The 72089-nt window shown below is 37.4% G+C and overlaps 1 protein-coding gene and 1 pseudogene across 1 annotated transcript; one reads left to right on the forward strand and one right to left on the reverse strand.

The window, feature by feature from the left end:
* Nucleotides 1–5451: 5451 nt before the first annotated feature.
* On the reverse strand, nucleotides 5452–45168 carry FSCB (fibrous sheath CABYR binding protein). Its single transcript, XM_078078765.1, has 5 exons — nucleotides 43090–45168; nucleotides 42739–42999; nucleotides 41688–41789; nucleotides 6719–6782; nucleotides 5452–5579 (listed from the first exon to the last, which is right to left on the reverse strand). The coding sequence occupies exons 1-5, from the start codon at nucleotides 45166–45168 to the stop codon at nucleotides 5452–5454; spliced, it is 2634 nt and encodes an 877-aa protein (XP_077934891.1).
* A 9320-nt stretch (nucleotides 45169–54488) lies between these two features.
* On the forward strand, nucleotides 54489–55097 carry LOC118547814 (ran-specific GTPase-activating protein pseudogene; annotated as a pseudogene).
* Nucleotides 55098–72089: the final 16992 nt, after the last annotated feature.

The following is a 72089-nucleotide window of genomic DNA, read 5'->3' on the forward strand; positions in this document are numbered from 1 at the left end:
AGTTTGTGAAGTATAAAACTAACTGTGCAGACTTATTTTTTAACAGTATATATACACAAACATTTTTCATCCTTACATTTTGTGTGTGTGAATAGTATTTTTTGAAGTACAGATTTTTGCACTATGCCAAGGTTTACAATATGAAAACAAAATGTGCAAGCAATTCCTGGTTATTTATCATAATGTCTTTCTGGAAATCATTTTGTAAATTAGATTGCCATAATGTGAATCAAAATTGCTCTTTGAAAGACTACTGCACCAGTAATGAACTCTGACAAAGAACCCAGAATCAAATTACTCATAGATATGACTAATAGTATTTTAAGACATATTAAAAAGTACAGGTTATTTAATAATTCAAAAAAAGTTTTAATTTTAACAATAAAGTATAACTCATTTTCTATAAAATTTTTTAAAAGACTTAGATCATACACTAATTTTCAAGGGTTCTGAGAGGACATGGAAATATTTTTTAATCAAATCTACCAAGCTGGCTATCATGAACAGTTAAACAGTTATTTTCCTAAAAATTTGTAGGGTACACCCCTCCATCCTGGGATGATGACTAAATCTTGGGTTTGGCAACACACTTCCCTTATACTGAGCGGCCAAAGGCCCTTGATTTGGGCTCTGATCTATGACCTACAATCTATCGATGATAAAACTGAAAAGCAAATATACAAAGCCCAATATTGCAGGTAAATAGGAAAGAGCACAGGCTTTGGAATAAGTCCACTTGGTTACACATTCCACCTTGTAGTTGTGCAAATAGGTTAGCTATTTAAACTCTAAACTTCAATTTCCATAGCTGTAAATTAAGGGCAATTATACTTAATAACAACTAAGTGGTTGCTCAAAATCAAGTGAAATAAAGTACATGATGTGCTCAGTACGTACCAAGTATATAGTAAATACCAATAAACATTTACCATCATTATATCATTATCATCATTATTGTACAGAGCACATTCACCCACTTACATGTGGTAAATAACCTAACACATGCTGTCCATCCCTACCTCACACCAAGGAACACAATTAAGTCCTCTCCTCAATGCTGGGGACATAATATAAAAAACCTAGACTGACCTCAACAAAGGCCCTTGTAAGCTAGCCAATAGCAGAAAGAATGCTGGCTCTCATAAATTCTTTTTTTTTTTTTTTTTTAAAGATTTTTATTTATTTATTTGAGAGAGAGAGAATGAGAGAGAGCAAGTACATGAGAGGGGGGAGGGTCAGAGGGAGAAGCAGACTCCCTGCTGAGCAGGGAGCCCGATGCGGGACTCGATCCAGGGACTCCAGGATCATGACCTGAGCCGAAGGCAGTCGCCTAACCAACTGAGCCACCCAGGCGCCCAGGAATGCTGGCTCTCATAAATTCTGACAGACACATGTCATATGAATAGATATATGGCCTAATGAGCAGTTAATTATTTCTGCATGGGAAAATTTCCAAACTACAATAGTCTCACAGATGCTCTAAGATTTGGAACTTGGAGCACTTGATCTTTCATATTTGTTGAAGTGCTGGAGCCAAGGCAAAACTGAGTCCAGTTTTAGACATTTTTGACTTTGCCTATGGCCGACCCTATAGAATAGCTAGCTCTTCAATACAGAGTCTTAAATTCCTTAATTTCAATAAAAGTATGAGAACTCTATACTCCACTAAGTAGATACTAAGACACAGGAATCTTTCCTTCATTACTAACATAGAATAACCCCACCTAAGGATTTTTTGCCAGAAGTTACCTGTACTACCTCTTTGCTTTTTTTTCTAGAAAACATATTTTTATTAATAATATCTGAAGGTACAAATGGGCAAAGAATAAATACTCCATCATTTCCTCCCCGTACAGCTGTGAGTGACACCACAGGACCTAGTGCGCATTCGGAGTGGGTTTTCAAAGCTTGGGAAGAAGAGAAGCAGCCAGCCTCTGGGCTTTGGGCCGCCTCAGCGGGTCACCTGGGGTGTCTGTGGGAAGTTTGGGCTCCCGGTCAGAGGGGATGGGTGATGGCCACACTGGAGGTCCAGAAGGGGTTTCTGGGCAGCTGCACAAGGAGCCCCAAGCTTAGCAGTGCACCCCAAGCCCTGCTAAGGCTGGAGTGACTGTGCTCCTCGCCCCCTGGGCCCACCACGCCCACCGTGTTGCAGGGCCCGGGGGCATCCACCTGCCCACGCTGCCACAGTGCTCACCAGCGGCCAGCCCGCAGCTCCTCAGCCAGCCATGGGGGTTCCTCTGCGCGCGAACCCGACAAACCCCTGAAGACCTGCCGAGGAACGTTCCAGCACTCTGAGCCGGGGAGAAGAGAGAGCACTTCACCGGCCCCCACAGGCCTCAGCCCCAGTTCTGCAAGGTGGCGGTTCACCTTCCCCCCAACTTGCCGGGGGCCTCACGCGGGTCAAAGGGCAGAAGGAATGCGACCAGCAGGCTGAAACCGCAGCAGATCCGCAGGCACGGCCAGCGCCGCACCACCCTCTGGGCCGGAGTGCCGGCCACTCGCTGCTGGATGCCCTCCAGATCCAGGCCAGCGAACAGAGCCCCCGCATCTCCTCACATCACGATGGCCTTGCCGGCGGCAGAGACCGGTCTCAGACCCCAGGTAACATGTAACCAGAGTCCCGGGCAGGCGACGGTGGGGGAAACACCGGGAACAGACACGCACCATGGCTCACGTGGCTGGGGGCTGTGACCGTGGCCCTGAGAGCGATGGTGGAGCGGCCCAGTCCCCCGGTTGGGGGCAGGAGCGACCCCGAGGCCACACGTGTGGTCAGAGACTAAGAGTCCGCACATGTAGGAGTCCAGGTCGCCTCAGTAGGCGACCCTCCGGTGGGTGTGCTGCTCACACGCTTCCTCCCTGTCCCCACAGAAGCAGTTGCAAGTCGTCTGGGCGCCGAGCCCGAGGAGCTCTCTCTCTCCTCGAGGATCCGGAAAGAAAACGTGGAGACCGAAGTACTAATGAAACACCTGGCGTGCGAGCAGATCCACTGGTCGATGATGGCCACGCCGCCATCCCTGTAGAGCTCCAGCTCCTCCCACGTGGGCTCCAACCTCACCATCTCCAGCAACAGCTTCTTCAGCTCCTCGTGTTCCGTCCTGATGCGTCCGTGGCCACCAATACCTTGTCCAGCTGGTGGGTCTTCCTGAGGCTGCAGATCTTCTTCACAGTCCCATCCAGACTGGGCACGTCCTCTCTGTGGCCCCAGATGAAATCTTTTCTCATTTCACGTTGATTTCAGGTGAACTGCGAGGAGCAAAAAGGCTTCTGAAGGAGCAGCCAATTGATTTCCTCAGCACCCACCTGGTTCCTGATCTCTCCTTCCATACTAGAATGAAACCTCTAAATGCTGGGCACCTAACCACCACTGCTACCACTGAAATTCAAAAATATGATATTGACCACCAAGAGCTCTATTTAGAAATGGTAATTAATTTTAAGAAATAGCCTGTAGTTCTCCTAAAGGTTATTTCAACACTAGAGATTGGATTCCTGAACTTGATAAAAAGATACAACTTTATTAGAAAACTGAAAATGAAAGGTGAAAAGTGATGAAGTAGAAAAAGGTTACTTCTACGTATATATACCTACAAAAATATATACCTAACAGCATAGATACATAGTTATAATTTTAAAAAGCACAATGGAGGAAAGAATAGTAAATTCATGATATCTCTCATAATGTGTTTCCCAAGGTAACTTTTGAGTAAGCTTTAATGTCATGATTTTGGCCAAGACTATAATATGTAAAAACTTTTAAGATTTCACAACAAAGAGTCAGGTTTAGTGAGGATATTTGTGAAATAAAAATGTCTAGTAAAAATAAAAGCTTCTCAAAGATATTATAAATCTAACTATAAAAATTACCTAACATTTTATTTTCAGTCATAAAACTCACTTACACATACTTACACAATGTTAACCATGGAATATAATCCATTAGAATCCAGTTATTTATAGCAGAACACACCAGAAAGGACTAGAAACTAAAACTGGTTCCATTCCCTGAGATAGTTCTTAAAGTGTGTTCTGTAGACCACCTGCTTTAGAATTACCTGGGAAGTCAGTTCAGAATGCAAATTCAAGGGACCCACTCAGACTTCTAGAATTAGAATTTCTGGAATTAGAGCCCTGGAATCTGATTTTGTTTTTTTCTAAGATGCCTTGATTCTAAGTGCACTTAAGTTTGAGAATCACAGCAACAGAAGAAGGCAAGTGAAAAATAGTTTGAGCTACAAGTAGGGAAGTTCACTGTAACAGGCAATAAAGAGTATCCAAAGAATGTGGCAACAAGTTACTCAGTCCAAGCAGGCAGCTGGCAAGATGAGGTAGGTATCCTCCACAAGTCCATCAATGCAATTGGGTTTAAAGCATCACTAAATGTTAACTATGTCAATTACCAAATTTTTTAACTCTATGGCTCATTTTTTGCATTTATAAAATAAGAATAATAATAATACTTTAAATCATAGAATGGTTATGAGGATGAAACAATTTAACACACAAAGCACTCAGAGCAACATTCAACACACAATAAGCTTTCAATATATATTAGGTCTTATTGGTCACAAAGCAGTTCTCTTGAGAGATAAAAATCATTGCATCAACTTTGAAAATGATTATTACCCAGTTCTGTGAAACTATTCAAGTCATGAAAATAGAGTATTTTTTACACATGAAGTGACATGTGGGTATTATATATCCTATTCTTAATAATTTGTTAAATAAAAACAATTCATATCTTTTTCTCCTGAAAAGTCAACTCTGAAATTACTATTTTACCAAGTTTGGCTCAGTTGCTAAACAAAATTTCTCATAAGACATCTCCATGAGATAGAATTTTCCCATGAAAATGTGATCACCAGTTGAATTAACCAAGCGCTGTTTCCATTGGATAGAACTTTCTGAAGTCAAGTCATTTTCCCAATTCTTCATCACAGTCACAGCTTAGAATTTTTTTTTAATATTCATTTCACAATCAGAGGCTTCTGAAAAAGTCGTTTCCACAGGAATTCCGGTACTTTGTATTACTTACTTCTTCTGTGGAAAACACTGAACTGACTTGAGATAACATCACATAGAAATGAGTCAATCTAAAATTATTGAGTCCTTATCTATGAATACTGCACTGCTAGGAGTAAATAACATATCATTAGGCATATCCCTGGGCTGTTTCTAGGTAAAACTGTGAGATGAAGTTTAACCTTTACATCATCCCTTCCCTTTTGATATATTTCACTTCTAATGCCTTCTCCATCTGCCCTTCCTAACCTAGATACTATTTTTTGTTCTCACCTACCCACAAAGCTTACTGTTACAGTTTTGCCCCACTGGAAATTATCTGTTCTATATCATATCATCTCATGACCCAGTGTTCCCAATAATGGATATAAATTGATGGGCACAGTTTTAGAGGAACTGTTGCAGTTACCCATATCTGAGATTTGGGGGGGACTAGTCCTTGTCCCCATAGTTTTCTAATACACTATGAAGAGTAATGGTAAAAAGTATAAGAGGGTGAAAAAGATATTTAAGAGTAGGCAAATCTCTTAGCAACCATTCATGGCGTAATTGTTTCACACCTGCAAAACAAACCAGTAGAAAGAGCAATACACCAAGACCAAAGCCACCTTTAATAGACTAATTTTACCATGTAGACTTTATCTTTCATTGGCTCCCACTCCCACTCAACTCAAGGGTTAGTAATAATTTTACCTTTCCTCTTGAATTTCACTCCTTCACTCTGAGTACATGAAAATGAAAGTCATCAAATAAAATTTCTCTCACCTTCCTGCTTTCTAACCTGAAAAGCTACCTGTGCTTCTCCTAGCTATTCCTCCTTTCCTGAGTATCAAGGTAAAACAGTGTCTTCCTCTTTTTGAAGGTTGATGCCTATACTTGGATTCTGAGTCCTATATATGTCCATCTGACTTGAAGCTTACTTTTTATCAATTACTCCCTCTCTTTCATTGTCTTCAAATGGCTTTCCCCTTATGCTATGTTCAATCTTAAAAATTTCTCCCTTAATTCTTCATTCTTCTCTACCTCCCTTCCCACAGCTTCCTTTGTTTTCTATCCAATTTTCTAATTCCCAACAGTGTCATACAATTTGCTTCTATCCTCCCTTCTGGATGTTTAAACTTTATTGGTGATGGCCACCACTGACTTCCACGTTGCTAAATCCCATGGACAAATTTGTAGCAGCTGACACTATTGATTAGCTTTTCCTTCTTAAAACATTGTCCTTTCTTGGCTTCTATAACACTATCCTAAATAAAAGAGTTTTATTTTTAATCTATTTTACTGGATCTTTTCACTCTGCTCATCCCTAAAGTGCTCTATATTGGACCCACATGTATTTTCACCTTACATTTCCTTTTTGTGTTCCAATCTATTTCCATTAATTTATTGTTTACTCTTTTTTTTATTCTCATAAATTTAAATGTATAAAATTGAGTCCCAAATCAGAACCTCTAGTCTCAGATACTTCTGAACTCCACCACCAAACATCTAATAACTCACTGCAATGTCCACCTTGATGTCTTTTTTCCCTGTGGGACATATAGTGATTTAAAAAAAAAAATGCTATCTATGTAATCAAACATGCCAGAAATCTGGGAATCATTTTTGAACCCCCATACTTCCTCACTTCCCATATCCCATCAGAGCACTAGGTCCTGTCAGTCTACATCCCAAAGCCATCTATAACCTATCAACTTACTTTCATCCCCATATGCTATCACTGCCTTAGTACAGATTATATCATCTCTTCCCGTAGGACAAACCTGTTAAAGAAGAAACATTTTAAACATAAAATGATTAATTTTATGCAAATATAAAATGAACATTTATCAATGATTTTATTTAACTAATTCATTAATGAGGGAACCAATAAGATGTTGTAATGTGGTCAAAGGACAATTCAAAATACCACACTTTTATAGGCTAATCAGGAATGCTGAACTGAATTTATAAATAGTTGCAAAACTGACTTTTTCCACAGCAGGGAGGGAAATTGATTTTCCTTCCACCAGACAGAATTCATTTGCACATCTATGGACAAGAGTCATTTGCATTGCCATGATCCGCAATTTACAGTTTTAAATAGCTCAGACAATGAAAGATGCAAACTCCACTGAAACAAATAACCCATAAGGGTGTGCTCTAGACACCACATATATTTTGACTGAAGACACCTTCTAATGTTTTTGGTCTATTTCAGTCTTCCACAAATTTTTCTGACAGACTATAGCATCTTTACTAAAACTAAAGTCTAATAATTTCTCTCCCCTTTTCAAAATTCCTCATTGGCTCCCCCGCCAACCACAAAATAAAATACAGTCCAACCCTAACTAAGTGGGATGGCCGTCATCATCTCCTGATCTCCAGCTCATTCCACCCTCACTTCCACAGGGACGTTATACCACTGGAAGCTACACCAAAATGCTTATTCTCTCTCAACACCTAGCTCTTTTATACTCATTACCTTTCACATGCTATAACATTTTCCTATAATGTGCTTTTGTCCAACTCATAAAGCCTTATTAATTTCAAAGCCAAGTTCAGGGTCCTATTTTCCAGGAAGATTCTGGACTTTCGAAACAGAGTTAATCATTTCCTCTCTATCAATGCAAATTATTTGTTTTCATATATGACTTCCCTAATAGACTAAGAGCTACCTAGGCACAGAGATTGAAATGTTTATCCTATGGTTATTAACAGTAGAGATGTTAAAATCAGACCTGGGTTCAAATTCTGAATCTATCATCTACTAGCTGAGTGGCATAGGCCACAGTACCCATTTGATCAAACTACAGTCTAGATATCACTGTGGAGGTTATTTTTTAGATGATGTTAATATTAAAATCTGACTTTGAGTAAAACAGATTATAACGTGGGTGAGCCTCTTCCAATCTGTCAAAAGCCTTAGGAGAAAAAGATTGATGTCCCCCCAAAAAGAGGGAACCTGCTACCAGACTGCCTTCAGACTTGTGCTGCAGCATCAGCTCTTCCCTGCGTCTCGAGCCTATTGTCCTGTCCTCCGGTTTTTGGACTTGCCAGCCTCCACAGTCAGATGGGCCAATTTCTTAATGTAATTTTTTTATTACTAGAGCTTTGGGAAATAAATGAGTTAATGTATGTAAAATGCTTAGTACAACATCTGGGACATAACAAATGTCACTAGATTTTATATATTATTATTAATCATTTCTATATTTCCAAGACTTAACATAGTACCTGGCACAGTAAGTGTTTGTTAGTTATCTGGATGGATGAATGGTTGGATGAATGGATGGATGGGTGAAAAAATACATACAGTATCAGGTAAGATATAGCAATCACTTTAAACTCATACATTACATACTTTCATGTTAATTACATGGTATTTAATGTTAAATGTTAAAGGTATTATTCTGAATACTTTACCTATAGAATATAAGAAACTCAGAGAAAGAGGAAGTGTTTGAGGGGAAACTAACAAGTCTAGAGTGTTTGAGAAAAAAAGGACTGGTCTGAGGTTAAAAACAAGAACTACAAGTATATTTTAAAAGGATAGTCAACTCAGGGGTAGGAGAAAGGGGTGATACAAACACTGTCAATGAACTTCCACCTATTAGCCAGTAGATGGAATCCAGATATCCAGTCACAGTAAAGGTCAAAAGCTCCAAGACATTAAGTCAAGCATGAAGATCCAAGATGGGAATTAGAAGGTATAGTTTTAGAGTCATTGTGCTATCATCTGGACATATAAACATGTCCATGTCTTTCCTGTCTTTGTAAACAATAAATGTTTGACACGAAGTCCTTCTTAAACTCTACCATCTTTCTTCCCTTCACTGCCATGCTTCTTGAAAGAAAAATCTACCTTATCTGTCATTCCAATCAAAGAAAAGTTGTACCAGGAAGTTAAACAGTCAAGGAAGACTTTTTTCAAGACTATTACCATTGGGATTAAGGCTATTTGCAATAGGGCAAAGAAAATGAACTCTAGTGAAATAAAAGGCAGAGGATATTTTAGCATTGGAGGAGGCTAGTGGAATAGTACTGGAAGATATTGGGGAGAGGGGAGGTTGGTCAATCTGATTAAGCCAGCTGTGTTTACTAATTGGCACTAATGAAAGTTAGGCTCCTATCCTTCCATAAAGACCAGGAGATAGAGAACTATCTTCCCTGATTATATGCCAAAGGAATGATTTTCAAGTCTTTGAGAAAGACATTCCTGAGAGTTTATAAAACTCTTAAGAGGCTGGGAGACTTACCTCTAGAAGAAGCAGAGAAAGGATTCACAAATACAAACACTTTTGTAAATGTTGTAAGAAAATAATGGCCAGGGGAAGAAACCTGTCCAAAATTTAGTTAAGCTGAAGAGAACATTAAGGACATCTTGGTCACTTCTTCATAAACCACCTCTTCTTTATCCAAGCAATTTGATCTCTTTCCCCATATACTAAATGAACTTACTTTTACTAAAATCTCCTCACATGCTGACTCTAATCTCAATATAACCTAATATTTATTTTCCTTGGTTTGTCTGTTGCTACAGACTAATATTGCTTTGATCCGTTCTCCTCCTCTTAAATTTCTTTGATTTCTTTACAATATGCTTTCCCGGTTCTTCCATCCCTTCAGATATTGCTTGGAGTGATATCTGTTTTGTTTTTGTTCTTGTTTTAACTTGTTCCAAGTCTTCTACTCTTACCTCTTTTATTTTTTTTAACTGTACATACTGTTGCACTCAGTTATAAAAAAACCTCTTTCACCATCCCAAGGCAAACACTATAACTTTTCAAAGAAGAAAAGATTTTATGTTTGCCAGACACAGAAAGAACATAGCGGTGCATTAAGTGAGCTACAAACTTGTGAAGCAAAGCAATCGTTCTGTGCATTCTGTGGCACTGTAACTTGCAATTCTTCATCAAAATCAAAAGTAATGCAACAGGGGCACCTGGGTGGCTCAGTCAGTTAGGTGTTGGACTCTTGATTTCAGCTCAGGTCATGATCTCAGGGTCATGAGATTGAGCCCCACATTGGGTTCCATGATCAATAGGGAGTCTCCTTGAGATTCTCTCCCTCTCCCTCTGCCCCTTCCCCCACTCACTTGTGTACACACTCTCTCTCTCTCTAAAAATAAATAAATCTTTAAAAAGAAAAAATCAAAAATAACACAAAAGAAAAACTGCCCTTTTGACAAAATCTACCACTACCATAGCAGTGTAGTTCTCTGTTAACATGACCACTGTCACCATTTCACAGTGACACTGTGCCTCCACTCCCTGGATGATCTCACCTAGTTCTCATCTCCATTTGAGTGTCATTTAAGTATTTACAACTCAACACACCCCAAACTCAGTTTATAATTTTAGCCCAAACCTGCTAATTCCACTATGATTTGCCATCTTATAAATGATACCTCTATCCACACAGTATTCATAGACCCTTCCCTTTTCTGTCACCCCTACCCAACCTATCACCAAGACCCATCATGTTTTCTCTCCCTAATAGTTAATCTTTCACATCACTTAACTCCCGTCAATGCTTTCCTTCCATCCTCATTTCTCATCTGGATTGTTTTAGTAGCCATCCAACAAGTATCTCTGCAACCCAAATCCTCTGACTGAAGTACATCCTTCACAGTGCTATCAGAGAAATTCTTTCTAAGCTGCACATTGAATCATTGTTTAGCTTCCTGTTTCCAAGCCTTCGACATCTATCCACTACCTTCATGATAAATCCAAATTCCTTATGATGGCAAATAGGGAAACATAACCTATTAGACCTAGCATTTGTAACATTCAAACATAAAATCTGATGCTATTAATTTAAATTAAACGAAAGAGGGAATCATAGAAAATCATGTGATCTGCAATAGGCACATCATGTTACTCAAATTTTCTACACCATTTTCTACAATGGTTTACAGTCCCTGGAAGCTCAGTGATGTCCCACAGTTTCTCAGTATCTCACAGGAATATTTTCTCAAGATCTCCAGTCAGTCATGAGCCCTAAAAGACTGAAGCTCTTCCCCTGTGCTCCATACCCAGATAAGCAATAAACATCTGATTATATCATGTGGATCTGCCCATTTCTTCTTCTAGCCAATGCCTCTCTGTTGTGTAGGAACTATATAGCTCTTTTTGGATACCTATAATCTCAACAGAGGTGATCTCCGTTGTCTACACCTCCTAACCTTAACACCAGTTATTCCTATCCTATACTGGATACCTCATCACTTAAGCTCTGCACTATTCGTGGATACTTATTCCCAAAAATGAATTCTCAGGTTATTTGATTCATTAAGGTAGTGGTTCTGAAATCTGCATAGACATGAGAATCACCTGGAGCCACTTGTAAAAATAAAAAGTTTGCTGAGTCCCATCCCTGGTGATTCTGTATTTTCAATAAATGTTCAGTATAATTCAAATGGATCTGATCATTGAGCTAGTTTTCAAAAACCTCTGCTAAGGGAAGGATTCTATTCTGACTACCTCTCTACTTTAACACTGATATTGTTAGTTATATATATTTTTTTTTCTGCATTTCTTCCTTACTGGTGAGAGGCAAATAAACTTCAGGGAAATTTTGTGATTTGGGGTCCAAAGCACAAGCTTTCTGGTAGGGAAACTACAAAAACTACCTACCTCTTCAGGTGGCCAAACACATTTTCCTCTGAAATGTCCCTCCATCATAACAACTGCAGGACACTGAGCAAGGCATCAAAGACAGCCAACTAAAAAGTTTAAGTGACAGTTCTTTACTGTTCTTTCTTGTTGATTATATATACTGGAAAACATTCTGAAAAATGCAAAGAATTATGCAACATAAAGCATTATTATTATTATTATCTTAATTTTGATGCCTAATGCATTCCTTTTGCCTGTGGCAGTGTTCAATTAGCCCTGCTATTTCTTAAAGAGGCTACAAGAAATGATGCTTGCAGAATTAGACACTTCAAAGAGGCCCAGTTCACATGTCACCAGTAAGGTTTTCAACAATATTCCTTATGCTCTTTGATACTTGTGGACTACTGTGATATGCTTTATTTCTTTTCAACTTAATCTAGAGGGGTTATCTGCCCATTAATAAACCTTTTTTGTGAATGTCTTAAATTTAACAGCTACTAGGACTGATAGGCCAGAATAATTTTAACTACAAAACTGCACAAAGAGATAATAATCATAGTTTATGTGGGAGATAGAAGAAGAGGAAAATGTTCTTGAAAAATGGAATCGATTTTGGTCTGACAAGTAATAGGCAAATTTTATCATTATTTAAATATTAGAACCAAGTTTTTTTTTTTTTTTAAAAGAGTCACAAATAATTCTCTAAGTTCTAGTAGCATTTTAGATTTAGAAGGGATACTGTATAACACGTATGTAAACTAGGATAATCCTCCTAATGTGATCGTGCCCAATAGTCAATGGCAATACAAAAATATATTCCTGTCAGTTAAGAAGTAAGATTATGCTCTTTTGTAAAAGGAACCATCATGACCCAAATTGGATTCCGTCTCTGAAATGGCAAAACAGTCTATCCAATGAACAAAAAAAAATCATGAACCAAAATTATGTAGTCCTGGGCATTAACTAAAACAAATTTTCTGGTTTGCCATGGACCTTCATTTTAGTCACAAAAACAACATGTTTCTCAATTTCCTTTATCATATCAGGCTACCAGAAGCCTCTCTAAGCATCTGTTGAGTCCCCACAGATCATTGGATATATTTTCGAAAGGCTCTTCATGTGTTCTAAGCCAATCTTAGAGTCCTATGAATACTACTACTTCCATTATATCATACAACATTGGAATAACAGGAAACCATGGGACCTAAAGAGCAAGCTTCAAATTCTGGCTTATTAAGTACTATCTGTATGATTAGGATTAGGTTATTTATAGTAATTTAAAATTTTAAGTTATATTTGTTTTTTTAAAGATTTATTTCTTTATCTTAGAGAAAAGGAGAGAGAGAGAGAACATTCAGGGGGGATGGGCAGAGAGAGAAGGAGAGGAAGAGAGAGTCTTAAGGAGACTATGCACTGAGCGCAGAACCTGACGCAGGGCTCAATCTCATGACCCTGAGATCACAACCTGAGCCAAAACCAAGAGTCGGTCACTTAACCAACTGCACCACTCATGCACCCCTAAGTTATGTTTAAACACATTTTTTAAAAACCATAACTACAGTTCAAGGGAGGAATGGGATAGGATAAACACTGGTCTTAGGAAAAGGAAGACTGGTCTGACAGATCATACGTTGCATAATAATAGGCAAATTCCACCACTATTTAAACAGGAGGACTTTAAATTTTAATTTTAATTTTAAAAAATTCAAAAATAATAATGCAACATATGAGGTCAAATCATTGTGCTTGTGGATTTATGATACTATTGCTTATATTATAAACTGATGTGAAGATTTAAGGAAAAAATTTATGTGAAAATATCTAAGTATAGTGGATCCTCAACAATTTACACATATATATGTGAAACGGGCTCTATAAGTTTCTATTGCTTAAATATGTATTGTAAAGAACTCGGCTTTGCCCAAAGAGAAGTCTGGCTTTGCCCTCAACTTTTGAGATGCAATCTATGTCATATCTGATAGGAGTGTCTTTGTTTAAGGTAGGGGTTAGCCATCCCAGATGGGTGAAATTTGTCACACCCACCAGTCTTGGGGTGGAGACTGGCTATGCCAAAAAGACCAACAGGCAATTTATGCTTTGGGTTGCCCATGCCAGAAAGACCAATAAATCATGTTTTAGTGTGTGATATGTGGGTCTCGTGGCATCTGCAACCTAGCATTTTGTTTCAAACACAAGGGCAATCAATCAATCTGTCATGACTATGTAATGGAGACCTCTAAAAATTCTGAACATTAAGGCTAGGGTGAGCTTCCCTGGTTGGCAATACTCTGTGCATATGGTCACACATCGATTCTGCAAGGGTATATCCTGAGGACAAAGGAGGATTCTCATTTGGAACCCACTCAGACTCTGTCCTATGAGTCTCTTCCTTTGGCTGTATCCTTTCCAAGTAATAAGCCATAACAGAGAGTATAATAGTGGTCAGTGAGTTCTGTGACTCCTTCTAGTGAATTATCAAAATTGGGTGAATTTAACCCCCCAGAGAAGTGGGTATGTTTTCCTCCCTTGTGTTTGAGGACCCAGCTTGGGGTCCAGCACACCCACAGTATCATATGATGGTCCCCTCTGCATCTGTCCTCCCAACCTTTCTCAGATGAACAAAGACTAACCAATTTTCAGGGGAATGATCTTGTTCTTCCCTGTGTTGGCCAGAGGTATTGGGACAGTGTGATTTCTGAGTGATTTCCTACAGTGTTTGTTCCTCCCTCCAGGTTGGGAGGTGATAACCACCATTCCAGGAATTGTCAATAAATTTTTATTACTTAAGCTGAAAATAAAAAACTGGTGGCTTTGAGAGTTCTCCCAAATTTGGAATTAGTGTCAAAAGTCAGAGCAGTCTTAGGGACACTGTCCTTAAACCCTATAGTGTGCTAATTCTTGAGTAAAATGATTTTTTATCATTTAAGTTCATATAAATGACAATTCTTGACTTTGGATTTTCCATCTGTGGTAAAGTGTTCAAAAAAAAAAGATTAAATAGCAAATCACTAAACTCTTCATAAGCAAAGTGATGTATGATTCTACCAATCATAATGTTCTTGACAAAGAAGTTATTACCTAATTTTAAAAATATCTCCAAGTACTTAATCCTTGTTTGGATAAAGATAGATATGATTCTCTAATTTTTCCTGAAGGCCATACCCATAAGATCTACCAATTATTTAAGATTTTTGCATATTGAAAAGGGTTACACCATCATTAAGGTTTTGTTTTCTTATAAAATCATGATGAATTTGTCTAAATTGCAATATTCAGGCCAGAGTCCTGTGACACCTGACAATTTTTTTTTAATTCAAGAAACAATATCCCATCTACCTTCTTTTAATTTTTGGAAAGCATTTATATCCCACCAAGATCAGTCCTGAGTGTCTATATCATATCCTGGAGAGGCCATTGGATAAAAAAAAAACAGGTGATTAGGGCAGCTCTTTTATTTATAGTATAAAGATTTTTAGAGCTTGATTAAATTACCATCAGTGTTCTCTCCTTTCTCAGCAGTATTCAACTGAGTGTGATTTTTCCCCCAGGGACATTTGACCATGTCTAGTGACATTTTTTGGTTGCAACAGTTGGGGAGAGGAGGGCTACTGGCATCTAGTCGGTAGAGACCAGAGATGCTGATAAACACCCTACACAGGGAGGTTTCCCACAACAAAAAATTGTCCCATCTCAAATACCAGTAGTCCTAAGGTTGAGAGATCCTGTTCTAGAGATGTTATACAATTTAAATCAAACTGAATGTTTTGTCTGAGATCAATACAGAATTTCATCTTGGTTCTTTCTAAAGATATCATTGTTCTTCCCATATTTAATGAGGCAACCATACCTATAGGCCCAAATCAAATACTCTTTCTTATGTGAAGTAAAATCCTGAGGTATTTATGCTTCATAGGGGCTACACATGGGTATCCTTTGGAGAAACTAAAAGTACAAATTTCTCAAGTTCTTCTTTCGGAAATTCTTAATATTTATGGACGGGACCTATGAATCTCTACGTGTGACTACTCTCCAGATGATTCTAATTAGAAACTACCTTTGGGAACTGCTAACCTAGAAAGCCATCTGGAGTCTTCAATAAAAATACAGATTATCAGGCCCACCCTAGAGCCACTGAATCTGAATTTCAAGGGCTAAGACCTGAGAAGTTGTATTTTTTTTTTAATTTTTTTTTTTTTTTTAGATTTTATTTATGTGCGAGAGAGACAATGAGAGACAGAGAGCATGAGAGGGAGGAGGGTCAGAGGGAGAAGCAGACTCCCTGCTGAGCAGGGAGCCTGATGTGGGACTCGATCCCGGGACTCCAGGATCATGACCTGAGCCGAAGGCAGTCGCTTAACCAACTGAGCCACACAGGCGCCCCTGAGAAGTTGTATTTTTAACAAGTTTCCCCAGATGACTCTTATCATCAGGCATGTTTGGGAAACTTTGGCAAAGAGGGTATCTAAAAACTTAGAATCTGTGATCATTGCTTACAAAGAGAGTAGCATCCTTTCATGAGGATGACATAACTAAAAGAGACAAAAATTGTTAAAAGCTAAATTCAGTCTATAGTGCCCCAGAGGAGCAGGGACTATATTATATTTTTGGTTGCAAGAAAATTGAAGTCTGACAGAACACCATGGGAGGAAGTGCTTGACCTCTCCTCTGTGAAGCTATTGTCCCTAGAACTGTTGAAAATATTCTTTGTAGAAAGAAATATCATTAGTAACTTTCCCTTTCCATGGATATTGTAGAGGGAATTTTCTCCACGATTGCTTTGGATACCATGTCCAGATTTGTGAACATTGACATAATGGTCAACAGAGACAATGAAGAACAGCAGACCAGGACCCATGATATGCTTCACCCTCTGCCAGGGTTGAAGCCCTCCAAAATTAGAATTCCCAAGTGACCTCTTTATTCACGGGTACAAGACCTCAGCCTTGAAGTGCACTCCTGCTAGTACTTCTGACTTCTTTTCTCTCAGCTAAATGTCTCCAATCTTTCCACTGCCCAACATGTGACATAATATTGAGCCAAGTCCCTAACATCTGTCTGGCCACGCATAAATGTTCTAGTTAGAGTATCACAGCCCAGAAGAAATGCAGCCTTCTAGTGCAGAGTGGAATGGGGCACATTGTAGATACCATTTCTATTAGTGCAACCTAGCTGTTCCCATTCATGCATCACCGTTGACCTTACCTTAGCTAAATCTCAATCCCTCTTTACAATCATGTTACACTTCCCGGTCAAGTTCCTCTTCCATTCCCCCACACATCCTAGTCAAAATCTTTATTTAAGGGACGCCTGGGTGGCTCAGTCGTTAAGCGTCTGCCTTCGGCTCGGGTCATGATCCCAGGGTCCTGGGATCGAGCCCCGCATCGGGCTCTCTGCTCAGTGGGAAGCCTGCTTCACCCTCTTCCATTCCCCCTTGCTTGTGTTCCCTCTTTCGCTGTCTCTCTCTCTGTCAAAATAAATAAATAAAATCTTTAAAAAAAAAATCTTTATTTAACATTCTATTAAATCCCATCTCTGATCCCCTTATTCTTAGCTGATAACCATGCTCATAATCCATGGAGAAAATACAGGTCTACTGTGTCTCCAACCCACCAAATTAACATCCGACACAACACATACTATCAAATTACCAAATCAAAACCACACATATCAAAGACTTTACATATTTTGATTTCTAGTAATAACGTCAAGCACACAAGCAATCTAGAGGCACAAAGAAAGAGAAGTCTGGGATACCCTGTATGGCTCCCTAGGCCCTTCCTTTCCACATTGGACAAAAGTCATCTGACCCAGAATAGATGAGATCTCCTAGTGAGGTTTGTGGATCACCTTACATAATCAGAAGGGTTCAATTATGAAACATCTTTATTTTATACCCCAAAGAATTGTAGAACTTATGTGGCATTTTTCATGACCCTTTCCTCATAAATCCATAAATCCTAGATGCATTTCCATAAGCAATTATAAGCCAGGGACGGCCTATAAAGAACATTCCATAGATAAGGACTCTCCTCCTAACAAATATCACTCAAAGGACCAGTTGCCATGTATATAAGGAAATGAAAACAGGTCACCTGCCTTCTTTTCTTTCCCTCAGAAACATCACCCTGGTAATCAGGGGAGAAATGAATCATGGGCCTGATGCCTTAACTCTTTTCTCCCCAACATATATACTTATTCCTTACTTATTTCTGTCTTAGAGAGAGAAGTCCTGCATTATATTAATCAGGTGTTCTGCATGTTATTCTCCCAGTCATTCTTTTTCATTATGCCATCTGATATAGCTTTATTACTATTATTATCATTATTATTATTGTTATTTTGCCTTTTTTCACTTTTATATGATGTCTAATAAAGCTTTAATGTATTCCTATCAGCATCTTCTCCTTAACATATAAATATACTAATTCTCTCCCATTTAAGAACTATTCTTCAATAATTTATTACCCCAGAGATATCTAATATCCTCTCTTTCTTTACTACAACTAGAATTCTTGATACTTGCTTAGACCTAAATGCTGCCTACTGAATATCTCCATATGGGTGTACCATAAGCACCTAAAACTCAGAATATCTAAACCTAAAATTGTCATTTCTAATTTCTCTTCCCCAACATGTATTTCTGTGTCTACTTTCCCCTTTTAGTGAATGGAATACATGTATTCCCACATGTCCAAACTATGAAATCATGTGAAATGTTCCTTTCTCCACTGAGACTGACATCCAGTCAGTCAGTGACTGCCATTATTTGTGTGTCTCCATAATAAATCTCAAGTCCACTTCCCTTTCACCCCCAATAACAGTGTCTTGATTTAAGACTTTATCAGGTGAAAAAAAAAAAAAAAAAAAAAAGGGGGCGCCTGGGTGGCTCAGTTGGTTAAGCGACTGCCTTCGGCTCAGGTCATGATCCTGGAGTCCTGGGATCGAGTCCCACATCGGGCTCCCAGCTCAGCGGCGAGCCTGCTTCTCCCTCTGACCTTCTCCCCTCTCATGCTGTTTCTCTCTCTCTCACTCTCTAATACATAAATAAATAAAATCTTAAAAAAAAAAAAAGATTTTATCAGGTGGATTCAATAACAAAATCTAAATCAAGTCATATCCAGCCTACAGTTCTTCATATTTTCTAGTCATCAAAAGAAATCTCATCAAATTATTTTTTTTTTTAAGATTTTATTTATTTATTTGACAGAGAGAGATACAGTGAGAGAGGGAACACAAGCAGGGGGAGCGGGAGAGGGAGAAGCAGGCCTCCCGCCGAGCAGGGAGCCCGATGCGGGGCTCGATCCCAGGACCCTGGGATCATGACCTGAGCCGAAGGCAGACGCTTAATGACTGAGCCACCCAGGTGCCCCTCTCATCAAATTCTAAAATCAGGATACACTAAGTCTAACATATTTTTCTAACCTGCTAATTCAGAAACTTCATCAGTAAAGGAAATTAGCCAGTAATATGGTAATATGATTTATTCTATCATATCACTTGATTGTTACATACTACATGATTTCTTTTGGGTTTTTTTGTTTGGTTGGTTGGTTTTTTTGTTGTTGATTTGTTTTTGGTTTTTGGTTTTTTGACTCTATGCCAGTTCTTACCATAGCCATAAAGTCTTTCTAATCATCAATTCCCATGGTGACATTTTAAAACAAGCTTCAAGGGGTAAAAAAATCAAGATTTGTTTGAAACTTCAAATACATAATTTGAGTTGGCCCAACTTTACATGCAAATTGCAAATATCTCTCTAGCAAAGCCAAAAGTGACAATTTCTCATCACAGAAATCATGTTTTCAGAATTCTCTTAACAGTTCCTAAATACTTGGGAGATTGGTCAAACCCAGTTATGTTATTTTACTGAAACAGTAAAATATGTTCATTAAGGACAATGTGGTGTATAGAAAAATAAAAAGTAAAAAAAAGACAACCATAATCCCAAACTCAAAGATAACCATTATATCAGTCAAGATATAATAGGATATATATAGATGTATATTATATATATATATATAATAAAATACTTTTTATCATAAATATATGTAACTTTATATAGTGTGTGTGTGTATAATGAGACTGATTTTAAGGAATTGCCTTCCATAATTGTTGGGGTTTCCAAATCCAAAATTCATATAGTAGGTTGGCAGGCTGGAAACTCAGGTGAGCATTTTATTTCAGTCTTAAGACAGAATTTCCTTACAGGGGGAAACCTCTATTTTTGCTCATAAGCACTTCAACTGATTGGATGAGGCTCACCTACATTATCAAGGGTAATCTCCTTTACTTAAAGTCAACTTGTAGCTACTATCCATATCTGCAAAATATCATCACAGCAACAGTTAGATCTAAATATGTGATTAAATAACTGGGTATGATAGCCTAACCAAAGTAATAATATTATTAGCCATCACAGCCATATAACAATTCCTTTAGTCTTTTTTCTAGGCCAAAGTGGGAAAGCACATGTGAGTTCTATGACAAAACCTAAAAAAAGAAAGCATCTCAAAAGAAATTTCTTGTGTCAAATTAAAAGGTCATGCTAATAACGAAGAGTTTATATTAAATTTTTTTTAATTTTACCTATATACTATTGTAAAAGGAGACACCGACACCTTCACATTCTCAGAGATGTGTTTCATTCGCTAGTTGAATTGTGTGTAGTTGACTTCAAAAAGAACTCCCAATGATCTGGGAATTTTTTCTGGTTGATGGTCTTGTAAATATCTCTTACGACCTGAAGAGTAACTTCAAGTTCCCTTTTTCAAGACTCATTCTTGGAGTTCTGCCGAAGGAGATAAAAATTTCTACCCAACCTCCTCCCCACTCACATGACACTTTAAAATAATGGAACATATTTTGATTTATAATATCAACATATGCTCAAAGCAGAGCACTTTTCCTACTTCTCCATCTTATCCCCATTTTCTATTTTTTTTCTTATAGGACTGCACTTGTCAGGATGCACTGTGCCACCATAAGTATTCCTATCTTTCATAGCCAGTTATGTTCTCAAAATTGGTTTCATTGTCTCAGGTGCAAATAAAAAGATATTGATAGAGATGGAAAACAACATTCTGGCTATTTCAAAATTGTAGCACCTTTACAGGGGAAAGATATCTATCAGTCATACAAAAGGAGGTTTTGCGTAGGCCATCTGAGAGGTCTGGCTGGGGAGATATGAACTCAGATGATATAGATGGGATTTGAGCCACAAGATTAAGTGAGCTCACCAAGGAAGTAAATGTAGAGAGAGGAAAGAAAGAGAAAAGAAGAGATACAGGAACATAACCCTAAGGTTCTTCAGCATTAGGAGGCTCGGAGACAAGGGAAATCAGCAAAGAAGATTGAGAATAATTAGCCAATAAGGTAGGAGGAAACATCTCAGAAGCAAAGAGGATGATATAGCAAGGAAGAACGAATACCAAATGCAAATGTTCCTCTATGTTAAATTGTGTTATTGGACTAAATGAGGATAGGTGTTACCGATTGGATTTGTCAATGATTATTGAGCAGTTTCAGTGGAGCCATAGGAGTGAAAGCCTGTTTAGAACAGGTTCAAGAGAATGGGACAGAGTAATTGAATATGGTACTTACCATCAAGGAAATCCAGTAACTTAAAGAGACAGTATGAACAGGATATCTATTTGCTTATTTATTTAAGATGGGTGAAAATAAAAAGCATGTTTGAAAGATAATGAGAATGAATAGGAAGAGAAACTTTGATGAAATTTGATGAAACACTGATGGTGCAGGAGGAAAAGGAGAGATTTACCAAATCTGTATCATTGAGTAGGCAGGAAGGGATAGAATCTGGCACCTTGGTAAAGGGATTGGCCTTTGTTAGGACCAAGAAGAATTATTCATGGTAACAGTAAAGGAGATACAATCCACAGGGACAGAAGCTTGTCAGTGAGTAGATATAAAAGATGATGAGCACTAGCTTCAAGATAGTTCTCATGCAGAAGATGCTGGCTAAATTACGACCTGATAATAGGATCTCATAAGTTAGAGATTATTAATGGAGATCAAGAAAACGCCAAATAAGGAAAAAGAGACTTCCAGTCCTAGCAAGATTGCAAATATTCATTTCTCCCTGTTCTACCCTGCTAAGTACAACTCTAAACCCTGGGATGTCTGGCTGGCTCAGTCAGTTAAGGAACTGCCTTCAGTTAAGTGTTAAGGGTCCTGGGATCAAGTCCCGCATCAGGCTCCTTGCTCAGTGGGGAGCCTGCTTCTCCTTCTGCCTGCTGCTCCCCCTGCTTGTGCTCTCTCTGACAAATAAATAAAATATTAAAAAAAAACAAAAAAACTCTAAACCCTGGAAATAATTCAAGAGGCAAGAGGCAATGACAGGAGAAATCTGAAAGGTGGAAAAGTGGTAAGCAAAGTGGTTAGAGACCCCAGGACTAGAGGTCCAGCATATTGGTAGGACATTTTACAACCCTTCACCCAACCAAAGACCATGACACACTGTTACCCAATGGATAACGTAGCAACAGAAGGCAGTCCAGGTAGAATTCTTCCTCCCCTGGATCAGAAAGGAGCCCTGCCATCAAGATCAGGCAAACCCAGCAGGTACTTGAAGGGAAATTGATCAGAAGCTCTACTAATAATGTGGAGCCAGGGAAATTCTCTCCTTCTAGCCAGATCTGAGATTCTCCCACAACATTTCTCCACCTAGAGACACTAGTGGCACCAGAAAGAGGAAATCCCATCACAATAATGTCTAGCCTGGAAGCCCGTTTGTCCCCATGGGCCGAGATGCTCCATTCTCCAGAAGGAGACACGGTGTGGCAGGGGCACCAGCAAGGAAGATTCTGCCACACAACTGCCTGTCAGGGAAACTTCCTATTCTTGGTGAGAATGAAACTCCCCCTCCTCTACCCCAGAGGCACCAGGCAGCCTGGCCAAGGAAACCTCCTTTTGCTCCCTCAGGTAGCTTCAGCAGGAACCAGTGGAAGTTCCAGGATAAAAAGCAGACCAAAATAGCACCATAAAGTCTTTGAAAATTAAATTTTCATTGAAACCACAGCCCATAAAAGTAGGCCAGGATCTGTATGCTAAACCAAAGCAGGACAACTGCCTTTTATTTAAATAAAAACTTTAAATATGACCCAGGGGCATCTGGGTAGCTCAGTCAGTTAAATGTCTGACTTGATTTTGGCTCAGGTCATGATCTCAGGGTCATGAGATCAAGCCCCATATCGGGCTCCATGCTCAGCCAGGAGTCTGCTTGAGATTCTCTCTTTCCCTCTCCCTCTGCCCCTCCCCCTGCTCACATGTGCTCACTCTCTCTCAAAATAAACAAATAAATATTTAAATAAATAAGTAAATATGACCCAGACTACCCAGGAGTGGGACTAAATGACTAAAACACAATGAACAAATAAGAGGCAGTTATAGCATAATAATCATTGCCAGGTATGGTAAAAACTTAAATACAAAAAATGAATGTCACAAGAAAGAAAGTATGCAAGTAATAATGATGAAAGCAGGAACCAGCATTTGTTGCTGGTTCTGTACTAAGTACCAATCAAAGAACTTAATATGGATTAACTATTTTGTTACAACAATCCTATTGGTTAAGTATTATGCTTATTTTTCTTATTTTTCAGATAAGTAAATGAGGCATGGAGCAGTTAATTAACCTGAACTTGCTAAACAGCTCATAAATAATGGAGTCAGGATTTGCTAAATGGCAGTCATGATTTTAACCTTCACTTTCTACCACTACCCTGTATTTGATGAGGGTGGTATAAAGTAGGCTATAGTGGATGTAAAGGGTCATGACTATCATTTTAAGGAATATAGGGTCTAGTCTGTAAGCAAATGACTGCATGAGCAAATATGTATTATAAAAAATAACTCTGGCATAATAGGAAAGATTATTTAGAAGAAGAAAGACTAAAATAAGAAAAGCACAAAATGGCCACCATAAACAAAGCAAAGGATATTTAGGGTCTAAACCTGACAAGTAACAATGTTACTGATGAGAGGCTCTTACCAAGAATAAAATGAGTCTTTTCCAAGAAGACAATAATTCTAAACATTTATGCAACTAATACCAAAGCTTCAAGATACATGAAGCAAAAACTGATAGAACTTCAGGGAGAAACTCTCAATAATCTAGAGAACAGGTGAATAGAAAATCAGTAATGATATAGAAGAAGTAAACGACACTATCACCAATTGTTGATTCTAAAACTGACATTTATAGAACCCTCCAACCAAAAACAATAGAATATTTTAGAACACAGAACACTTACCAAGATAGGCCATATGCTAGGCCATGAAACAAGTCTCAATAAATTGAAAAAATCAAACTAAGTATATTTTATGATAAAAACACAATTAAATTAAAATATCAATAGCAGAAATAAATCTGGAAAATCCCCAAATATTTAGAAATCAAATAACACACTCTCTAGTAACTCATATGTCAAATAATAAATCTGAAATGAAATTATAAAATATTTGAACTGAATGACAGTGAAAGCACAAGGTATTGGAATTTATGGGATGCAGCTAAAACATTGCTGAGAGAAATGCAGAGTACTAAAAGATCACATTAGAAAAGAAATAAAGACTAAATCAGTGACATCAGATTCCATCTAAAAAAAATAGAAAAACAGTACATAAGGAAGTAGAAGCAGAAAGATACAAATAATAAAGATGAGAGAAGTCAATGAATTAAAAAAAATAGGGACATAAATGAAACCAAAGGTTGATTCTTTGAAAAGATCAATTCAAACTGATGTACCTCAATCCAGACTGATTTTGTGAAAAAAGAGAGAGAGATACAGAAAGAGACAGAGAAAGAAAACAGTTACCAATATATATTGATATATAAGGTATATATATATATACATATATATATATATATATACAGATCCTGTGGACATAAAAAAGATAAAAAGATAAAAAGATATGTTATAACAGATACCACAAATAGCCCTACATTTATTCAAGAAATAGAATTTTTTAGTTAACTTTTCTGTGGAAATTTTCCTAAGCAAAAGTCCCACTCAGGGTCCAGACCAAGATGGCGGGACATAGGATGTTCCTGTATTTCCCTCCTTCCACAGATGCACAGATACAGCTACATATAAAGCAATTCCCTCTGAGAGAAATTCAGAAACTAGTCGAATGACTTCTACACACCAGGCAAATTAGAAAATAATTGAAATGGATAAGAAAGTCTGAAACATATTCTTTCTATAAATCCTACCCCAAGGCACAGCACCATATAATCAGGAAGGAACTCTCTAACTTCCAGGTTCTTCGTCAGAAGTAAAAGGCTTGAACCATACATTTAGTGCCCCAACTTTTAAGCCTGTCACCCAGGACTTGGGCTGTAAATCATCTATTTCTGAAAGCCAACAAGGTTTGCACTCATAAGTCACAGAGGACCATAACAAATAAAAAAGCAGCTGTTAGTCATATAATCACCTTAATAGAGGCAGACAAAATCAACATTCTTTCATGATAAAACTATAAGCAAATTGGATAGAAAAGGAACTTACCTCCGTCATAATAAAGGCCACATATGACAAGCCTACAGCTAATATCATACTCAAAGGTAAAAAGCTGAAAGCTTTCGCTCTAAGATCAGGAGCAGGACAGGGATGTCCCTTTTTGCCACTTTTATTCAACATAGGACTGGAAGTCCTAGCCAGAGCAATTAGGTATGCAAAAGATATGAAAGTCATCCAAATTAGAATGGAAGATGTAAAATTGTCTCTATTTACAATGCCATATTTTAAAAGAAAACCCTACAGATTTTACCAAAAACTGTTAGAATAAATGAATTCAGTAAAGTTGCAGGATACAAAGTGAACATACAAAAATCAGTTGAGTTTCTATACACTATAAATGAACTACTGGAAAGAGCAATTAAGAAAACAATCCTATTTATAATATCATCAAAAACAATAAAATACTTAGGAATAAGTTAACCAAGGAGATGAAAGATCTGTACACTGAATAAGACATTGATGAAAGAAATTAAAGACACAAATAAATAGAAAGATATTCCACATTCATGCATTGGAAAAAATAAATATTGTTAAAATGTCCATACTACCCCAAGTCACCTATAGATTCAATGCAATCCCTATCAAAATTCTAATGGCATTTTCACAGAAACAGAAAAAAAAATCTAAACTTTTGTGGAACCACAAAAAAACCCTAATAGTCAAAGAAATCTTGACAAAGAAGAAAAAAGGTGGAGGCTTCCCACTTCCTGATTTCATACTATACAACAAAGCTTTAATAATAAAAATATTATGTTATTGGCATTAAAACAGATGGATAGATCAATGGACTAGAGAGCCCAGATTAACCCATGCATATAATGATCAATTAATTTTCAACGAATGTACCAAGAATATGCAATGGGGAGGGGAAGGCACCTGAGTGGCTCAGATGGAAGAGCATGCGACTCTTGATCTCGGGTTGTGAGTTTGAGCCCCACATTGAGTACAGGGATTACTTAAATAAATAAAAAACTAAAATATGCAATGGGAAAGTCTATTCAATAAATGGTATTCAATAAATTGGATATTCACATGCGAAAAAGTGAAACTGGATCCTTATCTTATATCATACATAAAAATTAACTCAAAATAGATTAAAGACTTGAATGGAAGACCTGAAACCATAAAACTCCTAGAAGAAAACATACAGGGTAAGCTCTTTGACATTGATCTTGGCAATGATTTATTTTTTAGATGCCAAAAGCAAAGACAACAAAATCAAAAATAAATAAGTGGGACTACATCAAATTAAAAAGCATTGGTACAGCAAAAGAAAATCATCAACAAAATGAAAGGGCAACCTATGGAATGGCAGAAAATATTTGCAAAGCACCTATGCAATAAAGAATTAATATCCAAAGTATGCAAGGAATTCATACAATTGCAAAACACACACACGAAAAACCAATAACCCCATTAAAAGAGACAAAGGAGGGGGGAGGAGCAAGATGGCAGAGGAGTAGGAGACCTAAATTTCATCTGGTCCCAGGAATTCACCTAGATAGCCATCAAACCATTCTGAACACCTACGAACTCAACAGGAGATCGAAGAAAAGAATAGTAGCAACTCTCTGAACAGAAAAGCGACCACTTTCTGGAAGGTAGGACGTGTGGAGAAGTGAATCCGAGGCAATATTCGGGAAGACAGACCGCGGGGGAGGGGCCTCTGTCAGCCACTACCGGCAACTGACAGAGCCGCGGAGTATAATATCGGAACTTTTAGAAGTCTGCTCCGCTGAGGGACGTCGCTCCAGTGACTAAGCGGGGGGTGGAACCCTCGCGGGACAGTGTGGTCTCAGGACCCTCGGGGTCACAGAAGGACCAGGGGTGCCTGAGTGCGGCAGAGCTCCCAGGTATCAGAGCGGGGGAGCCGGCTGCAGAGAGGGAGCCAAGGAGCAGGCTCTCAGCTTGGGGTTGCCATAAACTGTGATCCGTGGCACAGTTGGGCCACTGCTCTCCCAGCAGGGACCCAACAAGTGGCAGATCTGGGAAGACTCACCTTCCTCCCCCCCAGGGAGTAAAGGGAAGCTCACCACAGGAATCTGCTGGGTTGGGAGACTCCAAATGGGGTCGTGGGCCAGAGATAGATATGCTCAATCACAGGCTGGGTGAGCACGGAGTGCGGCCAGAGACCAGGGAGACAGGAGTGATTGACTGTTTTTCTCTGGGGGCTCACTGAGGAGTGGGGTCCCAAGCTCTCGGCTCCTCCAAGGCAGAGATTGGGAGGCCGCCATTTTCACTCTCATCCTCCAAAGCTGTACCAAAAGCTTGCAGGGAACAAAGGCTCCTGAGAGCAAACCCAAGCAGATTACTTAGCCCGGACAGGTAAGGGCAGGGCAATTCCACCTCCGGCAAAGACATTTGGGAACCACGGCAACAGGCCCCTCCCCCAGAAGATGAGCAAGAACAGCCTGCCAAAAACTAAGTTTACCGATCAATGAGAATGGCAGAACTCCAGCACTAGGGGAATACAGCACATAGAATTCATGGCTTTTTTCCCCTGATTCATTAGTCTTTCAAAGTTAATTTTTTTTACTTTACTTTTTTTTCTTTTTCTATTTTTTTTTATTTTTCTTTTTCCCTTTTTCAACCAACATCTTATCAATCCCTTTTTTAAAAATCTTTTTTATTTTTCATTTTTAGAGTCATATTCTATCCCTTCATTGTAGTTAACCTTATTTTTGGTGTATATATAATTTGTTCTCTCTTTAAAATTTTGGGATAGTTTCTTCTAACCGACCAAAATATACCCTAAGTTTCTAGGGTATGGCTTTGTTCTAATCTCCTGCCTGATCACATTCTCTCCCTTTTTTTTTTTTTTTAATTTCTCTTCTTTTTTTTTCAACCAACTTCTTATCAATTCCTTTTATAAAATCTTTTATACTTTTCATCTTTACAGTCATATTCCATCCCTTCATTTGTATTTACCCTTATTTTTGTACACATATAAGTTTTTCTTTATTAAAATTTGGGGAGGCACTTTCTTCTAACAGACCAAAATATGCCCAAAATCTAGTGTGTGGCAATGATCTATTCACCAGCCTGACCATATTTGATCCTATTCTTTTTTTCTTTTCTTTTTTCTTTCTTTCCCTTTCTTTTCCCCCAGCTTCAGGTCTCTTCTGATTTGTTTAGTGTATATTTTTCTGGGGTCATTGTTACCCTGTTAGCATTTTGTTCTCTCATTCATCTGCTCTCCTCTGAACAAAATGACAAGATGGAAAAACTCACCTCAAAAAAAAAAAAAGAACAAGAGGCAGTACTGACTGCCAGGGACCTAATCAATACGGACATTAGTAAGATGTCAGAATTAGAATTCAGAATGAAGATTATAAAGATACTAGCTGGGCTTGAAAAAAGCATGGAAGATACTAGAGAAACCCTTTCTGGAGAAATAAAAGAACTAAAATCTAACCAAGTCGAAATCAAAAAGGCTATTAATGAGGTGCAATCAAAAAAGGAGGCTCTAACTGCTAGGATAAATGAGGCAGAAAAGGGAATCAGTGATATAGAAGACCAAAGGATGGAAAATGAAGAAGCTGAGAAAAAGAAAGATAAACAACTACTGGATCACGAGGGCAGAATTCGAGAGATAAGTGATACCATAAGATGAAACAATATTAGAATAATTGGGATCCCAGAAGAAGAAAGAGAGAGAGGGGCAGAAGGTATATGGGAGCAAATTATAGCAGAGAACTTCCCTAATTTGGGGAAGGAAGCAGGCATCAAAATCCAGGAGGAACAGAGAACCCCCCTCAAAATCAATAAAAATAGGTCAACACCCGAACATCTAATAGTAAAACTTATGAGTCTCAGAGACAAAGAGAAAATCCTGAAAGCAGCTTGGGAGAAGAGGTCTGTAACCTACAATGGTAGAAACATTACATTTGCAACAGACCTATCCACACAGACCTGGCAGGCAAGAAAGGACTGGCATGATATATATTGAGCACTAAACCACAAAAATATGCAGCCAAGAATACTATATCTAGCTAGGCTGTCATTGAAAATAGAAGGAGAGATAAAAAGCTTCCAGGACAAACAAAAACTAAAAGAATTTGCAAACACAAAACCAGCCCTACAAGAAATATTGAAAGGGGTCCTCTAAGCAAAGAGAGAGCCTAAAAGTAACATAGACCAGAAAGGAACACAGACAATATACAGTAACAGTCACCTTACAGGCAATACAATGGCACTAATTTCATATCTTTCAATAGTTACCCTGAATGTAAATGGGCTAAATGCCCCAATCAAAAGACACAGGCTATCAGACTGGATAAAAAACAAGACCCATCGATATGCTATCTGCAAGAGACTCATTTTAGATGCATAGACACCTCCAGATTGAAAGTGAGGGGGTGGAAAACCATTTACCATGCTAATGGACACCAAAAGAAAGCTGGGGTGGCAATCCTTATACCAGACAAATTAGATTTTAAACCAAAGACTATAATAAGAGATGAGGAAGGACACTATATCATACTTAAAGGGTCTATCCAACAAGAAGATCTAACAATTGTAAATATCTATGCCCCTAACATGGGAGCAGCCAATTATATAAGGCAATTAATAACAAAAGCAAAGAAATACATCGACAACAATACAATAATAGTAGGTGACTTTACCACCCCCCTCACTGAAATAGACAGATCATCTAAGCAAAATCAGCAAGGAAATAAAGACTTTAAATGACACACTGGACCAAATGGACTTCACAGACATATTCAGAACATTCCATCCCAAAGCAACAGAATACACATTTTTCTCTAGTGCCTATGGAACATTCTCCAGAACAGATCACATCCTAGGTCACAAATCAGGTCTCAACTGGTGCCAAAAGATTGGGATCATTCCCTGCCTATTTCAGACCACAATGCTTTGAAACTAGAACTTAATCACAAGAGGAAAGTTGGAAAGAACTCAAATACATGGAGGCTAAAGAGCATCCTACTAAAGAATGAATGAGTCAACCAGGGAATTAAAGAAGAATTAAAAAAATTCATGGAAACCAATGAAAATGAAAACACAACTGTTCAAAATCTTTGGGATGCAGCAAAGGCAGTCCTAAGAGGAAAGTATATAGCAATACAAGCCTTTCTCAAGAAACAAGAAAGGTCTCAAGTACACAACCTAACCCTACACCTAAAGGAGCTGGAGAAAGAACAGCAAATAAAGCCTAAACCCAGCAGGAGAAGAGAAATAATACAGATCAGAGCAGAGATCAATGAAATAGAAACCAAAAGAACAGTAGAACAGATCAACGAAACTAGGAGCTGGTTCTTTGAAAGAATTAACAAGATTGATAAACCCCTGGCCAGACTTATCAAAAACAAAAGAGAAATGACCCAAATCAACAAAATCATGAATGAAAGAGGAGAGATCACAACCAATACCAAAGAAATACAAACTATAAGAACATATTATGAGCAACTCTATGCCAGCAAATTAGATAACCTGGAAGAAACGGATGCATTCCTAGAGATGTATCAACTACCAAAACTGAACCAGGAAGAAATAGGAAACCTGAACAGACCTATAACCACTAAGGAAATTGAAGCAGTCATCAAAAATCTCCCAAAAAACAAAAGCCCAGGGCGAGATGGCTTCCCAGGGGAATTCTACCAAACATTTCAAGAAGAATTAATACCTATTCTTCTGAAACTGTTCCAAAAAATAGAAATGGAAGGAAAACTTCCAAACTCCTTTTATTAGGCCACCATTACCTTGATCCCCAAATCAGACAAAGACCCCATCAAAAAGGAGAATTAGAGACCAATATCCCTGATGAACACGGATGCCAAAATTCTCATCAAAATACTAGCCAATAGGATCCAACAGTACATTAAAAAGATTATTCACCACGACCAAGTGGGATTTATTCCTGGCCTGCAAGGTGGGTTCAACATCCGCAAATCAATCAATGTGATACAACACATTAATAAAAGAAAGAACAAGAACCATATGATCCTCTCAATAGATGCAGAAAAAGCATTTGACAAAGTACAGCATCCTTTCTTGATTACAACTTTTCAGAGTGTAGGGATAGAGGGTACATACCTCAATATCATAAAAGCCATCTATGAAAAACCCACAGCAAGTATCATTCTCAATGGGGAAAAACTGAGAGCTTTCCCCCTAAGGTCAGGAACATGCCAGGGATTTCCACTATCACCACTGCTGTTCAACATAGTACTAGAAGTCCTAGCCACAGCAATCAGACAACAAAAAGAAATCAAAGGCATCCGAATCAGCAAAAAAGAAGTCAAATTCTCACTCTTTACAGATGATATGATACTTTATGTGGAAAACCCAAAAGAGTCCACTCCAAAACTGCTAGAACTCATACAGGAATTCAGTAAAGTGGCAGGATATCAGAAATCAGTGGCATTTCTATACACCAACAACAAGACAGAAGAAAGAGAAATTAAGGAGTCAATCCCATTTACAACTGCACCCAAAACCAAAAGATACCTAGGAATAAATCTAACCAAAGAGGCAAAGAATCTGTACTCAGAAAACTATAAAATACTCATGAAAGAAATTGAGGAAGACACAAAGAAATGGAAAAACGTTCCATGCTCATGGATTGGAAGAACAAATATTGTGAAGATGTCAATGCTACATAGAGCAATCTACACATTTAATGCAATCCCCATCAAAATACCATCCACTTTTTTCAAAGAAATGGAACAAATAATCCTAAAATTTGTATGGAACCAGAAAAGACCCCGAATAGCCAGAAGAATGTTGAAAAAGAAAATCAAAGCTGGTGGCATCATAATTCCGGACTTCCAGCTCTATTACAAAGCTGTCATCATCAAGACAGTATGGTACTGGCACAGAAACAGACATATAGATCAATGGAACAGAATAGAGAGTACAGAAATGAAACCTCAACTCTGTGGTCAACTAATCAACAAAGCAGGGAAGAACGTCCAATGGAAAAAAGACAGTCTCTTCAACAAATGGTGTTGGGAAAATTGGACAGCCATATGCAGAAGAATGAAACTGGACCATTTCCTTACACCACACACAAAAATAGACTCAAAATGGATGAAAGACCTAAATGTGAGACAGGAGTCCATCAAAATCCTAAAGGAGAACACAGGCAACAACTCTTCGACCTCAGCTGCAGCAACTTCTTCCTAGAAACATCGCCAAAGGCAAGGGAAGCAAGGGCAAAAATGAACTATTGGGACTTCATCAAGATAAAAAGCTTTTGCACAGCAAAGGAAACAGTGAACAAAACCAAAAGACAACCGACAGAATGGGAGAAGATATTTGCAAATGACATATCAGATAAAGGGCTAATATCCAAAATCTATAAAGAACTTATTCAACTCAACACCCAAAGAACAAATAATCCAATCAAGAAATGGGCAGAAGACATGTACAGACATTTTTCCATTTATACAATGGAATATTATGCAGCCATCAAAAAAAATGAAATCTTGCCATTTGAAATGATGTGGCTGGAACTAGAGGGTATTATGCTAAGCAAAATAAGTCAATCAGAGAAAGACATGTATCATGATCTCATCGATATGAGGAATTCTTAATCTCAGGAAACAAAAAGGGTTGCTGGAGTGGTGGGGGGTGGGAGGGATGGGGTGGCTGGGTGATAGACATTGGGCAGGGTATGTGCTATGGTTAGCGCTGTGAATTGTGTAAGACTGTTGAATCACAGACCTGTACCTCTGAAACAAATAATACATTATATGTTAAAAAAAAAAAAGAGAGAGAGAGAGAGAGAAGATAGTAGGAAGGGAAAAATGAAGGGGGCGAAATTGGAGCGGGAGACGAACCATGAGAGACTATGGACCCTGAGAAACAAACTGGGGGTTCTAAAGGGGAGGGGGTGGGGGCATGGGTTAGCCTGATGATGGGTACTAAAGAGGGCACATATTGAATGGAGCACTGAGTGTTATACGCAAACAATGAATCATGGAACACTACATCAAAACTAATAATGTAATGTATGGTGATTAACATAACATAATAAAATAAAATTTATAAATAAATAAATAAATAAATAAATAAAATAGACAAAGGACCTGAATAAACACTTTTCCAAAGAAGACATAAAAATGGCCAACAGGTACATGAAAAGGTACATGAAAAGGTGCTCAACTTCACTAATTATCAAGGAAGTATAACTCAAAACCAAAATGAGGTATCACTTCACAATTCAGTTGTTCAGATGTCTATTATCAAAAAGATAAGCAATAACAAATGCTGGAGAGGATGTGGAGAAAAGGAAAACTTGGTCACTATCAGTAGGATTATAAATTGGTACAGCCATTATAAAAAGACTATGGAGGTTCCTTGAGAAATTAAAAATAGAACTACCACATGATTCAGCAATCCCTCTTCTTTGTATACATCCAGAGGAAATGAAATTATTACCTTGAAGAGGTGTGTACTCCTATGTTTATTGCAGCATTATTCACAATAGCTAAAGTATGGAAAGAACCTAAGTGTCTATCAAAGGATGAATGAATAAACAAGATGTGGTATATATACACAATGTAATATTATTCAGATATAAAAGGAAATCCTGCCATTTGTGACAACATAGATGGACTTGAGAGCATTATGCTAAGTGAAATAAGTTAGACAAAGAAAGACAAATATTGTAAGGTATCATGTAAATATTGTATGATATTATTTGTACATGGAATCTACAAACTCAGGACAGTAGAATGGTGGTTGCTAGGGGCAGGTAATGGAGGAAATGGGAAATTTTGGTTAAAGGGTACAACCTCCAGTTTTAAGATAAATAAGTTCTGGGAAACTAATGTACAGAATGCTGAGTATCATTTAAAAATACTGTTATATACTTAAAAGTTGCTAAGAAAGATCTTAAGTTGTCTCACTAACAAAAATAAATTGTAATCATGTGAGGAGATGGATATCTTAACTAAACTTATTGTGATAATTAGTTTACAATATTACATTTATCATATCATCACATTGCCCACCTAAAACTTACACTATGTTATTAGTTAATTATATCTCAATATAGCTGGAGAGATAGAAAATTAAAAAAGCAAATACAAAAAAAATTTTTTTCAAAGAAGAGGAACCACAATAGAAAATCTAAAATAGACCTGGGGAAGATGGCAGCAGAGTAGGAGGACCCTGGCTCACCTCATCCCATGAACACAACTAAATCACTATAAAATCATCCTAAATACCCCACAAATTTGACAGACTCTAGCAGAAGTCTAGCAGAACAAATCTGACAACTAAAGGTAAAGAAGAGACCACATCAAAGAAGATAGGAAGTGTGGAGACATGGTTTAGGGGAGAAACAGAACCTGGCTGCTGCAGATGGGAGGGAGCGGCAGTCATGGAGAAGGGCTAGAGAGAGGGGAGCACATAGGAGAATGAACAAGGAGAATGTTTCCCCATAGCCATTGGGTTAGAAAGTGAGAAGAGCTGAATTTTGTGAGCTCTTGCAAGTGAGGGGCATAAAGCCTGAAGTTTTAAATCTCAGTAGGCTGGGAGAGTTCAGAGGCATTGGGGCTGCTCTTGGAAAGAAGGTGGGCAAACAACCTGAGGAAATAGAGCATGGAAACAGCAATCTGAAGAGTGCCTGGGGGCACAGTGAGGAGTTTATTTGTTCTTCTTGGAGTATGTCCCTAAGAGGCAGTGTTCATGGACAAAATTCTCCAGGAACAAAGGAGCTAGCTGGTGCCATTTCCCTCCCACACCCCTCAGCATAAGTACAGGGCCACCTGTGGAAACTAGTACAGTGTGGACAATGGCTGCCTAACTTGCTTACACTAAGCTCCCCAGTACTCCAGTGGAACTGCCTTTCTTAGTCACACTTCAGTCCCAGTATGGTGGGCCCCTCCCCCAGAAGACCAGGACAAACCCCTGCCCACACCATGTCTCCCAACCAGATAGTTTTGTAGGGCCTCAGTTCCAGTGGAGGTGGTGACAGCTCTTATTTCACAAGCAGACCAGAGTATACCTAGTTAAAACCTGCCATATTCAGGCCAGGGACCAAACACTGCCCACAGCAGGCAAGCAGAGCCTCTCCAGATGACTTCCCTGAGGGACAGAACAGCCAGAACACAACAATAGAGTGCATGCAGCACACACCAGATACACTCCCTGAAGCACCAGGTCCTGGGCACTACATGACCTCTCCTTCCTAAGGCCATTACTTTCAGAAGCAGGAGGTCTAACTTGCATTTCTAACACACAGAGCAGGCAGAGACTTAGACAAAATGAGAAAACAGAGGAAATTATCCCAAATGAAAAAAAAAAAAAGAAAAAGATAAGGCTATGGCCAGAGATCTAAGTGAAACATATATAAGTAACATGCCTGATGGGGGATTTAAAGCAATGATCATAAGGATACTCATTGGACTTAAGAATGGAAGAAATCAGTGAGACCCTTACTACAGAGATAAAAGAGTTTAAAAAAAGAATCAATCAGAGAGGAAAAGTACAATAAATGAGATTAGAAACATGCTTGATGCAATGAACAGCAGGTGGAAGAAGAAGAGGAATGAATTAATGACCTAGAAGACAAAACAATGGAAAACAATGAAGCTGAACAAAAGAAAGAAAGAATTATGCAAAACGAGAATAGACTTAGGGAACTCAGTGACTTTATCAAACATGTTATTATGTTTGTAATAACATTTGTATCATAGGAGTCCAAGGAGAGAGAGAAAAGGGGGCAGAAAATTTATTTGAAGATATATTAGCTGAAAATTTCCCTAATCTGGGGAAGGAAACAGATATCCAGATCCAGAAGATACAGAGAACTGCCAACAAAATCAATACAAGCAGATCCTCACCAAGACATATTATAATTAAACTGGCAAAATACAGTTATAAGGAAAAAAATCTTGAAAGCAGCAAGACGAAAGAAGACTGTTACTTATAAGGGAAAACCCATAAGACTCTCAGCAGATTTTTCAGCAGAAACTCTCTAAGTCAGAAGGGACTGGCATGATATATTCAAAGTCCTGAGTGGGAAAAATCTGCAGCCAAGAATACTCTATACAGCAAGGCTACCATTCAAGATAGAAGGAGAAATAAAGAGTTTCACAGACAAACAAAAATTAAAGGAGTTCATGACCACTAAACTACCCCTGCAAAAAATATAAAGGGGACTCTGTCAGTGGAAAAGAAAGACCAAAAGTGACGGTATGAAGGTAGGAAACACAAAAGCAGTAAAAATGAATATTTCTATAAAAAATTAGTTAAGGAACTCACAAAATAAAAGGATGTAAAATATTACAAAAACTACCTAAAACTTGGGGAGGACAACAGTAAGGAATGGATTCAAACATAAACAACTATCAACTTAATATGGACTGTTATATACAGAAGATATTGTATACAAACCTAATGGTAACTACAAATCAAAGTCACTAATAACTATGCAAAGAATAAAGAGAAAGAAATACAAATATATCACTAAAGAAAACCAGCAAACCATGAAAGAGACAAAGTTAAAGGATCAGAAAAAATCTCCATAGACAACCACAAAAACAAGAATAAAATGGCAACAAATACATACCTGAATAAATAAATACTTTGAATGTAAATGGACTAAACACTCCAAACAAAACACATAGTGTGTCAGAGTGGATAAAAAAATACCCATCTATATGCTGCCTACAAGAGACTCATTTTAGACCTAAAGACACGTGCATATTGAAAGTGAGGGCATGGAGAAACATTTATCATGCAAATGGAACTCAAAAGAAAGCCAGAGGAGCAATACTTATATCAGACAAACTAGACCTTAAAACAAAGACTGTAATAAGAGACAAAGAGCACTATATCATAATAAAGAGGATAATCCAACAAGAAAATGTAACAATTGTAAATATTTATGCATCAAACATGGGAGCACCCAAATGCATAAAACAATTAATAATAAACATGAAGGAACAATCTATAATAATACAAAAATAGGAGACTTTAACATCCTGTTTACATCGATGAACAGATCATCTAAACAGGAAATCAACAAAGAAACAATGTTTTTGAATGGACACTCTGGACCACACGGACTTAACATATATTCAGAGCATTCCATCCTAAAATAGCAAAATATACATTTTTTTCAAGTGCACATGGAACACTCTCCAGAATAGATCACATATTAGGCTACAAAACAACCCTCAACAAATTCAAGAAGATTGAAGTCATACCATGTACCTTTTTCTGACAACAATGCTGTGAAACTAGAAGTCAACCACAAGAAAAATCTGAAAAGACCACAAATATATGAAGGTTGAATAACATACTACTAAACAATGAATGGGTCAACTAGGAAATTAAAAGATGTAAAAAAAAAAAAAATACATAGAAACAAATGAAAATGAAAACACAATGGCCTACAACCTTAGGGATACAGGAAAAGTGGTCCTAAGAGGGAAGTATATAGCAATACAGGCCTATCTCAAGAAGCAAGAAAAGTCTCAAATAAACAACCTAACCTCATATTTAAAGGAGCTAGAAAAAACAACAACAACAACAACAACAAAACCTAAAACCAGCAGAAGGAAGGAAATAATAAATAGAGCAGAAACAAATGACACAGAAACTAAAACAAAACAAAACAACAATAGAACATATCAATGAAACTAGGAGCTGGTTCTTTGAAAAAATCGGTAAAACTGATAAGCCTCCAGCCAGACTTAGCAAAAAGAAAAGAGAAAGGACTCAAATAAATAAAATCACAAATGAGAGAGGAGAAATAACACCACTACAGACATATAAACAATTATTAAGAGAATATTATGAAAAACTATATGCCAACAAATTGGACAACTTACAAGAAATGAAAAAAATCCTAGAAACAAATAAATTACCAAAACTGAAACAAGAATAGAAAATTTGAACAGACTGATAAACAGCAAAGAAATTGAATCAGTAATCAAAAAACTTCCAACAAAAAAAAAAGCCCAGGACCAGATGGCTTCACAGGCAAATTCTACTAAACATTTAAAGAAGAGTGAATACCTATTCTTCTCAAACTATTCCAAAAAATAGCAAAGGAAAGAAAACTTTCAAATTCATCCTATGAGGCCAGCATTAACCTAAAACTAAAACCAGATAAAGACACCACCAAAAAAGAGAACTACAGGCTAGTATCTCTGATGAACATAAATACAAAATCCTCAGCAAAATACTAGCAAACCAAATCCAATAATACATTTAAAAAATCATTCACCATGATCAAGTGGGACTTATTCCTGGGTTGCCAGGGTGGTTCAATACTCGCATATCAGTCGATGTGATATGTCCCCATAAATAAAAGAAAGGATAAGAACCATGTGATCACTTTAATAGATGAAAAAGAAGCATTTGACATAGTACAACATAAATTCATGATAAAAACTCTCAACGAAGTAGGTTTAGAAGGAATATACCTCGACATAGCAAAGACCATATGTGAAAAACTCACAGCTAACATCAATCTCAAATGGGGGGAAACTGACAGCTTTTCCTCTACAGTCAGGAATAAGACAGAGATGTCCAATCTCACCACTTTTATTCAACAAAGGACTGGAAGTTCTGGCTACAGCAATCAGACAACAACAACAACAACAACAACAACAACATAAATAAATAAATAAATAAATAAATAAATAAATAAATAATAAATAAATAAAATGGCATCCAAATTGGCAAAAAAAGAAGTAAAACTTTCACTATTTGCAGATGACATGATATAATATATAGAAAACTCAAAAGATTCCATCAAAAAACTACTAGTATTGATAAATGAGTTCAGCAAAATCACAGAATACAAAATGAACATACAGATATCTGTTGCATTTCTATACACCAGTAATGAAGCAGCAGAAAGAGAGATTAAGAAAACAATCCCATTTACAATTGCACCAAAAAACAACAAGAAACCTAGGAATAAACCTAACCAAAGAGGTGAAAGACCTGTACTCTGAAAACTATAAAACACTGATGAAAGAAATTGAAGGTGACATAAAGAAATGGAAAGATACTCCATGCTCATGGATTAGAAGAACACATATTATTAAAATGTCTATACTACCAAAAGCGATCTACACATTTTATGCAATATCTATCAAAATACCAACAGCATTTTTCACAGAGCTAGAATGATCCTAAATTTTGTATGGAACCACATAAAACCCAAATAGCCAAAGCAATCTTGAAAAAGAAAAACAAAGCTGGAGGCATCACAATTCCAGACTTCAATTTATATTACAAAGCAGTAGTAATCAAAACAATATGGTACTTGGCATAAAAATGGACACAGATCAATAGAACAGAATAGAAAACCCAGAAATGAGCTCACAATTATGTGGTCAATTAATCTTTGACAAAGCAGGAAAAAATATCCAATGGGAAAAAGACTGTCTCTTCAAAAAATGATGTCAAGAAAACTGGACAGCAACAGGCAAAAGAATAAAACTGAACCACTTTCTTTCACCATACACAAAAATAAATTCAAATGGATTAAAAACCTAAATGTGAGACAGGAAACCACAAAAGTCCTTGAAGAAAGTACAGGCAGTAATTTTTCTGACATCAGCCATAGCTACATTTTTTTGATAGGTGTCCCAAGGCAAGGGAAGCAAAAGCAAAACTAAGCTATTGGAACAACATCAAAATAAATAACTTCTGCAAAGCAAAGGAAACAAGCAACAAAACTAAAAGGCAACCTAGGAAATGTGAGAAGATATTTGCAAATGACATATTCAAAGAGGATTAGTATCCAAAAAATATGTAAAGAACTTATAAAACTCAACACCCAAAAAATGAATAATCCAATTAAAAATGGGCAGAACACATGAAGAGACATTTCCCCAAAGAAGACATACAGATGGCCAACAGACACATGAAAAGATGCTCAACATCACTTATCAGGGAATTGCAAATCAAAACTACAAGATATCACCTCACACCTGTCAGAATGGCTAAAATCAACAAGAAACAACAGGTGTTGTGAAGATGTAAAGAAAGGGGAACTCTCATGCACTGTTGGTGGGAATGCAAACTGGTGCAGCCACTCTGGAAAACAGTATGGAGGTTCCTCAAAAAGTTAACAATAGAACTATCTTATGATCCAGCAATCACATTACTAGGTATTTACCCAAAGAATATAAAAGTACTAATTCAAGAGGATACACGTACCCCGATTGTTATAGCAGCCTTCTTTACAATAGCCAAATTATGGAAACAGCCCAAGTGTCCATCAACTGATAAATGGATAAAGAAGCTGTTATATATATATATATACACACACACACACACACACAATGGAATATATATATATATATATATATATATATATATATATATATACACACACACAATGGAATATTAGCCAGAAAAAAGAATGAAACTTGCCATTTGCAATGACATAGATGGAGCTAGAGAGTATAATGCTAAATGAGATAAGTCAGTAAGAAAAAGACAAATACCACATGATTTCATTCATATCTGCAATTTAAGGAACAAAACAATCAAACAAAGGGGGGATAAAAGAGAGAGAGAAACCAAGAAACAGACTCTTAACTATAGAGAACAAACTGATGGTTACTAGAGGGAAGGGGAGAGAGGTGTTGGGGATCAAGGAGGGTACTTGTCGTGGTGAGCACCAGGTGTTGTATGGAAGTGTTAAATTATATTATATACCTGAAACTAATATTACACTCTATGTTAACTAACTGGAATTTAAATAAAAACCTTAAAAAATCTAAAATAGAAAAAGAAAACTTCAAATTTAAAAAAAGGCATTTAACTGGATTTTAAGTATCCCAGAAAACAAAATAATTTAAAGGATTTGGAAATATCAAAAAAGCAATCCTCATTCAAGAAGTCTAGGATAATGTTTCCCAACCTCAAATCTGGCACATATTAAAAAAATATTGTACTCACAAAAATTTTTTATAAAGTTCCAGAAGAAAAATCACTTAAAAATGTCACATGCTCTTATTGTACACACTGTACAGAGGTAATGAAGAATGTGAGAAACATCTAACAATTATAGGGCATCAAAGTTTAACAAGGTCTGGAATCATCAATCTAGAGTTTTTACTAAACAGGGAAATACACTAACGAAATTAAATTTTTAAGAGAATAATCTCATTATTTCAGCATATAGTAACTAAACTATAGTATAGCTAAAGAAAATATTTTCCCAAAAGTGGCCATAACCATAGAAACCAAGATGTCATTTATTAACAGACATCTTATATTAATCCATAATTACTCTTTAAAAATATCAATAGCTTATCCAGTAGTCCCCCATTACCCACAAAGGATACCTTCGGAGATCCCCAGTGAATGCCTGAAATTGTGGATAGTACCAAGTCTTATGTATACTGTTTTTTCGTATTCATACATACCTACAATAAAGTTTAATTTATAAATTAGGCACAGTAAGTGATTAACAACAATAACTAATAATACAATAGAACAATTATAACAATATTCTGTAATAAAAGTTATATGAATATAATCTCTTTCTATTTCAAATATCTTATTGTACTGTACTCACCTTTCTCCTTGTGATGATATGAGAGGATAAAATGCCTACATAATGAGATGAAGTGAAGTGAATGGTGTAGGCATTGTGACGTAGCGTTAGGCTACTACTGACCTTCAAGGAAAGATACATCAGAAGGAAAACATGCTTCTGGACCACAGCTGATTGCAGGTAAGTGAAACTATGGAAAGCAAAACTGCAGGTAAGGGGAGACTACTGTACTACAACTAGTCATTCAACTTTATGCAAGTTTCTCTTTATCACAAGTTCAGAGTACAAAAAATGAGCCAAGCTTCCAAAGGATTCATCACATTCTAAGTTGAAATGAAATTAAAACTAAGTAGAAATATGCCCTCAAGGCCATCTAAGTGTACTTTTCTTTATGTTTACACACCTTTTAAAATACTTTATCCAGGCTATCTTCATTAAAAAGAAGGTTTTTACAAAGGAATTAAGTTTCCCTATCCAGATATGGAAATGTAAAACATGCAAGAAGATAGGGATGAAAACAGGAAAGAAACGCTGGCCTCAGAAGGAATCAAATATAAAGAGAATTAGAGATATTATGTATTATAATAAGGAGAAAAAAAACACATACCTTTAGCTATACGACTAGAACTCAAGGAATTTAGATGAGAGAACTGCAGCAAAAAAACTGCCTTTTCCACTACAAGCTACATGTAGTGAAAAGTAAATATAGCTATAGAGTGTATTTTACCATTTTCAACAGGGTTTATTATAGAAAGGATATTTTAAGTAATTATTTCAATCAACAACTTACTTTGTTTCCAAATGGGTATTTTATATATGCTAGATTTGAATGAAAATAACACAGTAATTTTAAACCACTAGTTTTTATTGTTCATTTTCCAACCAGTGGTCCACGTCTTGGGGTTTCCTTTTATCTCCCTATTCACAAAGCTACTTCCAAATGCCTACACTTTTCTAACGTGTTTATGTCCCCTAGCTTCTGATTGCTAACTTTAAGACCTGATTACAGCTGAGGAAGAGGCCTCTATTTTATTTCTATATGAAAGACACCCTCCACTTCGAAGGCCGGGACCTGTTCTTTCTTGATATTAGACAAATCTTCAGGGGCAGGATCCAGTTCTAAAGGCTCTTCAAGTTTTTGCTGATCTTCCAAAACCAGTGATTCTAATTTTACCACTGGGACATCTGTTGTCTGGAGAGATTGATATTCAGTAGACATATGGTCTACCAAAGCCTCATTTACAGCAATGTGTTCAGATGGTGGAGGCTGAACTTTAGCAAGGACATCTTCTATAGAGATTTGTGTAATAAAGTCCTCTTCAGCTGCCGGAAACTATTTGTCAACAGGGACCATTTCTAAAGTAGTTTCTTCATCTGATGGATGAAGTTCAATGAGGACTCCTCCAGCTGGTGCAGACCAAACTTCAGCTGGGGTATCTTCTTTAGGGACTTCCTCTGCTGGTGGAGACCAAATTTCAGCTGAGGTGTCCTCAGCTGGTGCAGACCAAACTTCAGCTGGGGTATCTTCTTTAGGGAACTCCTCCGCTGGTGAAGACCAAATTTCAGCTGAGGCCTCCTCAGCCGGTGGAGACAAAATTTCAGCTGAGGCCTCTTCTGCAGGGCCTGCCTCAGCTGGTAGATACCAAACTTCATCTGGGGCCTCTTCTGCAGGAGCCTCCTCAGCTGGTGGAAACTGTACTTCATCTGGAGCCTCTTCTGCAGGAGCCTCCTCAGCTGGTGGAAACTGTATTTCATCTGGAGCCTTTTCTGCAGGAGCCTCCTCAGCTGGTAAAGACCAAATTTCATCTGGACCCTCTTCTTCAGGGCCCTCATCAGCTGGTGGAGACCAAACTTCACCTTGGGCCTCTTCTGCAGGAGCCTCCTCAGCTGGTAAAGACTGAACTTCAGGAGATGTCTCAGCTGGTGGAAGCTGAACTTCAGTTGGGACCTCTTCTGCCGGGGTCTCCTCAGCTGGTGGAGACTGAACTTCAGGAGATGTCTCAGCTGGTGGAGGCTGAACTTCAGTTGGGGCCTCTTCTGCAGGGGCCTCCTCAGCTGGTGGAGACTGAACTTCAGGAGATGTCTCAGCTGGTGGAGGCTGAACTTCAGTTGGGGCCTCTTCTTCAGGGGCCTCCTCAGCTGGTGGAGACTGAACTTCAAGAGACGTCTCAGCTGGTGGAGGCTGAACTTCAGTTGGGGCCTCTTCTGCAGGGGCCTCCTCAGCTGGTGGAAACTGAACTTCAGGAGATGTCTCAGCTGGTGGAGGCTGAACTTCAGCTGGGGCCTCTTCTGCAGGGGTCTCTTCAGCTAGTGGAGGCTGAACTTCAGCTGGGGCCTCTTCAGAGAAGGCCTCCTCAGCTGGTGAAGACTGAACTTCAGCTGGGGCCTCTTCTGCAGGGGCCTCCACAGCTGGTGAAAGCTGAAGTTCTGGGGCCTCTTGTGTAGGAGGCTCTTCAGCTGATAGAGGCTGAACTTCAGCATAAGCCTCTTCTGAAAAAGCCTTTTCAGCAGGGATAGACTCTACTTTAGCAGGGGCCTCTTCTGCAGTAGTCTCCTCAGCTGGGGAAAGCTGTACTTCAATAGAAGCTTTTTCAACTTTTGGAGACTGAACTTCATCAGGAGGCCCTTCTGAAAGAGCCTCTTCACCCAGTGTGGGCTCTACTTTAGCAGGGGCCTCTTCTGCAGGAGCCTCTTCAATTGGTGGAGGCTGAAGTTCAGTTGGGGAGTTTTCTGTAGTAGTCTCCTCAGCTGGCAGAGGTTGCACTTCAGCAGAGATCTCTTCTGCAGTGGGAGGCTGTACTTCACCTAGAACATACTGCTCATCTTCTGAAAATTCCAAAGAACCTTTTTTGCTTTGTTGACCAAATATAAATCTGCTATGTATCTGCCCAATTGCTTCATCTTTACTTGTTGAGGGTTGCAATTCAGGATGTTCACTAATGAAAAACTTCCCTGAGGATTTACGTTTCTGCACAACTTCATTTGACTTTGAAAAAGAGCTATCTGGCCTGCCAATAACCATTATTTCTGTTTCACTAAAGTACGTCTGCTGTTCCTTGTCCACTTTTTCTTTTTGAGGAATGTTCATCATTGTCCAGTCTCCAGTACAACTAGTCTGCTGAGATCTGTCTATTTTGAATTGAACTGAATGTCTGCTTGGTGGAATTTCTACTTCCTGAGCACTCTCTGGAAAGTCAGGGACTGCTTCTCCAACAGCAGCTGGCTTTTCTTCAGGTATCACTGTTTCACTAATTGACATGATTTCTTCTTTTTTCTCTTCTACAGTAGCATCTGTTTGCAGAGATTTATCAGTCATATCCTGTACACGCTTTCTCTTTGTCCAAGTTTGCTGAAGTTGAGAAGATACTCTGAGAGACTCATAGTTGACTTTGCTTCCAGGAATATTACCAATACTAAGGGTAGCTTTAGGGCCAGATGATTGTGATATAGGCAAGTGTTTCTTTTTCTCTGTCACTTCAGTCTGCTGGGATTTGTCTACCATTGGTTGGCTGGGTCGTCTTCTCTTTCGAATTTCTTGTCTCCCTGCTGAGATAGGCTGATCAGGTTCATCACCTTCTTCCATTTCTAAAACTGGTGAATTTCAAACATATTACTCTTCAAGTAATTAATCATTAAGAATCACAAATGTACCAGACAGGTAAGCCTTTGTCTTTCTTCATTAAGTGTTGTTCTGTTGAGCTACCTTAGAAAAAAGTAATTAATAAATTACTACATTCTGTACTACACTCTTGTTGGATCCCACCTTACTCAGTAAGCATCTCTCTTGTTTAGTCTCTCATATGACTAATCTCACTTCTAGAAGTTTCCCTTAAAGGTCTATGACATCACAGTCAATTCTCCCTACAAGGTTCCATTGGTGGTGTTCCAAGCACATTTTAACTTGGTATAAACACTCATAAACAATGGCTACAAGTGAGAGAGCTACTATTTGAAACATCAAGTTGAAAAAAGCATTTGTCTATCAGAGGAAAATCAAGTAAACTCCAGTAATGTTGCTTCCTAATAGTTGAAAGTGATGTTTTTGAACTTTCAATTCTGTTATTTTCATCCTACTATCAAAGACAGTTATATTGCAGAACTCAGAATGCTGCAGCCTATTTTCAATTGTTGGAGAAAACAAATGATATATGTATGTGGCAATGTTCTATCAAAATGTATACTTACCTGATTTAGAAGAAAGTGAATATTGTTTTAAAATTTTGAGTTCTGAGGTCCATTCCATGTAAACTCCATTCCTCTGTCCTCAGCACTCAGGAACTACAAGAGCCTACTATCTATATTGGTAGTAGGCTATATATATATATATATATATATATATATATATATATATATATATACTACCTATATATTATATATATGCAAATATGTTACCTATATATATAGCATATTTGCATTCTCAAACAACTTGAGATATTTTTATTTTCAACTATTTCAGAAAATAGTTCCACCCAAAGTTTGCCAAATAAAAGAATGTTAAGTCTAAAGATCTGTCAAATGAAATAAAATGCCTTTTTAAATATACAAGCTACTGAATAGCCACCTAGGAATAAATTCCCCAATGGAGATAAAACTGTAAATTGAAGCCTTGAAATAGAGGAAACCCAGTTAAGCAAATTATAAATGATATTATAATAGATTAGGAATGTAAATAAAACTTTAACTTACACATCACACAAAAATTTTACTAGCAAGATGAAAATATATCAAAAGATGTGCAAAAAACACATCACTTTGGTCTACAGAAAGTTAAAGGGAAGAAAACAGACTTCAAAAATGTAGTCACAGAGACAAACATATCTAAACAATCATTATGACTTGATTAACCTAGAAATATTTTTAAATTTCTTTATGCCTCAAGGAAATATAAAAATGTCATTGAATAATTACACTTGTTTGACATGCATTAGTCTTAATTGTAGTTAGGTCATCTTAGCCAAATAAATTAACATTTTTCACATTCTTTGACCCAGTCCCTAAAACAACCTCAGTCTCTTGGTAGGGATCAGTGAATATTTGTTCAGTATAATTGGACGAATGTGTTAAAAACCATGTTGCTTGTCTTACAGCTCAACTGGCTCTGCTTTAATTTTTGTCCATTCTGCTCCACTATGTTCTATCTTTCTAAGAATTAATAAAGTGAAGTATAACAATAGTCATTTTACAAAAGTACTGACATAGGTTTTCATCAGACTGACTATAGTTTGAAAATAAGGTTGTTTATCAACCTCTTTGTGGTCTGGTGTTCTCAACTGCATCTGTCACACATTGCATGTGTCTTTTGTAATCAAGTTTCTGAGATTTTATAGAATATCTTCAAAGTCCATTATGGGTTGATTTATAACAAGAAATAAATTTCAAAACTAACATTTTATTCATTGGGTTATGCAATTGCATGTACTGGATTAATTTTGCTGCCTCAACTTAAATAAGATTTTACCAAATCTTCCATAGATATAACTTGAATTTTCAATATCAGTTAAAATTTCAATTTCTAATTATTTGATATTTACTTTCCCCTCCAAGAAATAATAAAGAATTTGATCAATCTTAATTATACACCAACCTATTGCACTAAGCTGCCTTTATCACTAGCATATTTATAGAAACAAATTAGCATGCCGAAATAATCAATTAAAAATTTACTTGAGATTCCAAATGGAATTACAAGGGATTTCATAGAGCAGTTTCTCATTACATTTCTTAAATCCACAAATGCTCCTTTTCCCCTGCTGATCTACCTACCCAACTAATCATTATTCAACCTATCTTGTCAATTTAGGATTTGGTATTTTACCCTTTGTTCTAGAAATCTACATGATTCCATTTTCTCCCATTTACTTGGTTCACATCTGTTATGGTTGAATTGTGTATCCCAAAAAGATGTGTTGGGTACCATGAATGTGACGTTATTTGGTAAAAGGATCTTTGCAAATGTAATCAGGTCAAATGGTTCTTATAAAAAGAGGGGGAAAAGACACAGAGGGAAAATGTTCATGAGAAGATGGAGGCAGAGATTTGTGTTATGCTGCCATAAGGCAAGGAATACCTAGGGCTACCAGAAGCTGAAAGAAGCAGGCTTCAGAGGGAGCATGGCTCTGCCAATGATTTGGGACTTCAAGCCTCTAAAACTGTGAGAGAGTAAAGTTCTGTTGTTTTAACCCAGTATGTGGTACTTTATTACAGCAGCTCTAGGAAACTAATACAACATTCTTTCAGAACCCCATATTTCTGATTTCTGCTTGGAATGCTGTACTCCAACTCTTTCTCAATCTCTAGAGCTAGTTTCTTTATTTCTAATTCAGGTCTGGCATTTGGTTTCACACAATATTTGACTCATTTCCATAATCATAAAACCAGAGGGATTTGCTGAAAGGCTTCTACATGATGATTTGCATTTAATGTTAGCACAAACAAATTTGCAAAGTAGCCCTTAATTTCATTTTTTATTATAATAACTTGGAAAGCTATCATTTAGAAGTGGCAGAGATATTTCAAATCAATGTAAACCAAATATCTAAACTGTGACCTATATTGCTTTGTTCTCAGTATATCAAATAAGGTGAAGTCTGAAAAATGCCCACTGGATATAATAACTATAAGATTATTGGTAATTTTAGTAAGAGCAGTTTCAGTGAAAGGGTGGGGATAGATGCCATAAAATTCTAAAATCTCTGTGAATTAAAAATAAAATTAAAGTGCAATGAAAATCTAGGAAAAATAAGTGCAAACTATCACATAGACAAAGACCTATATTTAATGTACTAAAAGATTTTAGAAATCAATATAAAGGTAACAATAGAAAAATTAACAAAGGACATGAATAAAAAAATTATAGAAGAAAAATAAGTGAACAATAAATATATAAAAGAGATCAAGTTCACTTCTAAAATAAAAATTAAAATACCAATGTAACATTAGCAAATATTTATTTTAAAGTTAATACCTCCCAAAAGTGAAAGTATTATTAAATGGATAGCTTCATACATTACTGGCAGAAGTTTGAATCGATACAAACTTTATTCTGGATAATCTGAAAGTAAATATCAAATATTTCTAAAATGTGCATACTATTTGCCCACAATTTTACTTCCAATTCTACTTAATTTTTGGAAATAATTATTACCTCAAAAAATATTTATTGAGTATCTATGTACTCTAGGGACATTGCCAGGTATTGAGGAAACAAGAACACAAAAATACATTGTTTCCTATCCTTGTGAATCTCACAGTCCATTGGGAGAAACTGAATAAACAAATATAAAAATTGTAGAAAATATTGTTAAGTAGTGAAGAGAAAATATATTTTACCTGGAGTAATAGGACCAAAAGGGTTTTATAGGAGAGAGCATCTAATTGAGAAAGCATCCAAGGGAGTAACAATAGAAAGAAAATTCTAAAAACTGTAAGAAAAATCTGCTGTGGCAAGAGGAAAGGCTAAGTGAGCAAAGGAAATCATTCATTAGAATATGCTGGAAGAAGTAGATAGGGGACTGATGATGCATTGACTTGCAAACTCTAAGAAGCATTGTTATTTGGATCTAACAATTATAAATATTTATGCACCCAATATCAGAATACCTAAATATACAAAACAAATATGAAGAGATCCGAAGGGATAAGTAGACAACAATACAATAAAAGTAAATGAGTCGATTACTCCACCGTCATTAATGAATAGATAATCCAGATAGAAAATTAATAAGAAAACTTGGCCTTGAACTACACTTTAGATCATATGGACCTCACAGACGCATATAGAACATTCTTTCCAACAGCAAGAAAATAAACATTCTTCTCTAACACAGACAAAACATTCTTTAGGATAGATCATATGTTATCTGACAAAACAAGTTTTTTAAACATTTGAGAAAACTGAAATCATATCAAGCATCTTTGCTAATCACGATGGTATGAAATTAGAAATCAATTACAAGAAGATAACAGGAAAATTCACAAGTATATGGATGTTAATCAACATATTGCTGAACAACCAACCCCAGGCATAAACATATGGCTACCTGAGAGAACCACCTCCACAACAACATTCACTATCTAACATGTTTACACCAAGCCCTGCCTCCCCACCCCAGGCTTTGGCAGATCTGCCTTTTCTAGTCATACTTGCCTCAGTCCCAAAACTGCAGGTCCTCTACCAAGAAGATTAAAGCAAACCTTGCCAACAAAGCATCTACTGGCCCACACACTGTGCAGGGCCTTGGTCCCCATTGCAGTGGTGGCAGCAGCAGTGGTGGAGACTGCAAGTCTCATTTCACAAGCAGATTGGTGTACACCTTGTTAAAATTCTGTGCCCCATCCCAGCTGGCCCAGTCCCCCTACTATGCTCTTAGCTGAAGTCCATTCAAACCAGGGTCACAAGCCTGGCAGTGTGCAAGCAGCCCTGATAGGGACCATCACCACTCCAAAGTGAATCCTACCCTGGAGTGAGGGAAGATAACCACACACAGCAGTCACATGACACCCCCAGCCAGGGGCTGGGAGCAGACAGTTGGTCTGATTATAGGCCCTGCCCACTAATGAGAACGTCTCAGTGGAAGACACAGGGAAAGTGCCCTGCAGTTTGGTACTATTGCCTCTCTGGCAAATGCCTGGTCTGACCCAACTCAAGCCCAAGGGGGTCCCAGACTAGTCCACTAACCAAAAGAAACCAAACACTGCCCACAATAGGCAAAGAGAGACACTGTAGACAAATGGACTGAAAGAAAAAGCAGCCAAGGCAAAACAGCAGGGTGAATGCAACACATACAGGAGATACCCCTGAAGTCCAGCTTCTGGTGAACAGGGGACACTGCATTGGCACTACAGGACCTGTTCCCCATAAGGCCATTGCTTTCAGGAGCGAGAGATATAGCAGACTTTCCTAACACATAGAAATAGACACAGAGAGTTAGACAAAATGAGGAGACAGAGAAATATGTCCCAAGTGAAAGAATAAGACAAAACCACAGCAAGAGGCCTAAGCATTTTATTTTATTTTATTTTATTTTTAAAGATTTTATTTATTTATTTGACAGAGAGATAGAGAACACAAGCGGGGGAGTGGCAGGCAGAGGAAGAGGGAGAAGCAGGCTCTCTGTTGAGCAGGGTGCCAGATGTGGGGCTAGATCCCAGGATCCGGGATCATGACCTAAGCCAAAGGCAGCTGCTTAACTGACTGAGCCACCCAGGCACCCCAAGGCCTAAGCATTTTAAAATGGATAAAAGTAATTATGCCTGCTAGAGAATTTAAAGTAATGATCATAAAGATACTCACTGGAATTGGAAAAAAAAGTGGAGGACATCTCTGAGACCTTTGACAAAGAGATAAGAAAGAACCAATCAGAGATGAAGAATACAATACATGAAATTAAAAATACACTGGATGGGGAGAGTCCAAGATGGCAGAGGAGTAGGAGACCTTAGTTTAGTCTGGTCCCAGGAATTCAGCTAGATAGATATCAAATCATTCTGAACACTCTATGAACTCAACCAGAGATCAAAGAAAAGAATAGCTGCAACATTTTGAATAGAAAAGTGACCACTTTCTGCAAGGTAGGAGGTGCAGAGAAGTGAATCCGAGGCAATATATGGGAACATAGACTGTGGGGGGAGGGAGCCTCCGTCAGTCAGCTACCAGCAAGTGATAGAGCGGCAGAGCACTAAATTGGAAATATTTAGAAGTCTGCTCCAGTGACGGACATCACTTAGGAGGCTAAGCAGGGGCAGAACCCTAGCTGGGACAGTGTGGTCTCAGGCCCCTCAGAGTCACAGGAAGACCAGGGGTGCCTGTGTGTAACAGAGCTCTCAGGCATCAGAGCAGGGAAGCCAGCTACAAAGAGTGAGCCCAGGAGTGGGTTGGTGAGGATGCAGAGAAAGGGAAACCGTCCTACACTGTTTGTGGGAATGCAAGCTGGTGCAGCCACTCTGAAAAACAGTTACAAAAAGTAACAGAATGGCAGTATGGAGGTTCCTCAGAAAGTTGAAAATAGAGCTACCCTATGACCCAGCAATTGCACTACTGGGTATCTACCCCAAAGATACAAATGTAGTGATCCAAAGAGGCACCTGCACCCCAATATTTATAGCAGCAATGTCCACAATAGCCAAACTATGCAAAGAGCCCAGATGTCCACTGACAGATGAATGGATAAAGAAGAGGTGGTAATGGAATATTACACAGTCATCAAAAAATGAAATCTTGCCATTTGCAATGATGTGGATGGAACTAGAGGGTATTATGCTAAGCGAAATAAGTCCACCAGAGAAAGACAATTATCATATGATCTCACTAATATGTGGAATTTAAGAAACAGAGAACGATAGGGGAAGAGAGGAAAAAATAAAACAAGATGAAACCAGAGAGAGAGATAAACCATAAGAGATTCTTAATCATAGGAAACATTCTGAGGATTGCTGGAGGGGAAGGGGGTGGAGGTATGGGGTAACTGGGTGATGGACATTAAGGAGGGCATGTGATGTAAGGAGCACTGGGTATTATATAAGACTGATCAAGCACAGGCCTCTACCTCTAAAACCAGTAATACATTATATGTTAACTGAATTTAAATTTAAAATTTTTAAATAAATAAATACATACCTACATACATACATACATACACTAGACAGAATAAGTAGACTAGAAGAGACAGGGAATGAATTAGTGACCTGGAGGACAGAGTAATGGAAAGTAATCAACCTGAGTAGGTGAGAGAGAAAAAATTACGCAAAATCAGAATAGACATAGGGAACACAGTGATTCTATCAAGCATAACATTTGCGTATATGGATCCCAGAAGAAGAGAGAGAAAAGGGGGCAGAAAATTTATTTGAAGAAATAAAAGCTGAAAACTTTCCTAATCTGAGGAGAGAAACATATCCACATCCAGAAGGCACAAAGATTCCCCAAAAAAATCAACCCAAGGAGGTCTACACCAAGACACAGAGTATTTAAATGGCAAAAAATAATGATAAAGAAAAAATTTTTAAAGCAGCAACAGAAGAGAAGACAGTTACATACAATGAAAACCCCGTAAGGCCATCAGTGGATTTTTCAACAGAAACTTTGCAGGCAAGAAGAAAGTGGCATGATATATTTAAAGTGCAGAAAGGGAAAAATGTGCAGCAAAGAATACTCTACCCAGCAAAGCTATCATTCAGAATAGAAGGAGAGATAAAGAGTTTCCCAAACAAAAGCTAAAGGAGTTCATGACCATTAAACCAGCCCAACAAGAAATGTTAAAGGGGACTTGTCAAGTGGAAAGTAAAGACCATAAATCAGAAATGTAGGAAGTACAAAAGCAGTAAAAATAAGTATATCTTAAAATACTTAAAACAAAAATAAGTATATCAGTCCAGGTACACACAAAATAAAAGGTATGACAACACTTACCTAAAATGTGGGGTGAGAGGAATAAAGAAAGGTTCACATATCAACTTAATATAGACTGCTATATGCAGATGTTATATATAAACTGAATGATAACCACAAATCAAAACATAGTAATAGATATGCAAAGTATAAAGAGAAAGGAATCCAAATATATTACTAAAGAAAGCTAGCAAACCATGAGAGAAGAGATCAACAGAAGAAAGGATCAGAGAACTATAAAAGAACCACAAAAAGTAACAAAATGGTGGGGCGCCTGGGTGGCTCAGTCATTAAGCATCTGCCTTCAGCTCAGGTCATGATCCCAGGGTCCTGGGATCGAGCCCCACATCGGGCTCCCCTGCTCAGTGGGAAGCCTGCTTCTCCCTCTCCCACTCCCCCTGCTTGTGTTCCCTCTCTCACTGTTTCTCTCTGTCAAATAAATAAATAAAATCTTTAAAAAAAAAAGTAACAAAATGGCAATAAATACATACCTACCAATAATTACTTTGAATATAAATGGACTAAACACTCCAATCAAAAGACATAGGGTGATAGAATGGATTTAAAAACAAGACCAATTTATATGCTATATATAAGAGATAATTTCAAGCCTACTTACATTGAAAGTAAGGGAATGGAGAAATATTTATCATGCAAATGGATGTCAAAAGAAAGCCAGGGAAGCAATGGGTACACCAGTTAAAATACACATTAAAACAAAGACCGTAACAAGAGACAAAGAAGGATATTATATAAAGGGGACAATCTAACAAGACGATATAATAATTGTAAAAGTTTATGTACCCAACGTGGGAGCACTCAAATACATAAAACAGTTAATAGCAAACCTAAAGGAACTCATTGATACTACTACAATAATAGTAGGGGACTTTAACACCCCATTTACATCAATGAATAGATGATCCAAACAAAATCAACAAGGAAAGAGGGTCTTTGAATGACACACTCGACCACATGGATTCCACAGATATATCCAGAACATTCCATTTTAAAGGTACAGAATACACAATCTTTTTAAGTGCACATGGAACATTCTTTAGAATAGATTACATAATAGGCCACAAAACAAGTTTCAATAAATCCAACAAGATCAAAGTCACACCATGCATCTTTTCTGACCATAATGCTATCAAACTAGAAGTCAACCACAAGAAAAACTCTGGAAAGAGCACAAATACATAAAGGTTAAATAACATGCTACTAAGCAATGAATGGGTCAGCCAAGAAACCCAAGAGGAAATTTAAAATACATGGATAGAAATCAAAATGAAAACACAACTATCGCCGGGTGGCGGGGCGGAGGGAAGAGCGGGAGGGTGGGAGGCGCCCGGGCCACACGCGGAGGGGAGGAGCTGCAACCAGCCGCGGAGGGGCCGCAGAGCAAGCGACTACCAGCCAACCGAGCCGCTGCCGCTGCCGCACCCCCATGGCGGCCTCCAAGGACACCCGTGAGGACCATGACACCTCCACTGAGAATGCAGATGAGTCCAACCACGATCCCCAGTTTGAGCCTATAGTTTCTCTTCCCAAGCAGGAAATTAAAACACTGGAAGAAGATGAAGAACTTTTTAAAATGCGGGCGAAGCTATTCCGATTCGCTTCAGAGAATGATCTCCCAGAATGGAAGGAACGAGGCACTGGTGACGTCAAGCTTCTGAAGCATAAGGAGAAAGGGACCATCCACCTCCTCATGAGGAGGGACAAGACCCTGAAGATAAGTGCCAACCATTATATCACGCCGATGATAGAACTGAAGCCGATCGCGGGCAGTGACCGTGCCTGGGTCTGGAACACCCACGCTGACTTTGCCGACGAGTGCCCCAAGCCAGAGCTGCTGGCCATCCGCTTCCTAAATGCTGAAAATGCACAGAAATTCAAAACAAAGTTTGAAGAATGCAGGAAAGAGATCGAGGAGAGAGAAAAGAAAGGGTTGGGCAAAAACGACGATGCCGAGAAGGTGACAAGCTAGAAGCTCTCTCCACGAAGGAGGAGAGCAAGGAGTCGGAAGATGCCAAGAGCAAGGCTGGAGCAGAGGAGCAATAAGACACCTCCCCTTGACTTCTCTTCCTTCCGTTCTTTTCCTCCTTTTCCTTTTTTTAAATTTTGCCCTGCCCCTTCTTTTCAGTTTGTTTTTATTCTGTTTTGTTTTTACAAGGGACTTTATATAAAGAACTGAATTCCAACAACAACAAAAAAAGAAAACACAACTATCCAAAATCATGGAGATGCAGCAAAAGCAGTTCCAAGAGGGAAGTTTATAGCAATGCAGGCCTATCAAGAAGCAAGAAAAATCTCAAACAACCTAACTTTATACATAAAGGAGCTAGAAAAAGAACAAAAAACAAAACCACAAACCAGCAGAAGGAAGGACACAATAAACATTAGAGCAGAAATAAAAGATATACACACTAAAAAAACAATAGAACAGATCAATGAAACCAGGAGTTGGTTCTTTGAAAAGATCAACAAAATTGATAAACCCAACAAGACTCATCAAAAATCGGGGGGAGACTCAAACAAAATCAGAAATGAAAGAAAAAAAAACAAGTGACACCACAGAAATACAAAGGATTATAAGAGAATATTATGAAAAATTATATGCTAAAAAATTGGACAACCTAGAAGAAATAGATAAATTCCTAGAAACATGTAAACTACCAAAACTGAAACCGAAAGAAACAGAAAATTTGAACAGACTAACTACTAGCAATGAAATTGAATCAGTAATTTAAAAAAAAGAAAAAAAAGAAAAAACACTCCCAACAAAAAAAAAAGTCCACAACCAGATGGCTTCATATATGAATTCTAACAAATATTTAAAGAAGAGTGAATACCTATTCTTCTCAAACTTCTCCAAACACTGGAAGAGGAAAAAAACTTCCAAATTGATTCTATGAGGCCAGCATTATCTGGATACCCAAACCAGAGAAAGACACCATTAAAAAAGAAAACTATAGGTGAAAATCTCTGATGAACATTGAGGCAAAAATCCTTGACAAAATACTAGCAAACCAAATCCAACAATACATTTTAAAAAATCATTCACTGTGATCAAGTGGGATTTATTACTGGGATCCAGGTTAACTCAATATTCAGAAATCAGTCAGTGCGATACTTCACATCAATAAGAGAAAGGATAAAAACTCTTTGATCATTTCAATAGATGCAGAAAAAGCATTTGACAAAGTACAACATCCATTCATGATAAAAACTCTCAACAAAGTAGATTTAGAGAGAACATACCTCCACATAATAAAGGCCTTACATGAAAAACCTATAGCTAACATCATACTCAATGGGAAAAAAACTGAGAGCTTTTCCCTAAGATCAGAAACAAGACAAGGATGTCCATTCTCACCACTTCTATTCAAAATAGTACTAGAAGTCCTAGCCACAGCAATCTGACAGCAAAAGGAAATAAAATTTATCCAAATCAGTAAGGAAGAAGTAAAACTTGCACTACATGCAGATAACATATTATATGTAAAAAACCCTAAAGAGTCCACCAAAAAAACTACTAGAACTGATAAATGAAATCCGTAAGTCGCAGGATACAAAATCAATATACAGAAATTGTTGCATTTTTAAACACTAAAAATGAAGTAGCAGAAAAAGAAATTAAGAAAACAATCCTATTTACAATTGCACCAAAATAATAAAATGCATGAGTAAACTTAACCAAGGAGGTGAAAGAAATGTACTCTGAAAACTATATAACACTGATGAACAAAACTGAAGAGGACACAAATAGAAAGATATGCCATGTTCATGGATTGGGAGAACCAATATTGTGAAAATGTCCATACTAGCCAAAGCTCTCTACAGATTTAATGCAATCCCTATCAAAATACCAACAGTATTTTTCACAGAGCTAGAACAAACAATCCTAAAATTTGTATGCAACCACAAAAGACCCCAAATACCCAAAACAATCTTGAAAAAGAAGAACCAAACTGGATGTATCACAATCCAAAATTTCAAGATGTACTACAAAGCTGTAGTAATCAAACTAGTATGGTACTGGCACAAAAATAGACACATAGATCAAGGGAACAGAATAGAGAACCCAGAAATAAGTCTACAATTATATGGTCAATTAATCTTACACAAAGGAGGCAAGAATATGCAATGGAAAAAGAAAACAAGTCTCCTCAACAAATGGTGGTGGGAAAACTGAACAGCTACATGCAAAAGAATGAAACGGGGCTACTTCCTTACACCATACAAAAAAATAAACTCAAAATGGATTAAAGACCTAAATGTGAGACCTAAAACAATAAAAATCCTAGAAGAAAGCACAGGCAGTAATTTCTCTGACATTGGCCATGGCAACATTTTTCTAGATATGCCACGTCAGGCAAGGGAAACAAAAGCAAAATTCAGCTATTTGACTACATCGAAATTAAAAGATTCTGCGTGGTAAAGGAAACAACCAAGAAAACTAAAAGACAACCTACTTGGTGGGAGAAGATATTTGCAAATGACATATCCAATAAAGGGTTACTATCCATAATACATAAATACCTTATACAACTTAACACCCAAAAAAACCCCAAATAATCCAATTAAAGACTGGGCAGAAGACATGAACAGACATTTATGCAAAGAAAACATCCAGATGGCCAACAGACACATGAAAAGATGCTCAACTTTGCTCATCATCAGGGAAATGCAAATCAAAGCCACAATGAGATATCACTTCACACCTGTCAGAATGGCTAAAATAATAAACACAAGAAACAAGTGTCAGTGAGGATGTGCAGAAAAAGGAACCCTCATGCACTGTTAGTGGGAATGCCAACTGGAGCAGTTATCATGGAAGACAGGATGGAGTTTCCTCAAAAAATTAAAAATACCCATGATCCAGTCATCACACTACTGGGTATTTACCCAAAGAATACAAAAACACTAATTTGAAAAGATATATGCACCCCTATGTTTAATGTAGCATTGTTTACAATAGCCAAATTACAGAAGCAGCCCAATTGTCCCCTGATAGATGAATGGATAAAAAAGATGTGAGATATATAAATTTATATATATATCATATCAAAATATATATAGGAATAATAAATACATATATATTTAAATATATGATATATAAATAAATATATAGTATAAAATATAAATTAAATTAATATATATTTGGAATATATATTTATATGTATATATAATGAAATGTTTTCATCCATAAAAAAGAATGATACCTTGCCATTTGCTGCCACATGGATAGATCTAGAGTATAGTGCTAAGTGAAGTAAGCCAGTCAGAGAAAGACAAATACCATATGATTTCACTCATATGTGGAATTTAAGAAACAAAACAATCAAAAAGGAAAAAAGAGAGGCAAACGAAAAAAACAGACTCTTAACTATAGAAAACAAATAGATGGTTACCAGAGAAGAGGTGGGTGGGCGATGAGTGAAATAGGTGAAGGGGATTAAGAGTACACTTATGATAAGCACTAAGTAATATATGGAACTACTGAGTCACTATATTTTACACCTGAAACTGATATAACACAGTATATTAACTACACTGGAATTAAAATAATAATAAAAATAATTAAAAAGTAACTATCTTATGTGATGGATATGTTAATTACCTTGATTTGGGGAATACTTTCACTTTTGATATGTATATCAAATCATATCATTGTACACTTTAAATATATTCTTTATTGTACACTACAAACATATTGTCAATTTTACCTCAATAAATCTAAAAAGGGAAATTGCTATTTTGTCTTAAATGCCATGTAAATATATAAAAGTTTTTAAGTTTCTTCTCTTCTGTGTTTGAAATGATTGCGGGAAGAGGGAAGAATATTGGTTTCTTTATAACAAATTACCACAAATGTAGCAGCTTAAAACAACATAAAGATACAGGTTAGCTGGGTCCTGTGATCTAGATCTCACCAGTGGATCTCACTTAAATCAGTGTCAGCCTGGAAGAAAATCACATCTGATACTAGGGGTTCTTCCTCCAAGCTCACTGAGTGATAACAGAATTCAATTCCCAGTGTTTGTATGTATCCCAATTTTCTTGCTGGCTGTCCACCAAATTCACTCTCAACTCCTACGGGCTGCCTTCAAGTTCTATCCATGTGGCCCTCGACATGGCAACTTAATTTTTCAAACCCAGTAAGACAATCTCTTTTCCATGTGCTACAACAGAATCTTACCTTATACAGTTATCGAAAATGTGACTAATAATCCCATCACATTTATCATATAACATCACCTAATCAACTATCCTATATCAACTATTGACTATCCCATGATATTAAGAGATCCTACTCACACAAAGAGAAAGATTTTGCAGGGCATATAGACCAGGGTGCAGGGAACTTTGGGGTCATCTTAGAATTTTGCCTGGCACAGCAGGCAAGAATGCAATCATGAAAATCAGCCAGAAGGCGGTAAGAAAAGAGTCTAAGATAAAGCCCTAAGATACCAAGCATTCAAATGACAGGTAGAAGAAAAAAGACTAGAAAAATAAATGACTAAAAATGGGTATTAGGTTGATTGCAGTATAGATGGAGAGAAAAGAGCAGAATATAGAAGCATTTTGGAGTTGAGACCAACTGGAATAGATGATGAATTGGATATCAGGGGAAAAGAAGAGAAAATGCTAAGAATGATTCCTAGGCATTGGTTTTTGCAACTAGGTAAATAGATGCACTGTTTGTTGAGATAAGGGAAAAAATGGATGAGAAACAGTGGGTGACAGCAATATCCAGAGATATTTGAGATGCCTCTAACACACCCAGGTCAAGTTGTTAGGTAGTTGAATATCAGGTTCAGAGTTCAGAAGAGCGGTCAGCACCGAAGATACAAATTTGAGACTCATTGGATATGTATGGTATTTAATGCCATGAGGTTGGATATGATCACTTAGGAAAAGGATCCTGAGGGACAAGAAAATAGAGCCAAGACTGAACCCACTCAGTTATCAAGCATTTAAATGTCAGGTAGAGGGATGAGGCTGGCAAAATATGACTGAAAATAAACAGCTAAAGATATCAGAAAACCAGAAATTTGTGTTGTCATGGAAGTCAAGAGATGAGAATATTTTAAGAAAGCATGGTCAAAAATGGATTAGTGTCAGGGGCGCCTGGGTGGCTCAGTTGTTAAGCGTCTGCCTTCAGCTCAGGTCATGATCCCAGGGTCCTGGGATCGAGCCCCGCATCGGGCTCCCTGCTCAGCGGGAAGCCTGCTTCTCCTTCTCCCACTCCCCCTGCTTGTGTTCCTGCTCTCACTCTCTCTCTGTCAAATAAATAAATAAAATCTTTAAAAAAAATGGACTAGTGTCAAATGATATTTATAGAATCTAGGCAGATAAAAACTAAAAAAGTCCACTGCATTTGTCAAACTCGATGCCATTGGTGAATTTAGCTAAAGCATTTTCACTGGAGTGCTGAAGCTGAAGCCACATGGCAGGTGATGAGAAAATGGAGAGAATTACAAGTAGACAACTTTCCAAAAGCTTCAGCACAAAGATTATAAAAAACAATGTTTATTGTCACACTAAACAAAAAGTAGATAACACCTACAATAAGAAAAGGACAAAGAGTATATCTTTCTTTTAAAATAATGTCACCCTTAAAAAGCCATGTTAATGAAAAATACGTAATGACACAAAACACCTGTGACAAAATATTAGGTAGGAAAAAAAGCAGAATATAAAATTGTAAGTATGAGTCTACATTCACAAAATAAATATTATATATTACACATTACACATTTCTTTATACATATAAAATGCTTAGAAAAAGAATTAGAATGGTAGAGTTATTGGCTATGTATTAGCAAATAGATGGAAAGTCATTTCTGTGGTTTACCTATCCTTCCCTATAGTTTTGAATGTTTCAAAATAAACAGTATTTATATTTGAATCAGAGAAAATAAGAATGGCTATAATAAAGTGCTATTCTGGAGTCTTTAAGATATCTGCTGTAGGGAATAATAGAGCTGAGTAAAAGGATTTCCAGGACCCAGTCATTTCAGTATAGATCCAAACCCAAAATTCTTGTTCCATTAATTTTTACATAATTTTTTCCAAGTGTGTTCAGCAAAACTAACTACAAATTCTGGAAGGGTGAGAATTGGACTGAGGCAAGTTTTTAGGGCTTACCAAGGTAGTGAAGCAAAAAATAAAAAGGAACAAGGGAGTTAACTACAACCTAAAGCCAGATATAATAGAAAGTGAAGAAGAGTATACCCGAGACGTAGGGAAAAAATAGAAGGGACTGAAGCTCAATAAACAAGCATTTTGGGAGCAAAGAAGTGAGAAAATAGAAAAAAAGGAACAGGTAGTGAGAGAGTAGAATGCTATAATGTAAGATAAAAAAGGCAAAGTACTGTTGCTTAAAATAAAACCAAGTATATGACTGGGGTAGAAATAAAGTGCAAGTCTCTAAATTTGAGGAATTCCAGGAACTTTGAGGTTAGACATTGAGATTAGACATTGAGGTGATGGAAGGTAATCCAGGACAGGGATAAGGAAAATGATTCCAAGTCTGCAGCCAGTGATTTTAGTGAATCTGCAGAAGTATCCAGGAAGTTGATCAAGCACAGGGACACGAAGCAATAGATATTGCCACAGCCTGTTGCATATGAGCTTTGGTATGTAAATATATTTTCTATAACAATTAAGGGAAAAGCTGAAGCAGTCATGGGTTCCTATGCCCCATCCCAAAATGCTTGTGGTTTGAAGAAACAAAGAGTCTCAATTTAAAGGGGTTGTAAGACCAGGGGCTCCTGGGTGGCTCAGTTGGTTGAGCATCTGACTCTTGCTTTGAGCTCAGGTCCTGGTCTTGGGGCCATGGTCTTGGGACATAGGATCCAGCCCTGTGACAGGCTCCATGCTTGGCACAGAGTCTGCTTGTCCCTCCCCCTCTCTCTGTCTCTCTTAAATGAATGAATGAATGAATGAATGAAAATAAATAAATCTTTTTCAAAAAAGGGGGGTTGTAAGGAATGTTGTATCTTCAGTTAAAACAAAAAAGATAGATATAGCAGACCATCAATATATTAACAATGTCCTCCATGCTATTCCTTATGTTCCACAAATAAGTGAAACCATATGATAATTGATAATTGCATGGAGGACAATAGGAGAAGGAAGGGAAAAATGGGGGGGGGGGATTGGAAGGAGAGATGAACCATGAGAGACTATGGACTCTGAGAAACAAACAGGGTTTTAGAGGGGAGGGGGGAGGGGGGATTGGTTAGCCCAGTGATGGGTATTAAGGAGGGCACGTACTGCATGGAGCACTGGGTGTTATACAAAAACAATGGATCGTGGATCACCACATCAAAAACCAATGATGTGGGTGCCTGGGTGGCTCAGTTGGTTAAGCGACTGCCTTTGGCTCAGGTCATGATCCTGGAGTCCTGGGATCGAGTCCCGCATCAGGCTCCCTGCTCAGCGGGGAGTCTGCTTCTCCCTCTGACCCTCCTCCCTCTCCTGCTCTCTGTCTCTCATTCTCTCTCTCTCAAATAAATAAATAAAATCTTTAAAAAAAAAAAAAAAACCAATGATGTATTGTATGGTGACTAACATAACATAATAAAATTAAAATATATATATATATATATATATTAACAATGTATGGAGGTTTTTGTGGGGGTTGGGGAAATGCACTAAGTAAAAGGATTAAACTAGACGGGATCAATGGAAGATTAGAAAGGAGAGAAGACAAAAGTGTATGACCAAGATAGCCTTAATTTTCCTCAGCTTGACTTAAACTTGAGAAAGGCTTCTTCCTGTCTGAAGCACCTGACCTTCATTTTCTTAGAGCGCTTTCTTTAACAAAACTGTGTAACTGTAAATTCTTTCCCTAACTCTTTGAGATGTAAATCTTTTTAAAACACTCTTATTAGTTTTATAACTCAGGATTGTCTTTCTCAAGGATGTGGGAGCCATCCTTTTTAAATGTAATCCTTAAGGAAGCGAGTACCTCACCTTTGTCTCATTTTTGTGGGAGGGTAGTAGCCAAGCTTTGTTGGGGAGAGGCACTTTTCTCCAGTTGTAAAACTACCTCCTATCATGAAAATTTAAAAAAATGGAGATGGCCTAAAAATTCACCCAACCCCAGCTTTTAAAAGTTATCCTGCCCTGGGGTGCCTGGGTGGCTCAATCAGTTAAGTGTCAGACTCTTGATTTCGGCTCAGGTCATGATCTCAAGGTCCTGGGATGGAGCCCTACATAGGGACCTGTGCTCAGTAGGGAGTCTGCTGGAGATTCCCTCCCTTTCCCTCTGCCCCTCCCCCCCTCAAATAATAAGTAAATAAATCTTTAAAAAGAAAAAGAAAAAGAAAAAAATTATCCTGTCCTTCGTTTTAGTGGAGTTGAGTTCGAACTGTACTTTGGTTTCACTCTTCTATTTCAATAGCCTTGAATAAAGTCTTTCTTCCTGTCATTTGTTCTGTACAATATTTTCCTTTGATAGAGTAAAAGAATAGATTATACAGGGAAAGTTCAGTATGGATAGTGGCCCAAAGTACAAGGATGTAAAGCATTGTGAGATATTTTGACCACAATGTTCTCAAAACATCTTAGATTAAAAGGTATTCATTGTAAACACAGACTGAAATGCCTTATTCTAGTAAACCTTGTTTAATCAGAGGCTATTCAACTATTTTTTTCCACTCTTCTTTCTATTAAGGGCTTACAGTAAAAAAAAAAAAAAAAAAGACATACCTTATCTATGGCAGGGTTTACTTTTTTAAATATTATTTTTGTCCTCATTACTTCATTAGAGGAAAAACCTAGAAAGTGTAAATGTAAATAACTATGATGGAGGGAGGTGGTTGGGGGATGGGCTAAATGGGTGATGGGTGTTAAGGAGGGCACTTGTTTGATGAGCACTGCGTGTTGTATGTAAGTGATGAATCACTAAATCCTACACCTGAAACCAATTTTACCATATATGTTAATTAACTAGAATTTAAATAAAAACTTAAAATTAAAAAAAGTAAATAACTAGAAGAATGAGATAGAAGGATATTGCTTTTTTTTTTTCCTGTGGATGCCTCTGCAATCCTTCACTTTATAGTAAGATGCCAAACAAGATAGATGATAGATATGATAGATAGATGATAGATAGATAGATGATAGAGAGATGATAGATAGATAGATAGATAGATAGATAGATAGATAGATAGATAGATATCCAGAATTATCAGTGAATTATTACATATTCAGAATAATTTCCTAAAATACTATTAAATGACAACCAATGCTCATAATTATTCACAAACATTCAAAAATATTTCAGTATCTTCTGAATCTTCAAATTTTAAATTACGTATTATTCTGATGTCTTCTGTTTGTCATTCTAGATCTTCTCTTCAATCTTTTCCACCCTACATTGCACCCCAAGGGTCTGGTCCAAACGGACTGCAACAATGGATAACCTTGCTTTTTTACTTTGGTTGGATTCATCAAATGGAGTACACTTGCCAGTTGATCTGAAGGAGACAAAAGACTGAGATTCCTCCAATTCTTTCACTGAAGAGTTGGTTCAAACTATCAGTCTCTGCCAAAGGTCAGCTGCTATAAAATACTTTGCACATAGCTTTCTCCATACACCTTTCTCCTCTCTCCCTCCTTCTCCCTCTCTTCACTAAATCACTTTATCCTCTCCCTTTTCAGTCTAGAGATAGTAATGTTACTAGTTCAGGACACTGTATAATCCTGTATGATTTCTCTCATACTCTGCCCAGACTTTTATGATTAGTCCCCTTATAAAATTCTCAAATTACCCAGAGTATTTTCCCTGTGAGGAATGACACATATATCACATAAACCTGCAGATGTGAGGCTGTTATTATATGATAAACTTTGACATTATTATATGGTATATGGTTTAAATTATTAAGTCCCAGATAATAAAAATGTACAGTTACCTCCAAAATACTCCTTTCTCTAAATATTTTAGGTAAATGGTACTGTTTGTTTCAGATTATATCCAAGTTTAGCTAGAGAAATAAAGGAGTTCTATGCCAGTTCTTTTTAACCCATCCATGTGGGAAAACCAAGTATTGGTTATATTATCATTTGAACTCTTAATAAGCAAACTACATTATAGGAGTCAGAGGGAGGGGTTTCTAATAACTACAGCTCTCTTCCTTCTTCCCTTCCCTAGTCCTATTACAATGATCCAGGAATTCTCCTTTGGGATGAATATCACCTAGCAATGGAAAGGAGAGTAGTAAGTCCTTTGAGGCCACAGAAGACCTGCTACTGGGTCCCAGGTTAGTCTCTTTTGCAAAGGATATGAGTTATGTAAAAAAGAGTAGGATGAACACAAAGTAGTCTCCACCTGTGACCAGAGCTAAATTTTTACAGGGTAATTTCTTCACCAGAAATGGTTTCTGCTCCTTGCTCCAACACAAAAATTTACAACATCAGAGGAGGAATTTAGTAAGAATTAAATTCTTTAATTAAAAAAAATAAAAATACATTTTTTTATTTAGTGGAAAATTTTTTTCTAACACAAAGGAAAAAAACATTTTTGTAGACAGAAATTACTGGTAAATATAAGGTCTTAATATTCTTTTTTCTATCTAAGGATTTACAATTCCTCTACATATTTAACATTTGTTCTCTTTAGCTCTTCTCCCTGAAACAATTAACTACAAAGAGAACTTAACAAACTCCCATAAGCAGATGTAAAACCCAACATATATAAAATCACATATCAAAATGAAATATAATAAAACATTAAATCACCCTTCCAGATCATGTCTAAGTCTAAAATATCATCTCTCTAGATCTAGAGACCATATGTTAGTCAAATCCTATTAATAAAAATGTTCATACCTGTGTGGGTAATTTATTGGGCTCCTCCTAACTTTAGTTTCTTCTTAGACAAATGATATAAGAGCCTGCTTAAAGAATTAATTGTTTATATGTACAACTTGAATAAACCCTTTGAATGAAAATTTCTATTTAGCCTATCATTACTTCTTAAAACTTATTTAATGTTATATAGTTAAAATAGAGCATCATTTTGACAGAAATATGAGAACATACCCATAAGTTCTACTTTGAAATATTCTAATTATAAAGAGGCAGAAATGCTCAAGCAGGAAAGAACTATTAAAAATGCAAATTCAGCATTTTGAAAGGCCATTAAAACTTCTGTATTAGAAAAAGAAGACCAAAGTTTTTAAACATGCCAAGAAAAATATGCTTAGAAATATCCTCCAGGGACAAATTATGAACTTGCTGAGAAAGAACTTTAAAAGGATATGTCTCCCTTCTATCCACTCTGACTTTATAGATCATGGATGACTACAGATCGTTTCCATAAATATACCACCAGAAGATTCTATAAAAAGAGTGTGAGTTAAATCTACTTGTGAAATATCTGCTGCCCTGTCCAAAATAAACCTACCCTGCTTGCTCTGTGTCCTACAAGTCTTCACCTGAAGAGAAGGTGAAAGAAAACCAGCTGGGACCAGAGTTTTTGCAATAGGATGGTAAGATCTGAGGTGTCACTGTTTTTTACCCAAACCATATCTGACCTCTAAACTCAAATGCTCCTTAACAATTTTGCCCATAGGAACAGAACTTCCCAATTAACTTCCAGAACTTGCTAGCTTCAAATAGCCTCATGGTGTCAAGTAGGTTTAAAAATCTTCATGTAGGCTGTCCCTGAAAGCCTATGACCTAATAAACACAAAACAAAAGCAGCATTAGAGCAGTTGAGAAAAAAGATATCTCTGTGAAATAAAGACATTTGAAATAATGCTTTAAGAGTTGGGTTGAATGTATAAAGAAGTAGAAGTTCTAACTCAGCTGAACAACATAACTCCTTGTACTGGACATGCTCAACTTTTGCTGAAAGGTCAAAGCTCTCTGTGGACAACAGAGGTTACTACACACACAAATGGAGCATAGCACATGACTCTGGAGATTCATTCTGAAAGTATGACTTGTCTGCTCTAGCATTACAAGGCATTAAAACCCACGCACTGTTCTCTGATGATAACATTGTTCCTAACTACTTGGCACCAGAAGTCACACTGAAAACCACTGACAGCAATAAAAGGCAGACTGAGGAAATAGGATCCCTACTCTCCTGAATTTCAGCATGACATTACACTATATGGCATTCAGTGCATGGCTAGATCTCTTTAAGCATGAAGCTGACAGGACTCAAGAGAAAAATATGATGATGCATTTAGAAAAACTGGAAAGCATTCTAATCTCAACTCTAAATATAAGTTTTCTGTTTCAATCATACAAATAAGCAGCTATACCACTACTCTTCTGTTCTGTACTCTGTTGTGTTAAAAGAGCTATGTAAAACAATTCTTTCCAGTGGCAACTTTAGAATGATTGGCCAAATCAATTAACAAAATTGAAACCAAAACAGGCTCACCTGTAGCAGATATTTTGTAGGCATGAAATGAAATCAAGTATATCAATACAAACTGAAAATAAATGTTGCATCAAATAAGATAGAATAGAAATCTAAAATTTCTAAAATAGGGATTGGATTCAGAAACAAAATTTTAAATCAGAAGTTATACACATACCTGTATGTATATACACATACATACCTGTATGATGGGTTAATTCTACATATATATTTATGTGACTATAAACACAAAGGTCTTTACCCTAACTCTGCTGTTGAAAGTTTAATAAGAGGCAAAGCCATTATAGAAAAAGAAAGGCAGGGCACCTGGGTGGCTCAGTAGTTAAGTGTCTGCCTTCGGCTCAGGTCATGATCCCAGGGTCCTGGGATCGAGCCCCACATCAGGCTCTCTGCTCAGTGGGAAGCCTGCTTCTCCCTCTCCCACTCCCCCTGCTGTGTTCCCTCTCTCACTGTCTCTCTCTGTCAAATAAATAAATAAAATCTTTTTTTTAAAATTAAATAAATAAATAAAAAGAAAGGCAATCTAACATGCAACTATCCTTCAGAGAACAAAAACATTGATTTAATTTTATAATAAGCTTATATATGAACCAAAAAATTACTAGAACTGATAAATGAAATCAGTAAGTCGCAGGATACAAAATCAATATACAGAAATTGTTGCATTTATTAATTAATAATTAAGAAAACAATCCTAGAAAGGGGAACCCTCTTATACTGTTGGTGGGAATGCAAGTTGGTACAGCCACTTTGGAAAACAGTGTGGAGGATCCTCAAAAATTTAAAAATAGAGCTACCCTATGACCCAGCAATTGCACTACTGGGTATTTACCCCAAAGACACAGATGTAGTGAAAAGAAGGGCCATATGCACCCCAATGTTCATAGCAGCAATGTCCGCAATAGCCAAACTGTGGAAAGAGCCGAGATGCCCTTCAACAGATGAATGGATAAAGAAGATGTGGTCCATATATACAATGGAATATTACTCAGCCATCAGAAAAGATGAATACCCAACTTTTACATCAACATGGATGGGACTGGAAGAGATTATGCTAAGTGAAATAAGTCAAGCAGAGAAAGTCAATTATCATATGGTTTCACTTATTTGTGGAACATAAGGAATAACATGGAGGACATTAGGAGAAGGAAGGGAAAAATGGGTGGGGGGAATTGGAGGGAGAGATGAACCATGAGAGACTATGGACCTAAGAAACAAACAGGGTTTTAGAGAGGAGGGGGGAGGGGGGATTGGTTAGCCTGGTGATGGGTATTAAGGAGGGCACGTACTGCATGGAGCACTGGGTGTTATATGAAAACAATGGATCGTGGATCACTACATCAAAAACTAATGATGTATTGTATGGTGACTAACATAACATGATAAAATTAAAAAAAAAAAAAAAAGAAAGAAAACAATCCTATTTACAATTGCACCAAAATAATAAAATGCATGAGTAAACTTAACCAAGGAGGTGAAAGAAATGTACTCTGAAAACTATATAACACTGATGAACAAAACTGAAGAGGACACAAATAGAAAGATATGCCATGTTCATGGATTGGGAGAACCAATATTGTGAAAATGTCCATGCTAGCCAAAGCTCTCTACAGATTTAATGCAATCCCTATCAAAATACCAACAGTATTTTTCACAGAGCTAGAACAAACAATCCTAAAATTTGTATGCAACCACAAAAGACCCCAAATACCCAAAACAATCTTGAAAAAGAAGAACCAAACTGGATGTATCACAATCCAAAATTTCAAGATATACTACAAAGCTGTAGTAATCAAACTAGTATGGTACTGGCACAAAAATAGACACATAGATCAAGGGAACAGAATAGAGAACCCAGAAATAAGTCTACAATTATATGGTCAATTAATCTTACACAAAGGAGGCAAGAATATGCAATGGAAAAAGAAAACAAGTCTCCTCAACAAATGGTGTTGGGAAAACTGAACAGCTACATGCAAAAGAATGAAACGGGACCACTTCCTTACACCATACAAAAAAAATAAACTCAAAATGGATTAAAGACCTAAATGTGAGACCTAAAACAATAAAAATCCTAGAAGAAAGCACAGGCAGTAATTTCTCTGACATTGGCCATGGCAACATTTTTCTAGATATGCCACGTCAGGCAAGGGAAACAAAAGCAAAATTCAGCTATTTGACTACATCGAAATTAAAAGATTCTGCGTGGTAAAGGAAACAACCAAGAAAACTAAAAGACAACCTACTTGGTGGGAGAAGATATTTGCAAATGACATATCCAATAAAGGGTTACTATCCATAATACATAAATACCTTATACAACTTAACACCCCAAAAAACCCCAAATAATCCAATTAAAGACTGGGCAGAAGACATGAACAGACATTTATCCAAAGAAAACATCCAGATGGCCAACAGACACATGAAAAGATGCTCAACTTCGCTCATCATCAGGGAAATGCAAATCAAAGCCACAATGAGATATCACTTCACACCTGCCAGAATGGCTAAAATAATAAACACAAGAACAACAAGTGTTAGCAAGGATGTGCAGAAAAATGAACCCTCAGGCACTGTTGGTGGGAATGCCAACTGGTGCAGTCATCATGGAAGACAGGATGGAGTTTCCTCAAAAAATTAAAAATACCCCATGATCCAGTCATCACACTACTGGGTATTTACCCAAAGAATACAAAAACACTAATTTGAAAAGATATATGCACACCTATGTTTAATGTAGCATTATTTACAATAGCCAAATTACAGAAGCAGCCCAAGTGTCCATTGACAGATGAATGGATAAAGAAGTTGTAATATATTCCATTATATATTATATATATATACACACACATTATATATATAAAATATCCCACTGTATATATTATATACATAAAATTCCGTATTGTATATATAATATTCCATTTTATATATTATATATATAATTTTTTTAAAAAGGGGGTGCCTGGGTGGTACAGTCACTTAAGCATCCAACTCTTGGTTTCTGCTCAGGTTGTGATCTCAGGGTCCTGAGATTGAGCCTTGCATCAGGCTCTGCATTCAGCAGGAGTCTGCTTAAGACTCTCTCTCCCTCATGCAAGCTGGTGCAGCCACTCTGGAAAACAGTATGGAGGTTCCTCAAAAAAGTTGAAAATATAGCTACCCTATGACCCAGCAATTGCACTACTGGCTATTTACCCCAAAGATACAAATGTACTGATTCAAAGGGGCACCTGCACCCCAAAGTTTATAGCAGCAATGTCCACAATAGCCAAAGTATGTATTATGTATTATGCTAAGTGAAATAAATCACTCAGAGAAAGATATTATCATATGATCTCACTGATATGAGGAATTTCAGAAACAAGGCAGAGGATCATAGGGGAAGAGAGGAAAAAATGAAACAAGGTGAAACCAGAGAGAGAGACAAACCATAAGAGATTCTTAATCTTAGGAAACAAACTGAGGGTTGCTGGAGGGGAAGGGGAGGGGGGATGCAGTGGCTGGGTGATGGACACTGGGGAGGGTATGTGTTGTGGTGAGCACTGGGTGTTGTGTAAGACTGATGAATCACAGACCTGTACCCCTGAAACAAATAATACATTATATGTTAATTAAAAAAAATAAAAGACTCTCTCTCCCTCTCCCTCTGTCCCTCCCCCTGCTCTCTCTCTCTCTCTAAAATAAATAAATAAATCTTAAAATTATCCAAGAATACACTAATACACTGAGGCTTCTAATAATCTGTGTTTATACATATCATTAAAAAATATTGAACTGGGGTGCCTGGGTGGCTCAGTTCGTTAAGCATCTGCCTTTGGCTCAGGTCATGGTCCCAGGGTCCTGGGACTGAGCCCCATGTTGGGCTCCTGAGCAGGGAGCCTGCTTCTCCCTCTCCCTCTGCCACTCCCCCTGCTTCTGTGCTTTCTCTCTCTCAAAAAAATAAATAAAATCTTAAAAAAATATATTAAACCAAATGTAAGTTTCTAACATATAAGAGTAAAAAATAATCGATCCTAGGAAAAAAATAATTGCCAGACCAATTTATGTTTTTGTCAGAGAGCAATTTCCCAGATTAGGCAGATATCCTCAACAATATTGAGTTGCATAATTAACAATACTGCCAATTTTTCTGAATGGTCATGAAATAAATGTTTGACCGTTATATTCAACCAGGCAAATATCAGTGATATTGGAACACCTGGTAGAACTTTAAAGAGTGCCAACATACTTGGTAATTGGCAAAAAGAAAATTTCAAGGGATATGGGGCTCTCTCATATGAGATAATGCAAATAAAGCATTTGAAGAGGGAGAGAAGACAAGATGGGCTACAGTGAAAGTCAGTAAGTAGACCAATGCTCCCCTCTTCCAACAAAGAATGAATTCATTCATACACTAGTCACCATTTCCTTAAATTCATCCAGATTGCTTATATTCTTTTTTTTAATTATCTAAAGAAATATTTGTAGAACTTTGTATGGTACTAAAAAATAATCTTTTTTTTTTTTTTTAAGATTTTATTTATTTATTTGACAGAGAGAGACACAGCGAGAGAGGGAACACAAGCAGGGGGAGTGGGAGAGGGAGAAGCAGGCTTCCCGCTGAGCAGGGAGCCCAATG

Source organism: Halichoerus grypus, chromosome 8 (assembly GCF_964656455.1).
Source record: "Halichoerus grypus chromosome 8, mHalGry1.hap1.1, whole genome shotgun sequence".
NCBI classification, from domain to species: Eukaryota; Metazoa; Chordata; class Mammalia; order Carnivora; family Phocidae; genus Halichoerus; species Halichoerus grypus.

What these genes read in the sequence shown, in the direction of transcription:
- FSCB (XM_078078765.1), bottom strand. Translation starts at nt 45,168, where the DNA reads ATGGTAGACAAATCCCAGCAGACTGAAGTGACAGAGAAAAAGAAACAC. An exon ending in ATATCATCACAAGGAGAAAG is followed by an intron (nt 6,783 to 41,687) that starts GTGAGTACAGTA and finishes CTTCTTTAACAG; the next exon opens with GTTTGTCCTACGGGAAGAGA. An exon ending in GATAGCATATGGGGATGAAA is followed by an intron (nt 5,580 to 6,718) that starts GTAAGTTGATAG and finishes TTTGTTTTGCAG; the next exon opens with GTGTGAAACAATTACGCCAT.